The 72089-nt window shown below is 46.0% G+C and overlaps 1 protein-coding gene across 1 annotated transcript; it reads left to right on the plus strand.

Annotated features, from left to right (window-relative positions):
* Positions 1 to 32355: 32355 nt before the first annotated feature.
* On the plus strand, positions 32356 to 53212 carry SMCR8 (SMCR8-C9orf72 complex subunit). The gene is made up of 3 exons (XM_085628982.1): positions 32356 to 32545; positions 33074 to 35489; positions 47608 to 53212. Exons 2-3 carry the CDS (start codon positions 33112 to 33114, stop codon positions 48047 to 48049), a joined length of 2820 nt encoding a protein of 939 aa, XP_085485108.1. The 5' UTR covers positions 32356 to 32545; positions 33074 to 33111; the 3' UTR covers positions 48050 to 53212.
* The last annotated feature ends 18877 nt before the right edge of the window (positions 53213 to 72089 follow it).

The raw sequence follows: 72089 nt of genomic DNA on the forward strand, positions 1-72089 counted from the left end.
AGGGAATGATTGGGGGGTTGGAAGAGCCCCTCCGTCGCCAGTGGGATGTGCTACTTCCGTGCCTCCTCTTCGCCTATCGGGAAGTTCCCCAGAAGTCCCTCGGCTTTAGCCCGTTCGAACTCTTGTACGGGCACCCTGTGCGAGGGCCCCTCAGCCTAGTCAAAGAAGGGTGGGAGATGGCCCCCCTAAAGACCCCTCCAGACGTCTTCAAGTACCTCCTGACACTACGCAACCAGACCCGGCGGTTCAGGGAGATGGCCAAAGCAAACCTTGAGGCCAGTCAGGAGGACATGAAAAAATGGCACGACCGCAATGCCTCCTCCATCGAATTTGAAACAGGCCAGCAAGTGTGGGTGATGTCCCCCACCGAACCATGTGCCTTGCAGGACAAGTGGACAGGGCCCTTCAAAGTGGTCGAACGCAAAAGTCCCGTCACCTATCTCATCGATATGGAGTCTCCCCGGAACCCCCTCCGGGTCCTCCACGCCAACAGACTCAATCCCCACTTTGTGCGCTCAGAGCTCAGCCTCCTGATGGCTACAGACAGTGGAGCAGAAGAAGACTCCGAGCCTCTCCCGGATCTCCTGACGACTCAGGAGAAGGATGGTTCCGTGGACGGGGTTCGGCTCTCCGACGCCCTCACCCCAGAACAGCGCCAAGGCTGCCGGGACCTCCTGCTGCAGTTTTCTACCTTGTTTTCCCTTACCCCAGGGGTCACCCCCTGGTGCTTGCACGACGTGGACACTGGGGACAGTCCCCCTGTCAGACACCGGGCCTACCGCGTACCAGATCGGGTGCGGGCCTGCATCCAGGAAGAGGTATCCAAGATGCTCACGCTCGGGGTCATCGAGCCCTCGGATAGCCCCTGGGCCAGCCCGGTCGTGCTAGTCCCCAAAGCTGCTGCCCCCGGCACCATTCCTGAACTCCGATTCTGCGTCGACTATCGGGGCTTGAATGCTGTCACCAGGACCGACATCCCATCCCATCCCCCGAGCGGATGAATTGATCGACCGCATGGGGGCTGCCCGCTACCTCAGCATCTTCGACCTGACAGCGGGCCACTGGCAGATCGGCCTCACACCCCGGGCCCAAGAACGTTCCGCCTTCTCTACCCCCGATGGCCACTACCACTTCAAGGTCATGCCCTTCGGCATGAAGAATGCCCCAGCTACTTTTCAGCGACTAGTGAACCAGGTATTGGCGGGGCTCGAAGAGTTCAGCGCCGCCTACCTGGACGATATCGCTGTGTACAGCCGCCACTGGTCCGACCACCTCCACCACCTCCGAGAGGTCCTGCAGGCCCTCCAGCGGGCCGGTCTCACAATCAAGGCCGGCAAGTGCCAAATTGGTCAGGGATCCGTGACCTACCTCGGACACCAGGTGGGGAGCGGTCTGGTGGCCCCTCTGCAACTCAAAATTGCTGCCATCCAGTCCTGGCAGCCCCCAGTCACGCAGACCGAGGTCCGAGCCTTCTTGGGGCTCACCGGCTACTACCGGCGGTTCGTGAAAGACTATGGCAGCATTGTGGGGCCCCTCACGGGACTCACCTCCAAAAACCAACCGAAGAAGGTTAACTGGACCCCCGACTGTCAAGCGGCCTTCGAGAAGCTGAAAGCCGCCATGTGCACTGCCCCTGTGCTCCTGGCCCCCGATTACAGTCGGGAATTCATTGTGCAAACGGATGCCTCCGACCATGGCATCGGGGCGGTCCTCTCCCAGCTGAACCCCGAGGGGCTGGACCACCCGGTGGCCTTCATTAGCAGACGCCTCCTGGCCCGAGAACAGCGCTGGAGCACAATCGAGAGGGAGGCCTTCGCAGTGGTGTGGGCCCTCAAAAAGCTCCGGCCCTATCTCTTCGGCACCCACTTCCGGGTGCAGACAGATCATCGACCCCTGCAGTGGCTAATGCAGATGCGGGGGGAGAACCCCAAACTATTGCGCTGGTCCATCTCCCTGCAGGGGATGGACTTCACTGTGGAACATCGGCCGGGCCAAGACCACGCCAACGCAGATGGCCTGTCACGCTTTTTCCGCCTCGACGAGGAAAGTCCCCAAGAGGATGGGTGACTCTCCCCGCCTTCAGCTGGGGGGGACGCCTGTTGGACAGGCCACATGAAGGGCTTGCTCCCTCCCCGCATGACACGGCCCAAGCCCCGGCCCTCCAGGTGTGACCCACAGGACCAGCCCGCAACCCGTCTCCAGACGGAACTCCTGCCCCCGGACATCTGTGTATCATGGGGCCGACCCACTCCCGGCTCCCCCATCCGGACCAGCCGCCATCTTGGACACTGCACCACGAGGCCGCGTGGCCTCAGCTCGACCCTAACCCTGGGCCTGGCCAGGCCCCGCCATCCCGGCACCACCATCCACCCAGGAGGTGAACGGACCACTTGGCAGGTCGATGGGAGAAAGGAGTGTCGATGGCTCTCCCCCGCCAGGTGCCGATCGCCCTCCAGCTCCCCCGGGCGCTGGCTCCACCCCCTGCTGGGTGTCTGGACTCCCTCATCCCGGACCTCCCGACCTCCAAGTGCGAGGGTCCGGACATCAAAGGGCGCCAGACCTATAACTAGGGCAGCTCCAGAGCAGGGAGGCAGTTGTATCCTGGAGTCGAGAGACACCGCGAAGAACTCATCCTTGTCGGACTACCGGCGCTGCCGTAGCCCTGCCTTGTGAACTATCGTCCTGCCTGCTGGCGCTGCCGCGGCCTTCTACATCCTCCATCCTCATCGGGACCTGCTGGCGCTGCCGCGGACCATGTAACGACCATCTTCATCGGGACCTGCTGGCGCTGCCGCGGACCGTGTAACGACCATCTTCATCGGGACCTGCTGGCGCTGCCGCGGACCGTGTAACGACCATCTTCATCGGGACCTGCTGGCGCTGCCGCGGACCGTGTAACGACCATCTTCACCGGGACCTGCTGGCGCTGCCGCGGACCGTCCAAGCTAGAACACCAAGCTCGAGGATTGTGAGCTATCCATCATTGCATCTACCAGATTGGTAACCAGACTGTCCCGCTACCCCCTTTCCCAAACCCAGAGACTAAAATCGAGGGGACCCCGGAGTCCAGACCTCCTTGTACCATTCCATCGTACCTTAAGAAACTGCTTATAAAGAGCGTTAAAGCCTATCCTTGTGTGGTGTACATCTGTGGGGGGGAAGTTACTTGTCTGTACGATCGCTGGAGACGGCTCTCCCCGGAGACCTCTCCCCTTGTCCTCGGCCGACCCTCCCGGTCCGTCTAACAACGCCGCACACTGCTGCACGCCGCACACTGCTGCACGCCGCACACTGCTACACGAAACACTGCTGCACACCACACACTGCTGCACGCCACACACTGCTGCACGCCACACACTGCTGCACGCCGCATAATGCTACACGACACACTGCTGCACGCCACACACTGCTGCACGGCACACACTGCTGCATGCCGCACACTGCTGCACGCCACACGCTGCTGCACACTGCTGCATTATTCACTGCTGCATGCTGCACGACACTGCTGCACGCAGCACACTGCTGCACACAGCACACTGCTGCACGCCGCACACTGCTGCACGCCGCACACTGCTGCACACCTCACACTGCTGCACGCCTCACACTGCTGCATGCTGCACGCCGCACACTGCTGCACGCCGCACACTGCTACACGCCACACACTGCTGCACGCCACACACTGCTGCACGCTACACACTGCTGCATGCCGCTGCACGCCCCACACTGCTGCACGCCACACACTGCTGCACGCCGCACACTGCTGCACGCAGCACACTGCCGCATGCCGCACACTGCTGCACGCCTCACACTGCTGCACGCCACACACTGCTGCACGCCTCACACTGCTGCATGCCACACACTGCTGCACGCCGCACACTGCTGCACACTGCTGCACGCCGCAGACTGCTACACGCCACACACTGCTGCACGCCACACACTGATGCATGCCGCTGCACGCCACACACTGCTGCACGCCACACACTGCTGCACGCCACACACTGCCGCACGCCATACACTGCTGCACGCAGCACACTGCTGCACGCCGCACACTGCTGCACGCCGCACACTACCGCACGCCACACACTGCTGCGCACACTGCTGCATTACACACTGCTGCATTACACACTGCTGCACGCCGCACACTGCTGCACGCCTCACACTGCTGCACGCCTCACACTGCTACAAGAAACACTGCTGCACGCCTCACACTGCTACACGCCTCACACTGCTGCACGCCACACACTGCTGCACACCACATACTGCTGCACACCAAACACTGCTGCACGCCACACACTGCTGCATGCCTCACACTGCTGCACGCCTCACACTGCTGCACGCCTCACACTGCTGCACACTGCTGCACACCACACACTGCTGCACGCCGCTGCATGCCACACACTGCTGCACGCCACACACTGCTGCATGCCACACACTGCTGCACGCAGCACACTGCTGCACGCCGCACACTGCTACACGCCACACTGCTGCATGCCACACACTGCTGCATGCCACACACTGCTGCATGCCACACACTGCTGCATGCAGCACACTGCTGCACGCAGCACACTGCTGCACGCTGCACACTACCGCATGCCACACACTGCTGCGCACACTGCTGCATTACACACTGCTGCATTACACACTGCTGCACGCCTCACACTGCTGCACGCCTCACACTGCTGCATGCCACACACTGCTGCACGCCACACACTGCTGCATGCCTCACACTGCTGCACGCCACACACTGCTGCACGCCGCACACTGCTGCACGCCACACACTGCTGCACGCCACACACTGCTGCATGCCGCTGCACGCCACACACTGCTGCACGCCACACACTGCTGCATGCCGCACACTGCTGCACACCGCACACTGCTACACGAAACACTGCTGCACACCACACACTGCTGTACGCCACACACTGCTGCACGCCACACACTGCTGCACGCCGCACAATGCTACACGAAACACTGCTGCGCGCCACACACTGCTGCACGGCACACACTGCTGCACGCCGCACACTGCTGCACGCCACACACTGCTGCACACTGCTGCATTACTCACTGCTGCATGCTGCACGCAGCACACTGCTGCACACAGCACACTGCTGCACGCCGCACACTGCTGCACGCCGCACACAGCTGCACGCCACACACTGCTGCACGCCTCACACTGCTGCACGCCGCACACTGCACACTGCTGCACGCCGCACACTGCTACACGCCACACACTGCTGCACGCCACACAGTGCTGCACGCTACACACTGCTGCATGCCGCTGCACACCACACACTGCTGCAAGCCACATACTGCTGCACGCCACACACTGCTGCACGCCTCACACTGCTGCACGCCTCACACTGCTGCACGCCACACACTGCTGCACGCCTCACACTGCTGCACGCCACACACTGCTGCACGCCGCACACTGCTGCACGTCGCACACTGCTACACGCCTGCACGCCACACACTGCTGCATGCCGCTGCACGCCACAAACTGCTGCACGCCACACACTGCTGCACGTCACACACTGCTGCACGCAGCACACTGCTGCACGCCGCACACTGCACACTGCTGCACGCCGCACACTACCGCACGCCACACACTGCTGCGCACACTGCTGCATTACACACTGCTGCATTACACACTGCTGCATTACACACTGCTGCACGCCGCACACTGCTGCACGCCTCACACTGCTACACGAAACACTGCTGCACGCCTCACACTGCTGCACGTCTCACACTGCTGCACGCCACATACTGCTGCACGCCACACACTGCTGCATGCCACACACTGCTGCACGCCTCACACTGCTGCACGCCTCACACTGCTGCACGCTGCTGCACACCGCACACTGCTGCACGCCACACATTGCTGCATGCCGCTGCATGCCACACACTGCTGCACGCCACACACTGCTGCACGCCACACACTGCTGCACGCCGCACACTGCTACACAAAACACACTGCTGCACGCCACACACTGCTGCACGCCACACACTGCTGCACGCCACACACTGCTGCACGCCGCACAATGCTACAGGAAACACTGCTGCACGGCACAAACTGCTGCACGGCACACACTGCTGCATGCCGCACACTGCTGCACACTGCTGCATTACTCACTGCTGCATGCTGCACGACACTGCTGCACGCAGCACACTGCTGCATGCCGCACACTGCTGCACGCCGCCCTCTGCTGCACGCCTCACACTGCTGCACGCCGCACACTGCTGCACGCCGCACACTGCTGCACGCCGCACACTGCTACACACCACACACTGCTGCACGCCACACACTGCTGCATGCCGCTGTACGTCACACACTGCTGCACGCCGCACACTGCTACACGCCACACACTGCGGCACGCCACACACTGCTGCACGCCACACACTGCTGCACGCCGCACAATGCTACACGAAACACTGCTGCGCGCCACACACTGCTGCACGGCACACACTGCTGCACGCCGCACACTGCTGCACGCCGCACACTGCTGCACGCCACCCACTGCTGCATTACTCACTGCTGCATGCTGCACGACACTGCTGCACGCAGCACACTGCTGCACGCCGTTGCATGCCACACAGTGCTGCATGCCTCACACTGCTACACGAAACACTGCTGCACGCCGCACACTGCTGCACGCCGCACACTGCTGCACGCCACACACTGCTGCACGCCGCACACTGCTGCACACCGCACACTGCTGCACGCCTCACACTGCTGCAGGTCACACACTGCTGCACACCGCACACTGCTGCATGCCACACACTGCTTTTATGCAAGTTTATGCTATTGACATTGTATATGACAATGCCTTTTATTTGTTTTAAAACCAAAACATAAATAAAAGGCATTGTAATTTTACAATGCCAATAGCTCAAACTCTTATAAATGCGAGACCTATTTCATTGCAAATGCTTGTTTAAATTATGTCATTTTTGTCGAGGATACATTTAGAGTCTGCAAGTAGCAAGGCCTGAGGAAACACTTCACTAATAGGACCGGTTTCCTGCCTGGAGGTGGCCAACTGTCAGATTTCTTCCTTACTCTAAGTCCTATTCCTCCTCCTCCCAGTCATCACTGTAGTGTCCTCTGCAGCCTGGATACTCATAAATGAATTCGCCACACACAAAGCTTGCTATTACATTTCTTTATTTCTTTGCGCGTAATTGCAAACTCAACTTTGTAAACATGAACTCTGCTTACCACACCCAAACACTCAAGTCACAGTTCTACTGAGTCCATCAGAAACCAAAAGGGTCTGGTCATTGTTAACTCACAATTATTATTATTATTAATATTATTATTATTATTATTATTATTATAGATTTGTAGAGGGCATAGCTGCCATAAGGCTTCCTAGAGCTGAGACAGCTAGTTAGGTGGGACTGGGCAGGTCTTAGAGATATTGTTTGAACAGCCATGTTTTAGTGGATTTGCAGAACTGCAGTTCTTTGTCCATCATTCAAAGCTCACGTGGCAGGGAGTTCCAGAGTTTGGGGACTTGGTGGGAGAAAGATCTTCCTGCCCACCTCCACCATAAGGCCCTAGTCGGTTTTAGGAATACTTCTGAACCTGATCTCAAGTGCCTATTAGGAGTGTAAGGAGATAATAGACTCTTTATTTTCCTAGGTCCTCTGTTGTGTAGGGCTTTGTGCGTCATAATTAACACCTTAAATTTGACTCTGGCATCCACAGGGAACCAGTGTAGTCATTTTAGGTGTGTTTTCACCGACTCTCGAGCGGGAACTTTGCACAGTAGTCTTGCTGTTGCATTCTGGGCTACTTGCTGTCTGTGGGTCACATATTTCGGTGCCCACAGGAATAGTGCATTACCATAATCCATCCGCGACCTGACCAGAGAGTGGACTACCTTTTTCCTGTGCTGCATAGGGATTCGATCAGGATCTTTCGGAGACTTCTTAGGAGTCCAATGCAGGTTTCTGCGACTCTCTTGGCTTGTGTTGCCATAGAGAGATCTTTGTCTAGCCAGAAACCCAGATTTTTGATAGTTTCTTTAGGTACAGGGGGCGGCCTAGACAATCCAGCCAGCTTATGGGATGCCTGGGGATTTGCTTGTTCCCAAGGACCATTAGATCGGTTTTGCCTCCATTCAGCTTTAAGCAGCTTTTTGTCATCCACTCCTTGACTCTTCCATACAAGGTGCTAGTCTTTTGGAGTCCATATTGTTTTTTGAGTCCAGGGAGATCACCAATTGAGTGTCGTCCACATAAGACATCATGAAGATGTCAAATTCTTGGACGATCTCCGCCAGTGGCTCCCTGTACACATTGAAAAGTGTCGGGCTCAGCGAGGAGCCCTGTGGTACCCCACAACTCATGGACATCGAAAAGGTTGTGTTCTCTAAGACATGGAATATTCTCCCCTCCAGGAATGATGGTAACCATTTGAGCGCAGTTCTCTGTACCCCGATGTCCGAATGTCTCCTTCGTAAAATGTAATGGTCTACCGTATCGAAGGCAGCACTCAGGTCCAATAGCAGTAAGACAGCTGAATTCCCCTGATCTAATGATGCCCTAAGTTCCTCCACTACCACCACCAGTGTGGATTCCGTGCTGTGTTGTGCTTGGAATCCCATCTGAGTTGGGTGGAGGCATTGATTTGTTTCTAGAAACTCCGCCAATGATTTATTAACATACTTTTTCACCAATTTACCCACAAAAGGCAGCAGGGAAATGGGGCGGTAATTAACTAGTTGTGATGGGTCTACATTAGCTTTTTAAAAAGTGGTTTAATAATGGCATGTTTCCATGCCACTGGGACAATGCCTGTCTCCATAGACTGGTTCATGACATTAATCAGGGATGGTAGGATGGCAGATGTGGCTTTCTTGAGGAAGTGGGGCGGAGCCGTGTCTAAAGGTGAACCAGACTTCACTCTATCCATTAGGGATTCTGCTTATTTGCTTCCATTAGCAGGAGAATGGTGAAAGTTTTTGGCAGAAGGGTTTCGTCCTGATCCTCCTCCCCCCCCTGAGGTTATCTCCCTACTTGCTCCAAAGGAGCAGTAGATGTCAGTTACTTTTGAGAGTAAGAAGGAGGCTAAATCATTACACCTCTCCTCTGATGTCTCTAAGGGATGGGGGTCCTGGTTGGGATTGGTGAGTGCCTTAACTACCCCAAATAATTCCTTAGTGGAGTTCTGAGCCTGGCTTATTTTTTCTGCAAAGAACTTAGCCTAAGTAATTTTTATATTGTTGTGGTAATTTCTTATGGCAATTTTATACTTGATTTTCAGGTGGGGATCATAGTTTTTCCTCCAATCCCTTTAGATTCTTTTAACATTTTTCTTTAGCTCTAACCATTGGTGGTTATACCATCCGGCCGCCCTGGATCTGGGTTTTGATTTGGTGTGGACTTTGGGGGCAGCTTCATCCACAGACTGAGTAATCTAATCTTCCCATCTGGACTAGGCTTCTTCACAAGAAACTACAATCGCGCCTCTTAGATCTCTAAATAAGGACACTCCCCCCCCCCCCCCCAAACCGTCTGCCATCCTCAGCAGTGGCTCCTCTGCCATGGCAGAGGAGCTTTGCCCCACTGCAATTTTAGCAGGGCAAAAAAGAAAAAGAAAATGATAATAACAGGACGTTATTATCATTTTATTTTCTATGCGGGAGGCGGGGTGGGTGGGGCTCTGTGACACCAGAGCAGGGCAGGAGTGGTTTGAACTCCTCTAAATGCACATGACAGTTTGGCCAGCCCTCTAGGGACGGCCAAACCGTCATGCGCACTTGGCATGTTCTTCATTGGGCTGTGTTGCACAGCCCAGTGGTGAACATGCCCAGGTTTCCAGGCACTGCTTGAGCATCCAAACAGGAGGCTCAGACCAGTCAGAACGCTGCTCCTGCAGCGACATGATTGGCTGGGAGAGTCCGTAAGCCTGGGTGCTTCCAGCGGACAGATGATGGAGGAGAAGCGTGTGGCTGCGGGGCGGAGAAGGTACTTTTTGTTTTTTATATCCACTCCCGCCTCACCACCCCAGTTCTGAGGCAGCCATCACTGACCCTCAGGCTATCCTCTCCACCACTCTGACAATCCCACCGCAGGATATTACTGACCTTCAAACTCTACCTTCCTCCACTACTAACATTCCCTTCCATCCTAATGACCACCTGCCCCCTTGCCTCTTTGGAGTCTTGCCTTGATGAGATCTCACTTAATCTGCTACATCTCAAGGAAGATATTCTAAGATTTACATCCTTAACCACTGAGATGTTGCTCTACTGGAGGCCTGACAGTTTTCAGAGGAATCAAGCTGGCTCCCAATTCGTTTAGCTCCCTAACCTCAACCTTCACACACACACTTTAATAGGAAATTCACTCCTTACCCCAATTCCTCCTCTCGACCCAGGAGATCGACTAACTGCCTTTCAGAAAGGGACATCCATGCGCTACTCCTTTCCTACACCCCCAAAAAAAGACACCAACAAGGTTTGTCTGGGACGAATCCAAACCATCCTAAGTAATCCCTACAGAAATCAGAGTCACAACACTAGAGGGGTAAACAAAGCCAATCTCAAGCGTATCAAAACCAATCGTTCTGTCACAGTCCACCCCAATGCTCACCTGAAATGCATACTCGTTAATTGCAGATCGGCTTTTAGTAATGCGTCTGACACTTATGACCACACCAGCACTCATGAGCTCGACCTCGTTATTATGACAGAAACTTGGTTAAATTACCTATCCGCCCCTACTTCAGACCTACTAGTCCCCCCTAGTTACAACATCATTAGACCAGAGAGAACTCACAGACCTGGTGGGGAACGTACCTGAATTTACCATAATACCCCAGCTGTTACTCAGGCAGCTACTGATGCCCTTCCTGCGGGACAATACCTTTGCATCAATATCGTCAGCAACGATAGACTCATCTGCAAACTTAATCTAATCTACCACCCTCCTGGAGACAACCTAGCTTTCATCGAACAAGTCATGGAAGTAATCTCAACCATGGCTGATCAACAAGCTACCCAGATCTTTCTTGGGGACTTCAACCTTCACTGGAATTACCTGAATGATCAGGTAGTAAACACCTTTAAATCCTTTTTATCAGACCTTGATCTGACCCAAATTTGTGATCGCCCTACTCACAATAAAGGAGAGACTCTACACTGGAGTCTATTTTGCCTTGCGAGTGGACAGTCCACCGCCATATTACCTTCCTCATCAATGCTGGTGTGATCCCAAAAAAAGCTCATGTAAAAAAATATATATATTGGAAAAGAAATCTACAGAACGTAAACCTGACTTATTAGCCCTCAGAAACAATTACCAGACTCCCCAGGTGGACATGGTGGACGTCCAAGACCTTACAGAGCATTACAATACCTCCACTTGAACATCCTCGACTCATTCGCTCCCTTATAACAAAAAACTTTATCCACCAAAGTCTCTAAACCGTAGTTCAACGAAAACCTCAATACTGAAAGACGCAATTTGAGACCAGTAGAAAGAGCCTGGAGATCCTCACCTTCCATGGAGCACCTGAAAAGGTTAAGATCAGTGAGAAACACTTACGACAAAAGAATAAGAAACTCAAACGCCAACTTCTTCAGAGCTCAATTGGACTAACCTAGAAATGGCCCCAAAAAACTGTTTGAAATTGTCAAGCAACAATCCAACAACCAACTCAACCTCCCCAGTAGTGGATCCAATGAGCATCCAAATTGAAAAGACTTTGCCTCCATCTTCATGAAAAAAATGGACATTATTGAAAAGGAGCAACAGACAACAAGGGATCTGATACCAACTAACTTACTCACCAGTACTCATCCCTCATAGTCTAATATTCATATTGGTCACCCTGGTTATTCCCCCCAAAACAATGTCTCCTGGCACACATTCACTCCCCTCAAAGAAAGTGACATTCACTAATTGCTTACAGTGCTGAAACCATCCAATCACTTCATCAACCCTTTCCCTCCGAATATTTTTCAGGAGATCAAATCATCTATCCTCCCTTTATGGACCAAGATTGTAAATACCTCACTCCTTCAAGGCACAATCCCCAGCTGTCTAAAAGTAGGGCAGATCACCCTCATCCTAAAAAAACAACTGCAGAATGCTCAGACTTAAACAATTTCTGCCCAATCCCCAACATTCCCACTCTGGGGAAGCGTATTGAGAAATGTGTACAGATTCAACTCTGCAACCACATAGTTCATTCCTAACTCCTAGACCAATACCAGTCTGGGTTTCGCCAAGGTCACAGCAGAGAAACAGCACTAACACACACAGTGGATGACGTATTATCAATGTAGGATCAGAATGAAGCATGTCTTCTTATCCTCCTTGACATCAGCGTTTGATACTGTGAAACACGACAATCTTCTAAACCTACTTGATAGAAGAATGGGGTTATCATGGGCCGTCCTTCAATGGTTTACTTCATTTCTCCATAACAGAACCCAAAGAGTCAAGTTCAACCAGTCTATGTCCAAGCCCTCTGCGGTCACCCTGGAATTCCCATAGGGATCTGCCCTCTCTCCCATTCTCTCCAACTTATTCATGGAACCTTTAGCAGACTCCTTGTCATCGATCAACATTCATATTCACATGTATGCAGACAACATACAATTGTTCCTGAAAATCTCCCCCCCGATGACTTAACTGCCCTCAACGCTATTCTTCAAAATACACAGAATTGGCTTGCTATCAACCATCTCAAACTTAACGCCATCAAAACGGAATTCCTCCTCATTACTCCACCCAAACATAATCACCAAATCAACCTTTGGATGAAGCATCAAACCGCCCTCAATTTTACACCTCACTTTGTAGACTTTGCAAGATCTCTGGGAATTATACTAAACAAGCATCAGCATATGCAGAGCTACATCAGCAACGCCATCAAAGGAGCGAACTACCAGATGAGTATCCTAAGGAAATTAAATCCCTTCCTCCCCAGGATGACATTAAATCTGCGGTCCAAGCCCTAGTCATCCCCAGGCTCGATTACGGAAGCGCTATGCTCAGTAGCCTGCCCAGATACAAGCTGGCTCCTTTACGTGACTCTCTTAACGCTGCGGCCAGAATTCTCACCAGAACACCAAAAAAAACACATCTCCCCTGATCTGAAATCCCTAAACTGCGTTGTCTTTTCTTTAAAACACATTGTTTTTCTGCATATACTGCAGGAACTTGATGAGGGTTAAAAAAAACTGTGATCAGTAGCCTTCAGGTTGATAACATTTTTATGCTTTTATTAGGTTCCATCTTTCTTGCACAGAATTGCCTTCTAGAGTATCACCTCAACTAATCATGCTTGCTTCTGTTTGGATCTTTGTTTGTCCAGCTGCACTCTAAATCCACTGAGTAGATTCCTTAGATTCCTCCACCACTGTAAACTTATTTAGATCACTAACGAGGAATCCGTTTCTCCAAGCTTCGAGACATTTGAGGTAGATAACTTTCCAGCTGCCATAAGAAGGTGTAATCTTGCACATTGGACTGTAAAGATGAAAGATGCCATTTTCAGGCTCTGCAGAAGGCCTCTGTCTTGAATAAGACGTACCCCGCCGTCCAGTGGTTGTAGGAGGGTGCTCTGTTACTGATTGCATCATATTCAATAAAACGATTTAAACCATAAAATATATGACCTCACTACTGATGGGCCCATATCTAATAACTAGTTCTAGTTGGTCTAATACTCTAAACGTCTTCTAAACAGCCCCATATGGAGTCAAATTTCTGCAAGGAGAGGATTCCCATTGATCTAGCTAGGGCCTTCTCCCTGTCACAAGTTTCTCTCACAATTGACCATCATTCAGCTACTGAGGGAGGTTTAGACGAAATCCAGGCCCTGGCTATAGCAAGTCGAGCCGCCACCAACATTATTGAAATAATAAATCTATGACCATGACAATCCTCTTTGTAGCTCAACATAATTTCAGCTACCGATTGTAGGAAGGTGGAATCTGACTATATGGTTGCCCCCACTTTTTGCCTGGTGTTTTGCTGATTTATGACTTAGTTGGACTGGGACCCTGTCAAAACCAGCTTTTACACCAGTACCTGGTGGACTCTGATCTGACCTCTCCCCAAGAATTGGGAAAGAAGGCAGACAAATGGGTCAGAACCAGGATAAGGCCTAAGAATCAGGGGGGTGACATGAAGAAAGATTCTACCAAGCCCCAAGAGAAAGGTGGGGATAAATCTAAGGATAAGTCCACTACAGGGCCCAAAAGTCCTCCTCTGGGGGTGGGTCCCAAACTCCTTCCTCTCCTGAAAAGAAACCATATTGCCATATCTGTAAAAAGCCTGGGCACTGGAAAACTGATCCCAGTTGCCCCAGGATTGGCAATAAAGAGAATGTTCCCCCAACAAATGCAACCATTCCCCCTGGTACTACTAGTAGTAATCCCCCAGGTGGTAGTAATATACCCAAAAAGGTAAATGCATTCGCATGGGGAACAGAGGTGGGCCCTGGTTTAGACAGGCCCCTCACAGGCCTCCTCAGTCTGTGATGGTGGTGTGAGATTTGCCACTTTTACCATAGGTCCCAATACTTTGGGCAGGTACAGACTGGAGCCAATAATCAATGGTCAGAAATCTGTGGCCTATAGGGACACTGGGGCTAGTGTCACCATGGTGACAGAGAAACTAGTTCCCACTCAGCAGCTTTTACCTGACTTTAGTTTTCAGGTGACCAACATAGATGGTGTCAGCACAGATCACCCCATGGCCATAGTCAATCTCAGCTGGGAAGGGGCCACAGGCCCAAAGAGAGTGGCAGTGTCCCCAAACTTGCCTGTAGATTGCCTAATGGGCAATGATCTGGAAATTTCAGCCTGGGCTGAAGTTGAACACCAAGCCCATCTGAGAATGCTGGGCATACCTGAGAAGGGTAGGGGGGCTGTGATGGCCACAGCCCAACCCCAGAAGCATTTTGGAGTGATGGAGCCTGAAATAATGGCCCACTCTTCTCTACAAGAGAGCACAAGGGTTGAAGAAAAGTCTTCTTCCCCGAGACAATAGATAAGGGTCCGCCTCCTCAGGGAACTGATCCTACCCCTTGTGAAGGAACTGCCCCAGAGGTAGTCAGGCCTGGCCTGGCAACCCCCCTGATAGCAGTGGACCCTTCCAAGGTGGTACCCAGTCTGGAGCAGGTAACCTGCCCCTCTCTACCCTGCCTCAGTCAGCCCAGGGCGGTGGAGGTCAGTGGACCCCAAGGGGGCCCCTGTCCAGAGGAACCCCCCCATCAGAAGATTCGGGGCCCCCAGGCTAGTAGCCCTAGCCAGGGAAAAATTCCTCACCCCACTGAGGGATCCCCATTACCATTGTGTAGGGACCACCCCAGCAGGACTCTGTTGGGCAAGGGCAAACATGGGACCCAAAGGTTCCAAACCTGCCCAGCCCCTCCAGTGTTCCATCCAAAGGGACCCAACCCCCAGCTGTAGGCAGCCAAAGGTTGACTCTAAAGAGCAAAGTACAACTCAGTCATGGAAAGTAAGGCATCCATGGTGACAAGTGATCTGAGGAAGCTGAGGCCAACTTTATTAGGTCCTCACTTCTCTACTCAGACACATCACCAGCCTTCTACTTTGCCAATACACACCACAGGTAGTAATTCCCCATGATGGAGATCCTGTAATGCCTTTAGGGTGAGGAATAGCATAGTGGACCATAAGACAGGGGGCAACCATGCTAGTGCAGGTGCTTCCTTATATGGCCACTTAGTCAATAAAGGCTCAACTGGCCAAGGTGAGCCTTATCTCCTTTCGTTGGGGGGTGGGGGGTTATGTAGGAAGGTGGAATCTGACTATATGGTTGCCCCCACTTTTTGCCTGGTGTTTTGCTGGTTTATGACTTAGTTGGACTGGGACCCTGCTATTCAGGGCCCCAGTCTATCTGCTTTCTCTGTAAAATGGTTTCCATGTACATTAGGTACATTTCTAATTGGATTCTGGAGTGCCTTATAAGCCCCTAGTATATGGTGTACTATGTACCTAGGGCATAGGTACCTCAGAGGCCTACCAGGGGCTGAAGCATGTATTATGCCTCCCCCGGGAAGCACTCCAAAATGACACCACAGGTCTGCTACTGCAGCCTGGGTAAGGTGGTGCTTGCACCCCTTACAGTGGTATAGGCTACCTATATCACTACCATTGCACACACATATAAAACCTATAAGTCACTCCTATGGCAGGCCTTAACAATCCTGAAGGCAGAGTGCTTGGTTTTTATGTGAGAGGGTGTCCCTGCATGGGCAGAGCCCCTCTGCAGCGTTCGGAGTACCTCCTCTGATGCTGTTTGTGGTGCAGCCTGACCATATACTCTTAAGTGCATTATAACCTTGCGGTAAATGCTAACTTTGGGATGGCTTCACGGAAACATGTCGTGTTTGGTATCAAACGCTTTGGAATACTACCCCCCCCCCCCCCCCCGCCAGTTCTGGCGGCGGGGGAAGCATTCCACCCTTCTAGAGGGAGAGACATGTTCACACTGGTCTAACCCGGTAGGACTTTCTACAGCCCTGGCATCACAAAATGAATGCCTCTGCCACAGACACGGGTCTGGCCTCCTGCCTCTGACCGAAACTCTGGCAGGGGAGGCCTGGGCAACACGTTTCCTGTCCCAGGGAGGTGTCACCACCTCCCAGACAGGCAGATGTGTATTGGGGCTGGGCGGGAGCACTCTTTGGTGCTTTGAAGTCCTGCACTGGGGGCACACTTGGTGTCCCTGTGCATAGTCCAGTTCAAACAGGTTGCAGGGGCTACCTGCCCCTGCTTTGGCGCAAAACTGGACAAAGGAAATGGGTGTAACCACCCCTCTTTCCAAACCCTCCCATAGGCGGGTCCCTAGAGTATGTACAACTCCCAAACTTAGTATAAGTATGGGAACCCAGTCCTTGCGACTTTAGATTACCCTAGACGAAACTCTGCAACATATATCCTGGACCTTCGACGTTCTACTTTGACTAGAAGACTGAAGAAATCTCCCTTGGGGTCAAGGAGTGACTTCCCTGCTTGGCAGGCACCAAAGAAGCAACTGACCGGTCTGCATCGCTGAAGCTCCCGCCGGACGCCGAAGTCTTTCCATCACCAGAGGTGGATTTCCAGACATCCCCGAGGCTACCCTGAGTCCACAGCAAAGCTGAGGCCCGTGGCTATCGTGGAACCGTGACCCCTGGACACCGTGAACTTTTGCAGCAACACTATCTTCTTGGTCTTCCTCGAAGTTGTGCTTTGGGCTCCGAGTAGCCCCAGCCTTGAGCACCTTCTGCACCGAAGATTGCTGGCCTCCACTCCACGAGTGACCCGTGGGCCAGTTTCAAGTACGACCGCTCGAGGTTCCTTCACAATCCCTAGCCCGTTGGCTAGTAGGTCTCCACGAAGGCAACTCCTCTTCTAATTGGGCTTTCCTGGTTGCTCCAGACGTGCCCCGACTTACCCTCGCTGGGTGAGTCCCTCAGACCTTGCTGGTCTGCACCGCAGTCCTTTCTCTGATTTCCAGTAACTTGCCGTTGACAAGGTTTGTTGGGTCCAATCTGGTCACCGACACCGCAGCACTCGACAGACTTCGTGGAACAGCTCGAATCCAGCTCCTGGTCGTCATCGGCGCCTTCTGGACCTCGTGGCTGAAGAGTCAAGACACACCTCAGCTCACCTGAAGCACCCGACATCTGTGGGCATTGGTCCATCGTGCCCCTGGTCACTGGCAAGTGACCCAGACTCTGTCCCCTCTGCTTTCAGGTTCCTTCCATCCTAGATCCAGGCTTGGATCGCTTCGGACACTTCTCCTCTTCACGGCAGCAGCACTTCTTCGCTAGCTTCCATTGAAATCGACGACGCGACCCGACACCAAAAGACACCTATGCACCCGGCTTCCCTGGGTAAGGTAACACGAGTACGCCGGTGCTCCCATGGGTGCTAGCCCTAGAACTTCCTAAGTCCAAAAGGGTTTGGTCCTGACTCGATTCTAAGTGTCCCTAATCTTTAATTTTCCAACCGCGACATTGCCCATAGAAGGTAACTGTAACGCCCTGAACGTCTCAGGATCGTTTAACAGACACGACAATGAGGACGCAACCACTTGTGAAGGGTTAGTTCTTTTAATGAAGGCAAATAAAATACAAAGAACAAACAAAAGTTATAGTCACTGGAATCCTCCAGGCTAAGTACGTTACCAGCCCACAGCACGGATGGTCCTAACCGTCCTCTGCATATACGCCGATCCCGGCGTATGCCAACAGAGGGCAGAAATGAAATGGCCGACAATGCCAATCGGTAGGCTGTGAGGGGCACGAAGAGTGTTGGGGAGAATCGAGGAGTCAGGGAAACACCCAGCCGGGGTCTCTACCTGAAGGGAGCAGCCGCTCAACCTCTTCCTCAGACTGCACCGGGACGCGGGGTCACCTCCTGGTGATGCGTCACCGATACCCCAATCACAAGCAAGAAGACTGAACCGAGAGCAGCCGCTCGATCGATCCTGTGGACTTCCGAGTCTGTAACGCGGCAAACACCTCCTGGTGTGCGTTACAGCTGGCAGTCCCTGTGTCTCTGGTCGGGCTGGGAGTTACGACTCCAACCAGCAAAAGCGCCACTGCGCTTGGACTCAGCCGAGTCAAAAAGCGAAGCTCAATGGTTGACCGGTAGAGCTTCCGGGTCCTTCACAGGCGACGATGGGGCAAGACACGGCCCAGGGAGTAACGACTCGACCTACCTCCGTTCTTGCCTTACTGGAGCACCACTCCGGAACACTGCTCTTCACAAAGCAGGTACGTCGGTGTAAACACAATATCCGACAGCCTTGTACCTCCCGGTTCCTCCCTTTATAGGGCGTGTTTTCCTTGAGTTATGTAACAGCTCTCCTGTTTACATAAGGGCGTGTTTCCCTTGAGTTATGTAACAGCTCTCCTGTTTACATAAGGGCGTGTTTCCCTTGAGTTATGTAACAGCTCTCCTGTTTACATAAGGGCGTGTTTCCCTTGAGTTATGTAACAGCTCTCCTGTTTACATAAGGGCGTGTTTCCCTTGTATGACAGGAATTCTTGACAGTAACGGGAACCCGTGGTTGTGCTCACACACTGCACACGGCCCCCGTGGGTCCCCTGTGTCACTACCTTGGGTGGTTCCTTGGGGTCCCAGCGATTCTACAGGCCCTAGGCCTAGTGTCTAGTTCAGTTGTGGTTCTTATACCACTTTATTGGTATATGGTTTGGTACGCCCCTAGGGCCCAAACATTTATTTGTGCTATTACTTGTGAGAAGTTGGCCTGATGTATGATGTCACTAGTTATAGTGTACACCTTATATCAGTCCAAATACCCCTATGGTGATTGGTTGTAAAGTCAACCTTATAGACCAGCTATCCTAGTGGTAGCATGGACAAGAGCAGTCTTAGGCTAAACTCTGAATGGCATGTGAAGCCAGCTGTGATACCATATATAATCCCTTGAATACCAAATGAAAGGACACCACAACAGATATATATATAAAATAAAGTGTATTTATTCTAAGCAAACCCTCAGCACTCTTTATGAGATTAGAGGTAAGTACAACACAGTCTTATTAATGCATACAGTAAGTCACACAGGTAAGTAATACAGTTAGGCCCTAGGGGCCACGCAAACCATATACTAAGTAAGTGGTATAAGAACCACTGTCACGGAAATAGAATAGGCCTAGGCCTAGGGAATCGCTGGGGCTACACTACACTAGCGTTAGTTAGGAAGTGGGAGGCCCACGGGATTCGTGTGCAGAGTGGAAACACTCACGCGTAATGCATAAAAGTCAATAGCAATAGTACAGTTTAGAAAACGGTAGATTTAGGACCCTTCCGGAGTAGCTAGGAAGTTGAGACTTGAAAACTAGACACTAGGATAGTCACTATCCTGATGAGCACCGGAGTACCCAAGTTACCTAGCCCACAGGCTGCGGGTGCATAGGGGTGAAGATGCGTCGTTTTCCTCGTCGACTCCTATGGATGCCTGAAGAAAGATGCTGACAGGCAGTCAGGGGAGAGTGTCCGGTGGATCCCAAGGCTGGGATCAAGAAGAGAGGAAACCTGCAAGCAGAAGGGACAGAGTCAAGGTCACTAGCCAGTGACCACGTGGAACCAGGAAGGAACCAGACGATGTCGTGAAGAGTTGCAGGTGAAGGTGAAGCTTGTCGCTGCAGCCAGGAGGACCAGGAAGCGTCGAGGACGACCAGGACCAGGAGGCGAGCTGTCCCACGAAGGCTCTTGCTGTCGGCAGCGTCGAAGTTGGACTAGGACTCACCAAGCCTTGGCAAGCGGAACCCACGAAGAACAAAGGACTTGCTTCTGGTGCAGACCAGGAAGGTCTGGGGTGCTTCTTCTTTGCAGAGAAGCGGGAGCCAGTCTGGAGGAGCCAAACCAGCGCAGAAGATTTCAGGGTGCGTCGTCACAGAGGCCACTAGCCAGCGGGCAAGCAACCGGACAGACGCGGCAAGCAGGAAAATGCTGAAGGGCCCCACGCAGGACTCGTGGAGTGTGGGGGGCTGATCTTCGGTGCAGATGGTGCTTGGGGTTGGGGCTTCTCAATCCCCGGTGCACAACTTCGAGGGTACCTCAGAAGCTGCGCTGTAAGTTACTAGCCACTTTTCCCAGGTAGCCGGTCCCACGTCGCTCGTCGCCTCCACGGATCTCAGCTCTGCTGCAGATGTGGATGAGGGTCGGAGAAGTCTGGAAGTCAAGGCTCTGGTCGGGCTCTGCAGTCGGTTCCTCGTAGAACGGTCGCAAAGCAAAGGGTAGTCTCTTGATGGTGCCTGTTTGCACAGGGTAGCCACTCCTTGGCCACAAGGGAGATTCTTCAGTCTTCTTCTTTCGTCGAATGTCGAAGGTCCAGAGTTTCTGTTCAGTTTTGCAGGTTCAGGATAATCTAAAGTCTTGAGGCCCAACTCCCACTCTTATACTAATCTGGGGGGCTGGGATACCTGCTAGGTCACGCCTTATGGGTGGGACCTGGGAGGGGGTGGTTACACCCACTTCCCTTTGTCCAGTTTCGCGCCAGAGCTGGGGCTGGAGTGCCCCAGCGCCGGTTTGAACTGGACTATGCAAGGAACACCTTGTGTGCCCCAGGCATGTCTCATTCCTTTCAGCCCACCCTGCCCCAATACACTAAAGGCTGTCTGGGGAGGTGCTAGCACCTCCCCAAGCAGGAAACCTATTGTCCAGGCCTCCCTGGCTGGGATCACTCCCAGCTGCAGGAGGTCAGACTTGTGTCGTGGCAGCAGCATCCATTTTGTGATGCTGAGGCTTTGGTCAGAGGCTAACAGTTGAAGTATGATTTTAACATGTCTTTCCCTCTAGGAGGGGGGGATAATATTCTCATGTCCAGAAATGGCATGGGGGTATTATTCCACAGTGTTAGACACCTTACACGACATGTTTCGATAAAGCCAAACCATAGTTACCATAACCGTCTAAGATTATAAGGCACTTTAAGAGTATATGGTAGGCTATATCATAGAACAGCTATAAGGACAAGGTTCCGAAAGCTGCAGACAGGCTCAGCTCATGCTAGAGCACTATCTCACATGTTACCAAGCACTCTGCCTCCAGGATTGTTAAGGCCTGCCATAGGAGTGACTGATAGGTACACATGTGTCTATATGTAAGTTAGGTATAGGAATACTACACCTAAGCAAGGGGTGATTACACAACCTTGCCCCAGCTGAGTGATCAGCCAGTTGTGTCAAAATGGAAGGCCAGGCCAGGGGTGGCATAATACATGCTGCAGCCCCTGGTAGGCCTAGGGTACACCTATGCCCTGGGTACCTAGGGTACACTGTACAGGGGCCAATAAGGTGATCCTATCCAAATGGGTTATGCACCTAAAGTACATAGTATTAATTTAGAGAGAGAACAGCAGGGCTGTGGGTCTGATTAGCAGGCCCACAGCCACATCTAAGTCGAAAACCAGTAAAGCAAAAGCAAAAAGTGGGGGTGAACATAGAAAGCAGACCCTACTCTCCTACATTACTGTTGATTGCTAACTTGTAAATTAAGTACTTCGAACTCCAGTCTCATAAAGAGACTAGAGGGGTGTGTTTTATCTTAAATGCATATATTTTAAATATATACCTGGTGTGGTTGTCCTTTCATTTGGTCATTCAAGAGATTATAGACTGGTAAAACAAGCTGCTTTACATTCCTTCAAGACTTAGCCTGAAGGCTGCTCTCCATAGCTACCACTAGGATAGCTTTCAATAAAGGTTGTCTTTAACCTATTCACCATAAGGGGTTGTTTGGACTGATACAAGGTGCCCACTATAATTAGTGGACAGCATATATCAGGCCAACTTCTCACACTGATAAAGTATAATCAACCCCTAATCAAAGCTTCATGGCATATGTTATCTTCTGCCAAAATGTTTCTAATTTAGGACAAGTAGCGAACATATGAACAATGTTGGCTGCGTGCGCCCCACATTTGGGACATTTGCAGTGTTCCCCTCCTTGTCCCCCCTCTCCTCGAGCCCATCTAGCAATCCTCTCCGGGGTATACCATAGTGCGCAGATCGTGCGAAACTGCTGCAATCTGAGACTGACAGAGTGTGTTGATCGCTCTATAGCACCAGACGCTGTCTTGATTGCTTCAGAGGTGACATTTATCCCCAGAGTCTCACGCCATCTTGCTGCTAGTTTTTCACAGTCGTTTACTCTAAACTGGCACAAGCATTGGTACATCATACTGATTGCTGACCTCCGGTTCTGCCTGTGCAAGCATTCCCATACCACAGAGCTCGATACTGTTAGCAATGTATGGTGTCTCATAAAATAATCCCTGAGCTGGAAGTATTTAAAGAACTTCTGACGAGGGATAGCAAATATAAGTTGCAGATTTTCAGATGACCGAAAGCCGTTATGATCATATAACTAACCCAAATGGTCGACGCCATACTTTGACCACTGCCTGCTATCAGAGTCCTGAAAAACCTCTGGAAACATTGGATTACCCCATAGGGGAGATTATCATGGAAAAGAGAGATAAAACACCTAGCCACAATTCCCTGCCATATGTGTATGCAATCCCTGATGGCCTTAAAGCGAACGCGTTTAAAATAGTTAGGGTCATTGATTCTATATAAAAACATTCGACTATCAGGTCCCAGAACCAGCCAGTGCCAAAAATCTTGTTTTTCTGGACTCAGAAGGCTACGGAGGCGCCCCACAAACTCTGCCCAGTAGTACATTTTAAAATCCAGGAGTTTTAGTCCCCCTTGATTGTACGGCAGTTTCATTAGCCCTATTGCCTGTCGTGATTTTTTGTAACCCCAAATAAAACTGTTCAAAACACCATCTAATTTACTAAAGAATGAGTTAGGAACACGCAGTGGAACTGACCGGAATAGATACAAAAATGTTGGTAGCACTTTCATTTTTATAATGTTGCATCTCCTCAAGATACTAATTGGAAGCTTGTGCCAACTTTTTAGTTGCTTAGTTATAACTTTCAGCAGAGGGTCGTAATTTTGTGCCGGTATACGTTCAATCTTTAGAGAAATGCGTACCCCTAAGTAGGTAGCGGTCGAACAGACACCTGGGATAAGTAGCTCAGGCTTAAAGTTAAGAAGCACTTGCATCTTATTGACATTCAGCCTGTAACCAGAGAAAAGACCAAATTCCTTTGCTTCCATTTCAATAACTTCTATTGCAGATGCTGGATCGGTGGTGAAGACGGCTATGTAATTGGCATAAGCGGTGACTTTCAACTGGCACTGCCTTATAGTCAACAGGAGTATCTGTGCGTTAGCCTGTAACGCCTTAATGAATGGCTCAATATATAACGTGGAGAGGAGAAAGAGGGCAGCCTTGTCTGGTACCACACTGGATTGAAAACGGAGCCGTTTGCAAACTGGCATAATACACTTTAGCCTGCGGTCTGGTACACAAAGTTTGTATCCATTTACAGTATCTTCCTCTTAATCCACATGATGTAAATTTTGCCCATAGATAATCCCAAGCCAGCCGGTCGAAAGCCTTTTCGGCATCTAAAAAGACCATGCCCAGGCTCAGCGCTGACTTCCCAGCAACGTCAAAGGCCCCCACCGCAGTGTTGATGTGAGCGGTGGTATCTCTGCCCTGTATAAAGCCATGCTGCTGGCCGGCAACCAAACCTGGCATCATGGGAGCCAACCTGGTGGCCAGGATTTTAGAGAATATCTTGGCATCTGCGTTTAGTAGGGATATCGGCCGGTAAGAGCTGCACTCCTCAGGTGACTTGTCCTTTTACAAGAAAAAAATATGTTAGTAATATTCCATGACTCAGGAGCCAAGCCTCTTAATCCTATACATTGAATAACCTCTCCCAGTAGCGGAACCAAAACACTCTTACAGGCTTTGTAAAACCCAGCTGGGATTGAGTCTTCCCCGGCCGATTTCCTCAATGGTAACCCGAGTATTGCTTCGCTGATTTCCTCATACGTAATTTCTTGTCCCAACAAGGCAGAGTCCTCCTCCCACGGCAGCTTACTCCCCATTAAGTATGCCTGAATTCCTGTCTCGCCCAGCACCACCTTTTGTGAATAGTTTCTGATAGAAGATAGAGAATTGCTCGACTATAGCTTATGGATGCTTATGTAGTATGCAGTTCTCTCCTTTGATGATCTTTATCAGTGTCCTAGCTTCATTGTCTGCTAACTGATGGGAGAGCACCTTCCCAATTCGATTCCCATACTCATATTGTAACAACATATGCTTGTTGTAGCTCACAGCAACTTTCTCCCTGAAAGACCTGCTTATAGCCAGCAGCTCGTCTATTAGGGAGGCGTACAATAGATCCTGATTTAGCGTACCTCCCCGAATTGCATCTGCATGGCAAAGTTCACTGGCTAGTAATTTTTGAAGAGCAACTCTGCCGGCAGTCTCTCGCTCCCTATTTTGCTGCCAAATGTACTGCTGGGTAACCCCCCAGTATACGCCTTCATCGCATCCCACACTATACAAGGAGAAGCCGACCCCACATTATCCTCAGGGAAATCTGCCAATTTTTTATGGATAAAAGCTAAGAAGTCCTCATTGGTGAGTAAGTAGCGCAGGAATGAAAAGAGCTGAAGTGTTTTAAGTCCTGCCTTGGCCTGAAAAGTTAATAGTATGGGGTTATGATCGGATGTGATCCTAGGGCATACTTCCATATCTGCGGTTGACAGTATATTGTCAGAAACCCAAGCCATGTCTAATCTAGAGTACTGTTGATTTGGGGCAGAGTAATAAGTATAACCAGGAGCAGCTGGATAAAGTGAGCGCCAGACATCCTTTAAAGAGTGCAGCCGCCCCATTTCAAGAATTGAAGCTCTCACCTTCACCACTCTAGGAGTGTCTCCCCAGTTTGTGGAGTCAATAGAATATTTCACTACGCAGTTAAAATCACCCATGATTAGTTGCTCCCCTTGCCAGTCTAGTAACTCCAAACTGACAAAGTCATAAACAGCAGGGTCATATGGGGTTGGAGATCCCGATCTTTAAGGCTAGGGGTTGCCTGCAAAAGCACCCCAAAATTTGGAAACAGTGGGCAGATTATTGAGGACTGGAATTGGACCTGGTGCCCCCGGTGGATACATCTAGGTCTCCCTTGATATGTGGACCTCTGGGGTAAGGGACTGGATATGTAGGAAAGGTCTTGACTTGTTGGGATGGGCAAAGTGGTGGCAGCAGGAACGCAGCTGTGTGGTAGTACAATAGTGGAGGGGTTTTGAGTTTTTTTTTATTGTATTTTGAATTTTGATGATGATACTTTATAAACTCAAAGACAATGCCTTGCTATATTTGATGTGGCAGATGTTTCCTGGGTTAAGGAGCTCTGCACGGTCTGTGACTTCTGACATAACAAAATTTGTTAAAAAAACAAAAACAAAACAGCAGGGTCGTCGACATTGGGGCCATATTTTGCGCAAAACACATACTTTGTACCCTTAATTTCCAATCGCGCCAGTGCCCACCTCCCTTTTTGTCAGCCAAGGTCTTGAGGACTCTGTGATCGAGTGCCCTGCTCACCAGTATAGCAGTACCCTTTTTTAGACGCGTCCTGAGATGTGCAGATAATTATTTGGTACCCAAGGTGCTTAAGCAGGCCTCTAGCTTTATATGCTACATGCGTCTCTGTAAGGAGGACAATATGGGGTCTATATGCCTTTAGCTCCTCCCGAACTAATCGATGCTTAGCTCCACTATTTAGGCCTGACACATTCCAGGCCATGCATCTGATCAGTGCCATAAAACTTGACGAGCTGCACCGCTACCGTGTATTTTAAGTATGAACCCCTTATCTATCCTCAAGTCGTCGTTATGTTCCCTAATCCTGCTCCCTGCCACCCTCCTTATCTGGGAAACAGCGGTTTCAACGCAGGTGTTACCACGCAGTAGGTAACAACGCTGTCATTACAACAACCGCGTTGTTACTACGTGTGGCTTTACATCGCAAGTCGTTTCTACGACTTGCGCTAGGTGGCGTGCAACACCAGGGAATGTGTAGGATTTTAAATCCAAAACATTCCCTGCTGTTGCGCTAACTGGAGTAGGAATAGTAATTTATACTATTCCTAAGTCCACCGCGCCATCTAGCGCAAGTCTAGAAACGACTTGCGATGTAAAGCCATGCGTGGTAACAATGCGGTCATTGTAAGGACCACGTTGTTACCTACCGCATGGTAACACCACGCGTTGTAAAGAGACATATTCTCCTTCTCCAGTTTGTGTCCCCTTTTTTACAAACAGCCCCACCCCAACGTACCCACTTACACCCCTCCCGCCGCTCCTCCTGCCCCCCCAGTATCGTGAAGAAGGAATCGTCCTGGATTGGCAGCTATCAGCCCACAGCACACCCAGAACAGCCCTCAGTCCATCCATCACCCGCCACCAAAACAACCCGTGGAGTAGAAAGGTAGGGCCATCCCAAAATCAAGAAAAAGTAAGAAAAGAGAGAAAGCAAACATTGATATATCAATTGGCCACGTCTCAGAGCTAAAGCTAAGTGCTTATTGTCCTTAGGCTTCTAGGTCTTATTAGGGGCCCTCTCTGACTGCCATTGGCTTAAAGCTTGCTTAGCCTCCTGGTCCGTGAGGAAGAACTGCGAGTGCCCATCTTTTATGACCTTTAATCGGGCCCGCTCTTGCAAAAACACCTGGGTGTCTTCGGCCTTTATTGGATCGATAAGTTGTCTCATCTTCCAGCGTCTGTCCATGGTGAGACTCTGCATAGTTCTGATCTGACAAAGAAATAAAATTATATTGTCTGGCGTCAAGTCGGCCCTCAATCCCCATGTAACGTTTCTGGGGTCCTCATTGGAGGCCGATACCACTAGGAGGAATCCCCTGTGTAGTAGAATTGACCCCCCTCTGGAACCACAGGAAAAGCCAGCATGGTACACTTGGTCATAACCACAGTGACCAAGGAAGTAGCATACATACCCAGTAGGTGGGTCGCCTGGAGCATAACCACTTCTGTTTGGAAACGCTTCACATATCGTAAAGCGGCCAATCTTTAACCTCTTCCATGCTCATGACGTCTCCCGGCCGTCATGAGTCACGATGGGCGTGTGCGGACGAGGAGGCCATTTATATTCCATGAGAGAACCTTAACTATCTGTTGTGGTGGAGGCGGTCAACCAAGTGGCCTTCCCTGAAGGGGGTGGCCAAGAGATCAAGTGCAAGGCGTATGTGGTGGAACCACGAAAAGTGATGTGCCTAAGCATATGTGTGAACTGCACAAAGAGTGTAGCAACTGTGCATATAAACAAATCAAAAAATTAAACCAAAACAACCCACCTCCCACAACTGCCCCCACCCCATGCTTCCAAACCTGAAGTTTCTGTCACCAAAACCCCAAATATATCAGTAATCAGAAAGGGCCTGAAGTCATCCAGTGGCTTCCCATTACACCACAGGATTAAATTGCCCAACTGCAATCTCCATGTATCCTAATATAGTAAGTTTAGAAATGTAAGAAATTAGAAACCTCCCTCCCTCCCCAGCCCCATATATCCCCCAGCAAATGTAGGCAATTGTGGGAGGCAATTTGTCAAAGTGGAAGCCCCAGTGGATGAGGTATCAAGGATGCGCCTCAGGGCCTCATCCCGAGATCTGAAAATGTCAGGAGTGTCAGAAAGCTGAAGCTCTGGGTCTAGAGCTCCAGCCGCGCCCTCGTCACGATGTGGGCTTGTGAGGTATGCCTCCTCCATGAGCAGGGCTGGACCTTACAAGAATGGGGTCTCTTCCTCCAGGGTGGTTTAAAAGAGGGCTTGGGGGCAATCTCTCTCACCTGCAACCCTTTCCCTTCCAACACACAGGGGCATTAGAGGTCTTGCTGTTCCCTTGCCCACTCCCAGGCCTGTTCCGGAGGGTCAAACAAGTAGGTTGAAGCGTTAAAAATTACCTTCAAATGGGCCAGACAAGGAGCATATACTGAAGGTTGAGGACCCGCAGTTTTTGTTTGATCTCCCCAAAAGAGCGTCCGTGCTGCTGGACTGCACAGATAGAGTCAGGGAAAATCATGATCTTGGCATTTAAAAAGTGCAAGTTCTTGTGTTGTTTAGCCTCTTGGCAAATGACTCTGCGGTCGTGGTGGTTCAGTATACGGGCTATGACTAGGTGATAGGGGCCCTGGGGTGGTCGACTGGCCAAGGACAGATAAGCCCTCTCTACCACAAAGCATCCGGATAGTTTATCTATTGGGATCCAGCATCGAAACCACTCTTCCAGCAGTTGGTTGTGCCAGATGCCTCATCTCCCCTCCAGAAAGCCAATGAACCGTAGGCTGTTTCTCGGCGATCGGTTCTCAGCATCTTCAGTTCGTTCCTCCAGAGACGCCGTTGTGGAGTAGAGACTTGAAGCCTTAGAGCAGTTACATCGTCTTCTACAAAAGAGACCCTGATTTTAGCCCTATCACGCTACCAACCACATTGCGGAGATCTTGGCGCAGTAAGGAAACATCGATCGCAAGGTCCAAGTCCAGGTGGGTGTGTGAGGGAGGCCATAGTATGCCTCCTCAAGGAGCAAATGTCTCCCTCACCATCGCCAGCACAGGTAGGCAGGAGCCTCCAGGGAGTCAAGAGAGGCGGTGGAGGAGGGGAAGGGAGGCACCTCCAACACCAGGGCTGCCTCCTAACGTTCCCCAAGAAGAGTACTTTAGGGGTATGTCCAGGCAACCCCTCTTGCCACTCCAAACACACCAGAGAGGAAGGGAAGAAGAGAACCGGGAGTTGCAAAAGGCCCCCCCCCACCAGCCTCCAGTCCCAGGGCAGCGGACCCTTACACTGCTCAAAAGGCGAGAGGCCGTTATAGGTGCCCCAGTGCCTCAAGACAGTAGAGTTCCGGTCCCCATCGCACAGGCTGCCGCCCCCATCTGCCCACTACGCATCCTCTGGCACTGGGGGAGGCTCCAGCAATCTAGAGTCACTGCGTTGGCAATCATGCCAGGTAGGGTCTGCAGCGGCGGGCCAGAGGTTAATAAGGAGAAGAAGTAAAGTGGTCAGCTGGCCGTAACCTCACCATGTCCCCAGGTCAGTCGCCCGCTCTGCGCCAGCAGCAAGGGAGGAACACAAGGTTCACACTGCCCAGGTCGACCCAGCGCGTGGGCTAGGACGCAGCCGCCATCTTGTTCATATCCCTTAGGGGCTGTAATTCAAGGTGGCAGGCTCGATGTAAGTCGGCTCCGTGGGCCATCAAGGCACCCCATGTCCTCCTACCACCTTATGCAGTGGCCACTCATCGCTGTTGGACAAGGATGGGTGTTGATGGTGGTAGGGCCTACAGGAGTCGGGCTAGAACGCCACCACCATCTTGGCAGGCCAACTCACGCCCCCTAATATGGTCATCTTAAAATATACAACTCGGCCAGGGGTTGATCTTATCGAATACCAGCCACACTGTATTTGAGTTCTAATACTTTTTTCCACCTCCTAGAGTAAACCTTGGCTGCTCGCTATTGCAACTTTTGATACACAATTTTAGAAAATTAACACATCTAGTATTCGAATAGGGGGACATAGTCTTAACCTTTGAAACACCAATGGTAAATAGCAGCATTTAAATGCATACTACCCAGTAACCTCTTAATGCAACAGGACCTTCTCCAGCGCGTACGGAATTGCATACCTGACATCTAACCTACGCTTCGCCTCTTCACTTAAACATGCTGGTAATAAACACTGTATTCTGAGGCAGGACAGAGCCGCAATGAAAGTGACATATCGCTGAGAAAGGCAGCCCCCTGGCCTTGCTATCAAAATCGCTGACACCCCAGTTGTGGTCTATTGGACTAGTTGGAAATGTAAAATCAGAAGACAGAGTTTTTAATACCTGCCTCCGATTTAGCTAAACTGTGTGCTCTTGGACAATCACTTTCTGAACGTATTCATTTGCTCAACGTTTGGCACAACTGGGAGCAGAATCAGTGAAAAAGCTGCTAGTAAGTGTGTGGTTAAAAGAATGGACTGGATAGTATCCGAATGAGGGAAAAGTGTCCAGTCTAGTGGTATATTCACCAAAATAAATAGCCGTTATAACAGTGTGCCGCAGTCTGAGATCTACTACCCTAACGAATAGTTTGATCTGGTCAAATCATACTGTCTCGCAGCCTCTGACAACTGATCGGACACTTACATCAGCACTCTGAAACAAACTTAAAGTAAAAATTAAACACAAAGGGCATACTTCCAGATCAGGTTCCCAGCATGGTATTCATTAACACATTCTAGGCTGTTTAGTTGCAATTGGCTGAATTTGCAACTCAATAGATGAACAGGCTCCTGATGCTGCACTAAGCAACAGGTCTACTCCTGTGTTGCACCTGCTCCAATCTGGGTATCTCTTTCACTCTAGGTACCTCTTTCACAGAACACAAATAGCTGAACGATTGAGAGATGCTTGCTCTTTCAGAAGGTTAAACTTGGAGCAGCATCCAATAGCGGGACAGTGGTCGTCCCGCAGTGCCTCTGTGTGGGCAAAGGGGTACGACCATGATTGCAGCACAAGCCAGCAAAATGTGTGACACTTGGCCGCCCCAACTCAAATACAGCACAACCCATTAATGTAAAGCTGGCCATCCTACCGCAAGCATGTACGTTGCTCTCGAATGTTGTGCTTCCCCATATTTACAATATCATGACTAGGGTTGCCACCTGGCAGGTTTTATACCGACAGGATCGGAATTTTAATGTCCTAGCTGGTACGCAATTTAGAACAAGCATTTGCAAACTAATAGGTCTCGCATTACTGAAAGTTTAAGCTATTGGTGTTGCTAAAAAAGAACATAACGCCAATAGCTCAATCTTTTGCTTGTTTTTCTATTTCTTTACTTTTGAAGCAATATCGGCACCCACGATTTAAAGATAAAGCGCAGGTGCTGCGATTGTAACAAAAGTAAAGAAATAGAAGAAAAAGGCGTGTGGCTGCATTTAAAAAAAAATTTACTTTTAAAGTAATTGTGGCACCCGCAATTTAGCTTAAGATATTTAAAGCTGAAGCGCAGGTGCTGCCATTGCTACAAAAAGTAACAAATAAGAAAAGTAAGGTGCGGCCGCCATTATTGCAGTGTGTTGCGCTGTTAAGAAAATAAAAAGCATTGGGGGAGAAAGTGTCATGCCTGCCGAAGTGATCTAAAAAAAAATAGTGCTCAGAGGCTGTAATTAAAACATCTAGAGTCCTCATGGGAGGTTACTAAGGAAGTACTAAAGAGGGACTATTAAGCCTATTGGCCAATAAAAAGCCACCATTTAAAAATGACAGTAAAAAGAGGCCATTAAAAGGATAGGCGGAAAGCGGGCAGAGCTTAAAGTCCATATCCTGAATATAGCATGTCCCGAAGAAACAGCGCAAGCTCTGCCGAGGCAAGATCTAAAAATCACCTGAAGCCGGTATTCTTTACCCATATTAGTATATACATTAAGTAAATGCAAGAATAAAAACACTTTTAACATGTGTTCTATAGCTACCGTAATGACCCCCCTGACTGATAAAGTAAACAAAGACAGAAAACCAAGTTAAATATAAATATGAACGATTTCACGTACAGGTTTACAAAAGAAACCTGGCTTTAGCAGACTATTGAAACGTCAACAAATTGCCAGTATTTTTTGTGGGAGAGGTGGCCCTCTAGCCACGACCTGTAATAATCGTAATTGCTGCAGATTAACTGGGCACAATCTGAGCACCTTCACTAGAAACCCCTTTACAAAGAAATAACTGACAGCTGGAAAACAGCGGCACCGCGGACTACAACTCAATATTTTCGAAATCCAGTGCTCACACTGTCGGTTAATTGCATCCGGATCAGCGGAGATTGTTGATTCCCCGAAGAGTGGGGCGGTCTCTTCCGGGGCAGACAGTCTGTTTATTCCGGGGCGGGCGTTTTTTTTTTTAGCCAATGGCAGATTATTATGGAACAGTTTAGCCACCCAGCCCCTCCCCCTGTCGCCGCTACCAAGCCTGCCAATCAGCATAAACTGGCTTTCCGATTGCTTCTTACTTTTTGAAGTGGTTCTGAATCGAAAGGAATGCTCGGGCGCTAGGACTTTTTTTTTTTAAACCCTCCGTCTGGGGAGGTGGGAGGTAAGGTCATATTCTATATCCTCCCTCCTAACTCATGAGGGGTGGCATTAATGGGCCCTTATTTATTTATACCTGTCTCAGAGTGGTCCCAACCATGTACCGGGTGACCCTCTATTCCTTCTCCATAGAGCTCGATAATCATTGCCAAACTCCTCACCCCTGTTTCCCAGTGACGTGTTGCCGCGGGGTATAGCTAAACCCACATATATGCCTGGAAAGTACTCCTTGGCGGAGAGGACGCTTCCCTGGCTCCTCAAAAGCCTTTAAATCCTGAACTGACCCTTCCCTGACAGCAGGCTCGGCCGCTGTTGTTAACACCCTGGGGACCCTCACAGCCCTGTTGTCCTGCGATAGGATCTGTTGTGCTCCATTTAACTGCCATCCTGTTTTTCCACTTCGCCTTTCCTGGTCACAGCTTGTATTCACTCACACCAGAATTTTTACACCCTACCCAGTTTTCCCCTCTTCCAGTTGCACCCCCAAATCCGCAACTTAGTATTGCTTTTGTTTTTTGTTTCCGTTTTTTAGTTTTCTCTGCCCTATGATCATCCCACCCTTCTGAAAATATGATCGGCGCCCCAGATGTGGTGGCTTTAACCAAAGAGGAGCCTCTTCAGGAAAGCTACACCGATTTCCCCTCCCTGCCTGAGGAATACTCCGTACCTCTCTTTCCATTCGCCAATGATTCCAACCCATGGTCCAAGCTCTCTGCCCCAAAGTTCACCCGAGATTTCATCCTCATCTCAGAATTCTCAGAACAGGTGGGGCCCCAGCCGTTGCTCACAATCCCGGATGACAGCAGGGTGTATGAGAATTTTGATCTGAATTATTTTTCACTAAGGATTATGTCAGTGGACTACCAGGCTTCCTTTGTGGGGCACCCTCCTGGCTCCGCATACCCGAAACTAAATTTCGTTGAAGACTCAAAAGTGGTCTTGGGGGACTCCAAGGAAGGTGCCTTCGCCTATGTACACCATCTAACCCTTTACGATCTTGAAGCCAGGGGATTTGTACGACCTTTCTGCATTGCTTACATTACGACAGATGAGGACAAGATTATGCAACAGTTTTTGGAAATTTCTGCTGAGTTCTCCAAAGCCTCAGAGTGCCTGAAGACTGGCAACAGAAAAGCTTTTGCCAACGAACTTGAAAAAAAACTCAAAGACCTGGAATACACCAGGGCTGTACTTCACAATGAAATGGAATTGCAAATAAAAACTAATGACAAAGGATTTTATACAACTCAGGCTATTGAAAAGGCCAATGAACTGGCCAATGTTGAAAAATCCATAATTGAGCATCAAGACCTTTTGAAGCAAATCCAATCTTATCCGTACAGAAAACTGAAAGAGACTGATTTCTACCCTTATGAGCCGGATGGTTCTCAGGACCATGCCAACACAGACTTGGAATCAATACCAGTTACTCTTGACTCAGATGAGCAGCCTCAAGATCAATGTGAAGCAGTTGTTTTCCCACGGAGACCATCTTATACGCCCAAGTTCATTAAGGCAAAGTCGGCAAAGTGCTTTGATAAGAAGCTGAAGACTCTTGAAGAGCTTTGTGATCTTTATTTTTTTACTATAACTGTAGATCAGTTGACTCAAATTGAAAAGAAATACAGAGGTGATATTTGTTATCTCTTGGAAAATCAAACTGAGAGAACGCTTTTGAAACAACTGAATGTTACCAATTTTCTCTTTGAAGATGCCTCCCTTTGTGATGAACCTAATTTTGAAAAGCAGTATGACCCAAACATGGACAGCATGTTGGACAATCATGCCTCTAAAGCACTTGAAGACCCTGACGGTTTAAAAGTATCAGCAAGCTTGGAATCGTACAAATCTAGTGTTGAATGCGTCCCCATTAAGATGGATCCAGATGTGGTTGAAGATGATTCACAGGAGACCGAGGTAACTGAATCCAGTGCTTATGACAACCAGGAGAACTCTGAGGCTCTTGATGTTGATCTAAAAGGCAGTATAAGCAGTGGTGAAAGTATTGAGATTTTACGAACGGAAAAGTCTGCTTCAGTTCTAACTCACTCTGAAAGTCAGCCATGTTTGCCGATGCATTCAAGTCCACAAGTGCTGAAGCGAAAGGCTGTGAACAAAAGGACTGTCAGTGAAGACAGTATTGAAGTTCTTAGTACGTGTACCTCCGAAACTTTGATTCCTGAAGACTTTAAAGCAAGTTACCCAAGTGCCATCAATGAAGAAGAACATGTAGATGAGGAAGAGGATGAGGGCTTGCAACTTGATCCATATTTCAGTTCCAAGACCAGCACTGTGGAGGAATATTGTGGTTCTGAAAATGAGATTACATTGGCATCAGATTCTGCCTGTTGTATTGGGAAAGAAAGCCCACTCTTTCTAGACCCATCAAGTGACCAGGAACAAAACCTTACTGGAGAGGATAATGTGGTCAGTGTTCCACCACAGCCATTCAGACAGGTAGATCATGGGTGTCATGTGAACTTCTCTGTGGAAGATGGAGAAAATCCATCCATATGTGTCTCAGGAACAGCCTCCACTAATGCATTTGATCCAAACTTTTTAAGCCTCAGTGAAGCCTGTAGGACGAGTGTGGATGAACTTTCAGATTCTACTAGTTTTATGAGTAGCGCATCTGCAAGCTCTGCCCGGACTCCTTCACCTGCTCGTTCTGTTGGCCGGCTGTCAGAAAGACAAAAGAGGAGGGCGGGCCAGAATGCATTGAGATTTATAAGACAATATCCATTTGCCCAACCTGCAATATATTCGCTACTTAGTGGGAGGACGCTGGTAGTACTTGGAGAGGAAGAAGTGATTGTAAAGAAGCTCGTGACCGCATTATCCATCTTTGTTCCAAATTACGATGCGTATGCAAAACCTGTGAAACACTGGGCAGAGCCTCCTTTGCACATCATGGACTTTCAGAGATGGAAACTTATCGGATTACAAAGGTAAATTAGTTTAAAACAAAATATGTACTTGTGTAATTCTAATTGTTAAATTAATGTAAGCCACACAGTCTCATTGATACATCAGGGCCATGTTAAATACTTGGGCATAACTAAGAAAATAAAATAACGCTGAGCCAGACCATATTTTATCCGTGATAACCTGGAAGAGCCATATCATTTGGATAGTAAGAGATTTCGTCTGGCTTCTTTAACTGTGCTAAAAGCCTGAATACCTGTAGAGCTAAACATGATGCAGTAGAACCATTTCCATAGCCTGATAGTAATGCGCTCAGAGCAGGCCAGAGTCTGAGCTAAGGTCCGAAGAATAATGAGCACTTGTTTTTAGATCTCTTCATTTGCATCCAGTTGTTTTGTCATATATAAATAAGAGCTTTTTTTCCTGTTGTCCAAATGCTGTCCCTCAGAAGTTCCGTTCTACTGTTTATTAAATAGAGAATAGCCTGTCCTTTATCTTTACTCACAGCTAACTTTATGATGAAGACACATGAGGTTTTAGGCGTTTGTACCCATTGCACCATCATTTACGTTCTTTCACATCTCTGTAGGTGAGCACATCTCAAATAACCTTGCCACAGTAATGTGTTGCAATATCTTTGGGTCATTATGAAAAGTTTTCCTATATCATTGAATATAAGAATTTTGTTCTTCGAATTCAGATGACATTATTGTATGTAGAATTAGCATGTGTTTGGACACGTCTGCCTCCGATAGAGCATGTCTTGTTGAAGGCCTAAAAACCTTGAAGCTCTCTTCAGACAGTTGATGGATTTTTAAGTAGGTGTTTTCCCTGTTGGGTAGATTTCATTCTTGAGATCGTTGGACAGTGAAGCGTCTGGTTCTGGAGTAGCGTGCTACTTGCCGAACAAGAGCTTTGACGCCTCGTCAGGGGTAGTAAGTGCTATATAAATACAATTACTTAATGCAGCTCATCAAATACGAGCAGCTGATTTCATTTGGGCCTTTTGAAATCCTGAAGCTAATCTATTGTCCTGATATATGATTGACAGCAAACCAGGTTCAAACATAGCAATGGAATTTAACATGCGGACTATGTATGAAAGGAGTTTATCACCTATTGGCTGTGAATAGGAAACGGGTGGCTGAGAATGTTTGGCTTCAAGGACTCTCAACCTTGCACAATCGGGAGTTGCAGAACACTGAGGAATTGAGTAAACACATTGCATGTGTTCGCAGACTGAGTCCCCTCACAAGGTTTTAGAACTCCCATATGACTTGCAGTAACTTCGTTGCTTGTGGTTGTAGTTATTTTAGATCTTGTAATGCATATTGTGCACTTTCTATGAAACCATAGCAGATCTGTGTCACTAACATCCGGTGTCTTGTTATACCCCTAAATATGTAGGATGCCTTTGCAGATTTATTTTGTCTTATGCTGCTATATTTAGTTTGAGGTTAGAGTTAAGGTACAAGCATGTTCTTTGTGGGTTTTCAGACCGGAAATGCTGAACTTAATATTACCTTGTACAGGACCAATTTCCAACGACAGCAAACCAGTAGCTCAGTGGACCTCAGGTGTTGAAGTCAGGCGCATTTCTCGAACTACAGGGACAATGGAAATAGAAAAACCTAAGTGGTCAAATGCTGCTGGCTAGAAATTAGTACAGCCACATGTTCGTATTTGGTCTGGTTCTGTGGAAACCTCGTTGACACAAATGATTAACTGGAGTTGTATATGCTGTGGTGAGACACCTGTACCCCTTCTGTACTTAAATAGATTGTTTTGTGATAACTTGTGACCTCCTAATTCAAGGGGATTGGCCAAGTCTGCTTCGTATTCTGCTAGGAGTAAAGCTGTATTTTTTATTTTTATGATCGGACAACTCCTGTTTAAGTTTTTCACAAGCCAGGTAGCATTTATTTTTCGAGTGTCCCCCCCCCCCCCCCCCCCCATCACAGTCATTTTGACTATAAATTATGCTTGTCGCTTGTACGGATCTTTCATTTTAAAAGCGCTTAGTACCTTCTGCAGTGAAGCACCACTATATACAACTGTTAAATTTAAACAATCTTTGGCAAAGCCTGTAGGTCTCGCCTATGCAAGAGCTAATGGCTTTGCCAATGTGTTTTAGCCATATTGTATACCAGCGTAGCTGCTGTTGAGCATGGCTAAAAGTTAGTGGCGTAGAGGAGAGGGGTATGAGTGGGTATGCGTGTCATACAGTGGAGTGGTGTAGAGTACATTAGAGATGTTTAGAGGGGCTTAGAGTGAAAGGGTATTACATGGCGTGGCATAGTGTCGTAGCCTGGGGTGGCGTAGGGTGGCATGGTGTAGAGTGGAGGGGCACAGAGTGTAACAGTGTGTCCTAGAATGGAGTAGTGAGGATTGTCATGGAGTGTCATAGAGTGGAGTATTATAGGGAGGCCTGGAGTGGAGTGGCATAGAGTAGTAAAGCAGAGGGGCACAGAGTGGAGTGGAGTAGAGCAGCGTAGAGTGGAGTATGCACTGCCATTACAGACAACACATTTTTAATTCAAATTACCATTATATTTGCATAGACATACAGTTTTTCTGATAAAACTATACAGCGCACAAACGATAATGTGCGGAAATGGCATCACCTAGTGTATTGATTTGTTTTGATCGTATTCAAATGTTGGTTTCCAGCATGTTTCATTTGTGCTTTCCTAACTCTGATGATTTATTCTGAAATAGCTGCACATTTTGTTTACATATATTTAAATTTTGTTGTGTGCTAGAGAAAAGCCATTAGTAAGTAAGTAAAATAAATGTGAAGGGTGCACAGTACCGAAAGGTGTCGCAGTGCAAACAAAACCCAAGATCTGCGATAGAGGCAGGGAGAGCAAATGGTAAAAGATGAGAAAATCCCACACAGAATCAAAGGGGGAAAATCCACCCCCTTTCACACACCCAGATAGTCAGATAAGGCCTTAAACTTTGAAGTCCGAGAAAGAAAGTAAACACCAAGCTTTCTTAGAAGACCGATCCTGACATTTGACGTCTGTCTTTGAATGCACAGCACATGTGACAAGATAAGAACAAAATCTAAAGGCCTGTTTACAGAAAACGAGCACTGAGTAAGTGTATAGTAAACGGTGTATGCTCCACGGGATAGACTTACTCTAGTCAGACAGCCTAAATCAAATAAAGCTAGCAAATAAAAATTAAGCAAATGTGAGTTATAATCCACAAAGCCAAGGGTAAGCAACGGGCGGAATGCATTCCTAGTTCAGCTTTCCAAATGTTCCCAAGATGTCTTTAGCAAACCAGACAGCTGCACTGTCTAGTAGGCTTCCACCTAAAAATATGACCGTATTAACCCGTTTCACCTTATTTATTTACCAAATTAAGGATGAACAGTGTTGGATGCTGTCAAGTAATCTTTATTCTAAGCTGCCTAAAACCTACTGTGCAGTGTACTCTATTCTAGTGTGTTGACCATCTAGAGAAGGGATTAAGTAGTTCCTGCAAGTGATAAAACAAAACATAAGAGGGAGCTGAGATATCTGGTAACAATGTACATGTCAAGTTGCGTTTTTGAAGGACGAGATTGATGATGTTTACATAAGACTCTATGTGCCTATTTGGACTTGTCTTTCAATCGTCTATAAAGATAGAACATAAATGAGTTAAAAACACTTATATCTGGAGGGCTACCCCCAACCTAGAACTACACAGCCAAGTGAGTACAAATGCTGGGAATGTCGTTCTCTTTTCCTTCCTTCTGCTCTCCTGTACCATTCTTTTCACCTCCACTGTCTCCTCCTTGAACTTTGATTATCTCCCTTCTGAACAACTTAATAAAGGGTTATACAAACAACCAGCATTATTACTTTGCATAGGTCAGGCTGTCAACATAGATGACTGTTTGTTCCTTTCTAGTAATACATGCATTTTGAGACGGTTCTGGTTGTTTTATAGCGTGGAAAGCAGTATGTGGGGTGGATGCTTGTTTCAACGTTTTGGCCAAATTGGTATTCTGAGATTGTTACAGGTGATCTTTTGCAGGAAGCAAAGGCTATAAAGTCTGTTCTTGTCTTCACAGCCTTCTAATAATGACTGGACTGTTGTCGGGAATAGTTTCCTTGTTTTAATTCCGGTTATAAATCATAATAGCTACATTTAGAACTTTCAGTAGAAGTAAAGTGACCTTTATCGGGATTTGGAAGCGGATTACTTTTACATAATCCAACATGGACTTGAATAGAGGAGTCCTTCCATTGAGCGGTGAAGTTCAAGAAAGAGAGGAAGAATTGTGCAAAGTTGCAGTGAAAAGATGACCTGGTTCAGAAAGACAGTGAAGTATTTACACAACTTTTTTTGAATATGTAATTTCTCAGTAAGGGAGTAGGCAATGATAGACTTGTATAGATACCTGTTACCTACAACAGGAATCTGTATTACGTGTTTGGTGGAGGTAAACATTTAACTCTTTTTATATCGTATTACTTGACGTCTATTTTCTTCACATTGGCAACTAAAGAAGAGTGGCACGAGTAGATATTTAAAACCGAATTAGCTTGTATCTAATTTGTGTTGAACCTTCTTTTTTACTGCTATACTTTTGTATTTATTATTTTGTTTGGATTTTACTTAATTTGCTTTAGATTGATGTACAAGCCAATTTATTGAGTTGGTAAGTCAGAATCCCAAAGAACTGGTCAAACAGCAGCCCAAAAAGTAGTGCGAAGGAGCTATCTCTAATAATATCAAATTTGTTTGCAGTCAGTATTGTATTTACCCAGATAACTATGAACTCTAAATTAGTGGTTTTATTACGGTTGCCATGTCTTCCCATAGGTTGACTGATGCACGTAGTCTAAAGAGCACCATTGTGTACTTGTCAAGTACTGCATATGTACCAACGGAGTCACAACTGGTTGATATGATGATACACCAATACATAGGCGTTTTTCAACATGCATCAGAAAGTTGTTTTCTAGGCTGAGGCTTGATTTGAAGAGGAGAAAAGTTAGGAAAGGATTACAGGTTGTTTCACTTTCAACAAAACAATTGCTTAAGTGGTGCTTGGAGTACATAAAAACAAATGTATCCTCTTAAAGTGAATCTGTTGTCTCACTTCCCTTCCTGCCCCACCGTATGTGGGTGGTGAGATAAATTTACCCCCCGCCTTTCTGTGGAAACGATTATTACGCATCACCTTTTGACTTAAAATGTGCATACCCACAAATATGCCCTTTCCCATGCTGCACAATGCAGATGACCGGAGCACCATTAACGCTCTGCTTTCCTGAAACCCTGGAAGTAAGTGGCACATTAGAAAATATATACACCTGTTTCAACGTAAGGAAAATGGGAGGAGGAAAAGTCCTCTGCAGTCATTTTGAGCTTCTGACAGAGAGGAGCGGGAGGACCTGCAGAGGCAGTGTGTGCTGCCAAATGTTCCGGATCTTGGCTTTTCGGAAAGGTTCCAGCAGAAGAGATTGCTGGCTCTCAGTACGGAAACCTGTTGAGTCTCAGCTGCTTGGTACAGTCTCTAAGCATAAGTCGTGAGTATAAAGCACACAAGGTTTCTAAAATAAACCCATCATGGGGGGGGGATATGGAAAAGCAATCTACTAGTCCTGAAGGAGCGTGCTATTATGCTGAGGAAAATCCTGAGATAATTCACACCTGGTTGAAGAGGCCTTGCAGAACTCCTATGCACTATATGTAGTACATCAGCTTGGGTTTGCAGCTCACTACTTTTCTCAGAACCCGTTAAACCGTTTACTTCAGAGAATGTGTACAAATCAAGGCCTGTATTATAGACCTGACGTACTGTCACTATTTGCACCATGGCGCCCTGTGAAACCAATGCGGTGGGCACAAAAAACGAGTGCGCCCTATTACAAATAATGCACTGCCCTTTCCGCAGTGGTGTACTTGTTGCTCACCTGGGAGCAGGGCATTAGGGAACGATGGAGCATCTGTTTGAAGCAGCCGTTCCATCTTTCTTTGTACAGACGGCTGCCACCTGCACTGCAAAGAGGGGACATAGATCCCCTACAGGCAGATGCAGTGAGTAACTGTATCCACCTACAGGAAAACGTCTGAGTGGGTCAATGAGACCCCCTTTAATCCCTGCAGAGGGCTGCCATTAGGGAGCGTACTGAGTGAGTCACCTCTTTGTGGTGCACAGTCGGTGAGCCTCCTGACTGGTATTTTGCCTCCGACCATGCGTTCATAATACAGCACGGGCTCAGAGGCAAAGTGATTCCTTCATTGAATGGGACCATGCCCCCATGCAAATGAGTTACCCCCTCTCAAGATAGCACTGGCGGTACATGTGCCAGTGCTCTCAGTAGGACAGAAGGGGCTGCACAAGTGTTCACGTCCCCTTGTGTAATACTACAGTTCCCTGGGAGCGCAGAAAAAAGGGGCATATGCTTGTTGCGCTCCTAGGGCTTTTCCCTTTGGTAATTGATGATGTGCATGCTAGAGACATGATTAATAAACTATGAGTTGTCCGTAAATTAGACCACACATTGTGAACTGCAGTATCTACAAGAGGTTAGAGGAGCTGAAGGAAGTGAAGATTTTCAGTTATCTGCAGAAAACTACGTAATTGCAGACTTTAACAAGGCTATATAATAAGAGGAGGGTCTCCTTAGTTATAAATCATGAAGTCTGTCTGTACACAGGCACTTGTAATTTTCTAGGTCCGTTGTGTCACTATTCCAACATTATTTCTTTCTGTTTCCACATACTGCATTCATCTCAGGTAGACTACCTGGCAACCATGGAATGTTCAATAAATTTAATCTGAATATGAGAAACATAGTTATTTTGATTTCAGAATTGGCAGAATAAAGTTCAACATGATCTCTGTATTATCACTTGTATGTGCATATCATCCGTTTGATGTGCTCAGAACATTAGGTGGCCGAAGTTTAAAAAAAAACTCGTAAGTAAAAAATAAATTTTAAATCCGCAGTCCCATTTATAAAAAAACAAAAAAAAGTGTGAGCTCAGTTTTAGTATTTGAAGGGAGTTTGGGGGTTTGTTTAACTGGACTCCACAATGAGCAGACACGTCATACGTTTCTATAAAGTGAGCATGAAAATTGTTCGTACACACAAAGGTCTTTTGAAAATGATGCCCAAATTGACACACAGTTAAATACTTGGATAAATGACACCATTTAGATAAGATTCATAAATATTATGCCACCATGGTCCTTATTTTAGGTGTAGTGTAAGCCAAGACATGTTGATTTTTGTTAAATTTGTATACTATACTCAGTAGGGGCTTTCAGCCAGCCCTCTTCATCCATTGAGCTGTTATTTGTGTAATACACTTTTTTTTTCAACCGCTACAGCTACAGAATGGAACAATGGATCAGCCTGCTTCAGGCATTGGCTAACTGCCCTTTCCCAAGAACATCTATGTACAAAGTAGTTCACTCAAGTTCTAGAGACTACTTTGAAAGCTTGTGCTGTTTAAGACCAAATACTTTTTTTGGTTGTTCTTTTAAGATAGGTGCAGCACTTTTCTAACAACTTTCCTCAGTTTTGCAAAAAACATGACATAACAAACATTGACAAAGCCTAAAAGCTGGCGGTCAACACCAGACCCATTTGCTTTCCCAGTGCTTGTTTATTATATTTCCTGGGATGACTCCTTGCAGTATACACTACTTTATCGATGTGTGAACAATAATCCATATCCCACAGTCGCTTGCCCATGAAATAAGCACTATCATTTGTCTAGTGGCGAGCAGCATCTCATTTACCCAGGAAGAGGTCCGTCCCCATAACTGTGCAGAATCCCCCCCATCTCCTCTGAGTCCTATAATACCCGTCATTGCCCTAATTTCAAGGGAGCCATCGGTAGGGTATGTTATATTTTTTTGCTTGTATGTTTGTATCTTAGGACATTCCCACTGCAAAAAGGTGTAGGCTGCCCCGCCGCACCTCAGGTAATTTGGAGTTGGGCTTTTCCGCATTTTCCTCCGTTTCATCTGTGTAAGACGCAAGAATGTAGATATTTCCTGTAAACTAAATCTGAACCCATTCTTACACTTTCCTAGTTGGCTTGACCTATTGCAGTGAATTTGTTAGTGCAAAGCTTGTTCCTGGATAATGACCATGTATGCTTTAGAGTTGGGCATGAGATCCTGCAGTCTTGACTGAAACAGATGGTGATATTTCAGATTCTGAAACCGTTTGCTATTTTACTTCAGAGTAAGAGTGCCGATAAAGGCAAGCACGAATATGTATATGTAGTTTACAAAAAGCAAGGGATTTCACTTCGCTCAGCAGAGAAGAGGTATAACTCTAGGAATAGGCAATAATTGCAACCCTGCTTGTCACAGATCACTTGCAGAAGAGTAAGGGTGGGTGAGGAGTGAAGATCTCGTACCCATATTAATGGAAGATCAGGACTCAGTTGATGGGTTCTTTCAGACCTACATTGGGGTTTCAGCCCTACATAGTTTCCCAACCAAAGAAAATTAAATGTGCTATTTGAACAAGAGTGAAGTGGGTTTATGTTGTGTACTTTTTATGTTGCAAAAGTGGGCGTCTCAAGAATTTTACAAAGCCCCAACCTTTTCTCCTACTTGTCATTCATTTTACAAAAAGTTATCTTATCACGCAGGATTTAATTGACCACATGGTGCTAGATCAAGCTCTTCCACTGTCAAACTTTATTTGCATCCTATAGAATAACCCACTTTCCTTTCAATCATTTATTAGAAATTACAATTCATAAGCGGCTCTAGACAACCCCTTTTCAGATAATTCTATACAATGTCACACATGTGATATTATGTTTGCTCCCATGTTAACTAGCCGTTTTTCGTATAACATGAACTGTAATACAATGACCTAATCTTCTAAATTAACAATAATAAGAAATAAATCCTTTGATCCTGGTGAGGGATTACTTAATGCATTCATATCACAGTGACAATTACAATTCTCTGCAGAAGTGAAGGTTCCATGCAATACATCATCAGGCTGAGCATGCTCTGAAACTCTGAAATTAAAAGCTGAAATCAGTCAAGTAAAGCAATGATATTGCTAAACAACTCAATAAAAATGGCACATGTCACATAAACGTTGAGAAAACATCTGAAATTCGACGTCCTGCATGATATCAGAATAGCTCACCTCAAGCCTGAAACACATAGCGTACAACTGCATGTAGCAAACTGAATTTCTTTTTTCTTATACCTCCTTAACATTTGGTGGCATTTAATAAGCCAATACGAAAAAAGGGTCTTTAATGTAAAACTTAATTCCCACTACAGCCTTCACTAAAAATGAGCAAAAACATGCCCACCAACATCAAGAGCTTTCTTATCTAAGAAGGCCAAATAACCCACGATTATAAGCTAATTAAAAGGTGTGAAATATGAACAGAGTAAAGACATTTGTGTAGTAGGTCAGTATTTTTTAAATACGCTGTTGCAAGGCAGTAGTTACAATTTTTTTGTATAGATCAGCTCTTGGCAGTTTCTTGGTTACAACTCTAGGTTGCAGGTGGTGGATTGGACCATAGGAACAGAATTCGTAAGGATATGTCACCTTTTTAGGTCTGGCTTGACAGTTCTGTTGACGCCATACCCCTATTATCAACAAAAATCACTTCAAGAAAAACTTTTGAGATGGGGATTTGTCTCCACCCAGATCTTTGTTATCCTGAATACAGCATTTGACTTGGCAGAAAGAGTGCTTGTGTTGCATTCCTGTTGGCTGGCAGACGTTTTACCTTTGCCTAATGTGGCTGTTGCTCTGAAACGTTACAACACTGGCATACTAGGGGGAACCCTTCAACCTCATGCACTACTATTGAACACTGCAGAGAGTGTAGTTTGTTCAACTGTGCATGCTGGTTAATTTGGTCACACCTCTGATGCGAACCACACAATCTTTCTGTAAACACAGCTAACTTCCTTTATTTATATTTACAGGGATAACATTTTGCATATAATTTCAATCCGTATCTACCTGATGGCCATTCCAATGGCTGCACATATTCTGGAAGTGAGTGACTTCTAACATTTTAAAGTGACCCACAATTAAGCATTGCTGGTACCTCAGCCAATCCTAGCGCAACACAGAAATCCAAAGTGCTGATTGGATGTGAAGTTAGTGTGTGCATATGTGTATGTAGAGACTAACTGGCAGCTTCAGCCATTCTCTGCCAGGCAGTGGGTGCCACATAGTTTGGTAGCGATCCAAAGGGAATTTATCAGTGGCAGTGAACTGGAGCCTGGCAGATGTATCCAGTCTTGGCCAAAAACACCCTGCTGCCGCTACTCACGATTTTGGGTGGGAATAGAGGCTGAGGGGAGGTGGAGTCACGGTGAAAGCATCAAAGCTTTAACCTGGACTGGCCCTAGGTGGTGAGAGGGGATGGTTAACATGGTTGAAGTATCTATGCCTCATAATCGAGGAGTGCTCAAGTAAGATCAAGGACTCTGGGTGGTTGTTCTACTCACATCTGCTGGGTACAACACTATAATTATTTTTTTATTCCCAACATACCCACATCAAGGGCCAAACCATAACATCTTGACAGAGTGGGTCTACAAAAATGAGTGCACGGTACACTAGTCACAGGGTTCCTGGGTGGTATTTTGGGTGACAGTCACGTGTGATAGCCGGCCAGCAGTCAGCCATGTGGGTTGCTACCTACAGTGCTGCCCCCGTTTCTGAGGCTCAGACCTGCAACCAGTTACTGAGATGGTGGGCATGTCCAGGGCACTGGTAGGGCGAATATAGTAGCTCCCAAAGGTTTGCACATCTTAATTAGTGATGTTTGTGTGGAAAAACGTCTACCTTTCAGGTATATTACATTTTGTGGCTTTTCTGTCCACAGCAACACACCTTGCAGTGATTTGAGTCTGTTAATTTATTAAGGCTCATACAACGGTTGTTAAAAAGAAACTATAAACTTTCAATATCAAAAGAATTCTACAAAGCTTTGCTCTCCTTTTTCAAACCTGGCCTGAACATTTGCTTGTATAGTGGTAAAAACCTTAGCTAAGAAGTCTGTGCACCCAAGTGTGACACAGTTTAGTTGTGTTGTGGCAGGGTGAACGGGATTGAGACTCGTTTTAGTTGAACACTTGCCACTAGACCATAATTCCTGATGTCTGCTTAGAGTGGAAATTTATAGCCTGGTCTCCTACTCAAACTTGAAAGAGTGTGGTTGTGACCTCCAACCCCAGGATTAAGGTCTAGTAGTTGAGTGTAGAATCTATGCTCATTGAAAAGCTTGCTGTCTTTTTCTACCATTGGCTGTTTCTCAAGACAACGGAAAGTGTGTAATGGGAGAGAAGAACCAGCAATTTATGGAATGATGATAGTTCTCCCCATGACATGGTGTTCTGGGACAAAACATTTCAGAATCTTCATGGCCTCTGTGCTAAATTGCTTCTGAGCAGAAGCATTGGAAGCTAAGGCACAATGACTTGGTCCATGTTGGGGAGAGTGTAGTCACCTTGTTAGATTTGTATACTTTTTTTTCAAGGGCCTCTTCCGTAATGCATTTGGTGCCAATTGATTCAAGAACATGGTTTAATGGATAAAACTGTTTTTAGGGAAGACATTTTGTTACATATAGGATTACTAGATTCCTCAGTAACCATGTTGTGAGCTTCCTTTTATGAACTACTGTACTCTGCCAATTCATTGGAACCCTATGGTACACTTGGTCCTATAGGGTTAGTGTGGGGTGGTCTTTTTCCTATATCTCTGCTACAAAGGTGGGACAGTATGGCATTTGAGCTCCTATCCGTTTTGCTTACACCAATTTGACACGGTTTGTCCGGTGCCAGTAAATACCTGCATTGAGTTAAAGCTCCTGAATGCTATTAGTATAATCCTATTTGCCAAATGAGTGTTTTTCAAGAATTAATCCACTAGTCTGTTTTATGTATATTTTGCGGAAATCACAATTCATTGTAATGGTTTTGCCAAGTTGGAGGTCGCAGCTGATTTTAAATTCTATTTGTCGATAAACAGTCATACTCTACTTAAAATGTTGGCCAATTGACAGTATATCCACATGCTATGGTGTGACACGTTTAATTTCAGATGGAAATTGTTTTATGGGATTGCAGCTGGTTTATTTTATCCTTTTAAATATTTTCTTCTTTCGCAGAGTGGTTTCTTCATCTGGCTCCAACACATTGCACTTCCTAAACCGGTACATCCGCTACGCCAGTGTTCTTGATGCTGACAGCAAAACACTACGCTGCCCACTGTACAAGGGAGCCCTGATTCCCAAACTGGCAGATCACCGGACGCAAATCAAACGAGGGAGCACGTACTACCTGCATGTCCAGAACATGCTGACCCAGCTCTGCTCTAAAGCTTTTCTTTACTGCTTCTGTCATTGCTTGCACATGCCCATTAATGAAAAGGAGAGCCCTGAAGACATCGCTTTACGCAGAATGAACTACCTGGGACTTGCCCCGGAAGACATCAAGGTGGTACAGTATCTGGCAGAGCTGCTGAAAATGCATTACCTCAAGGAATGTGGGGTGAATGTTCAACCTTTGCTCAGGTTTGACTATGTTCCGAGCAATTTGTACAAGATCTAGATAAGATCTGAATTTTCTCAGTTTCCCACAGGACATCAGTTGATGCGATGTGGAAGTCAAGCTGCACTGACCTGGAAGTGAGCGGTGATGCATATTGCCTAAGAGTATTGTCTTCTTTGTACAACAGTGGACTTTTTCCTTCAGTTTTTTCACTTGGAGCAGAATGCAAAGTGCTAAAACTGGTTAATATCGAACAATATTTTTTGTTTTATGTTTGTACATCTTTATATGTTTGTCTGTAAAATGATCGTCCTGCCAGTAAAGAATCCCTTGCCTATGGTTACTAGAACAAATGCCTGTTGACAGTTTATCCTTTAGACAGCAGTGACCAGCTCTTTTTTAAGGGCTTACCAAGTCGGATGTTTCTAGCAATACGCTGCTTCAAGCACCTCCCTCTTCCCCCCCTTCATATCATCATACCAAGCGATCCGAAGGGGCTGTTACTGGTGAGCAAGGCTGAACACTGTCGGTTGCAGATGTGAAGCCTTTCTTTAGGATAATTCTTGTGAAAAGCTCTCAATTTTACTAGAATGTAATGTGGAGTTGTCTTGTACCCCACTCCAGGTGAATGTCAAGCACTGTACTCGTAGTTGCGGCATGTTTGCTCATCTTAACCTGGATGCTGCAGGCCTGTGAAGGAGGCTGGTGTGCACAAGGTTTTATTAATTTCTTTTAACATAATGACTTGATAGCTCTCAAAAATACCATTATGATCTTTTGTAAAGTTTCTAATTGCAGAAGCAGGGTAAATGCGTATTGTGTATGAAAGGCCCTTATCAGACGAGTTATGAATGTAAGCCATAGATATCTGCTTCATGCTCAGTGCTCCAAGACCAAATACTTGGAGTAATAAATGTTCATTTTATTAATAGTTTATCTCATGAAGAAAATGTCACAGTGACGGGCTGTAGAGGAAGTTAATCCTTATGCTTATTTGAACATGCCCGAGTTCTTTTCTGCATGCAGGTTGAGCCTTTAAAACATACCAACTACCTCTGTAAGATCTTTGAGTTTACAGAACTGAGCGGTGCATTGTAATCATAGTAAAATTATTCATGTTTATTTGCCTAACCCTGTGCAATGTTTCCTTCTGTGAAAACCTTTATGAAATGTCCCTAAAGAAGTGTTCGCAGTGATGTATATTTTATTTTTTACCAAGTTGATTTCCACGTTCATGCCATTGGTTGTATTCGGAATTGGTTAGATAACCATGCTGGTACATTGCAGGTTTGTGTTTTTAATGTTTTATGTTAGTTAAATTTGCCCTGCATTTATTAAATCAGTGTATAGATGGATATTCCATTTTGCTAGGCTAAGAAATATTGTGAATTTTAACCCCATCTTCACGTTCATCATGAACTCTGGCAGCTGATCTTGGTGTGGCAGTGTTTTCTTTGCCATTGTGATATTTTATTTGCTACATCTTGGTGTGGCAGTGTTTTCTTTGCCATTGTGATATTTTATTTGCTACATCAACTGGATTTAGTAGGCGCCCTCTTGTAGCAAATATGCTTCTTGACTATGTGCCAGCCTCTTGAATTTATATTTGCACTATTTATCTTATGGAAAACCGTTGATTTTGTTTCCCTCTTCTCCGTTCCTAAGGCTTGACAATACGTGAATCTAAATGTGTCCTTCTGTTATAGCAAGATGCATGTTTTTATTTTTTTGGTTGGCTAGAAGTATACAAAGAAATCCCTTAGATTAACTAAGTGGTTAGAATTCAGTGTTGGTGATTGTTTTAACCCATCTCTGGTGTTTTCTGACCTGGAAAAAAAAAACCTCCATTGTGTCTTAAGAATATATCTTTTCGAAATATTACCTTTGTCTAATTACAGATGACATGGTCTTTACATTTGGTTAAAACACCTGGTTCACTCGAAGAGCAGTAACTAGTTGCCTAGGGAGGGTAAAGGAGGTTTAGAATCATGTAGCATGATGCCGGTGTTGTAGTGTAGACCAGCATAAATGAAAATGTTTGATATTGTGGTTGTCCAGAATTGGCATTTATCACAGAGTGCAGCTGCCCCCTTCACATTGCCAGGGGAGAAAGTTGAATGGCACCTAACTTTGCTTAAAACCTGTTAAACTGTTTTTTACCTGGCAGCCTAAAGGAGCATGCGCTTTTAAGTGAACGCCACCTTTGGCCAGGACTTGCTAGCCAGTATCCTTTTGCAGTTGTTAATTTGTAGATTTGTGTGTTGTGGTCAGTCATCGCTCAATAATTAGAGTTATTCCCCTAACTGAATTTTCTAAATACCACCTTCTCCCATTTACTCATACCATGCCTCTTGATAATTCAGATGTGCTTTATCCTCTTCACAGGTCTCTAATTTTTTTCTTTTGTATTTAGCCCTTAACTTTGTTGGACTAGTTCTTTGTAACTCTGTAGCCATAAGTAGTGGCCTATCAAAACATTTTGTCATGACTGTGTTTCTCAAACTAAGATTCATGAATGGTATTTTAAGATGCACAGTTCAGAATGTTTTTTTTAAATCTTTTATCAAAACAAGAGGTAATGAAAAGCGCAGTTTGGTTCTTAAGCCACAGTTTATATATTGATATAGTATAAGAATTCACCTATTTCCTTGTTAAACCCGAGACATTTTATTGTCCAAATCTCCAGCTCGACCGAAATAATTTGCACATAGTTTGTATCCTGTGAATTTTGAAGTTGTGACTTTAATGCTTCACTTTGAAAAGGGAATGTTAACCATTGCTGGGTTATTTTGCCCATGACCTGCCTTTCTCTTCACACTCACACATCTAAGAGACATGTGGAGCTGCTTGAAAAAAAGACCGCAAATAATTGAAATGTTTGACTGATATTTTTAGGAACAAATTTGTACTTGCCTACGTTTTAATGTTTGCGTAATGCCAGCACAAGCTCAAAAATCAAAGAAAAACGTTGTCATTTTCCTAGTTTAAAGAATTAAGCCGCGGAAAATAATTAAAAGGACATCTTCTGGAAAATCCACTCAATAGATCTAGATCAATCTACTTTCTATAGGGTGAGATTTCGTGATTTAGTACCCTAGGATTTAAAGTAATCAGCGCTCCAGTGTAAGAGCTTGTTTTCTCCTGTTATTTATATATTACTTTAGCATTTTCCAAAATACAGTTGGCACTAACTTGCTTGCAGCTTTTTTCTTTCTAGTTTCACCCCATAGGGACTGTATTCATCTCTTCCCTATCCCATGAATTTAAGTTTTCCACATAGCGAAAAGAAAGTAAGCAATATTTATGATTCACTGAAGTGATATCTGAAGAACTATCTGACACACCACACCTTTGGGGCTCAGGATGGGTGTTTTGGAACATTGACCATTACATTAAAATCTAAAGGGTGCAGCCCGAACATTGGTAGATCGTTCTTAAGGGAAGCAGTATACTGACATTTTAAGCATATACCTGCTGTTTTGAGAAATCAACCTAATGCTGCCCAAGACTTTGCAACTGTGCCCTTCACACTTGCCCACTAAATTAAGGTTTCGAGAAATAATCCCTGACTTTAGGCTAATTGTAATGTAACACAATTGGAACATTTCTATCTGATGAGCTTTTATCAACTTACATATTGTGTCTGCCAAAGTGCCCTTTGTGAATTTGAAGTTCTGTCATTCAAGTAGATAGATTCTGAAGTGCTGCCTAGGCACATAATTGGAAAATACCAGAGGGGCATTTTATAGCATAACTTGGGTTTGCTATAATCATGCGCTTGAAATGTGTAAACAGTTCAACAGAAGCAGGTCTGTCAGGAGCATCCTCTTCTGGACCGTGCTCAGATTGTCCTCATCCCAGTGATGTTTCTATGGTTTAAGGAACCATTGCATATCTTATCCATGATATTCAGTGCTGTGCATACGCACTTATACCCTAGTATTCAAGAAACCGATTCTCTGAGTGAAGGGATTTTATACCTGGCCTCTAAGTCTGATCAGACATATTCAGCACAGTAGAAAGCATTAAAGATTTTACTTTGTTGTTAAATTGGTGTGACATTTGTGCCTTTGGTGTAATGCTATCCAAAATTTCATTCAGTACAGGCATCCACAGTATAGCTTGACAAAATGTATTTTGTTGGAAAAAAAACCAAGATGAATGTGTGCATTCAGACAGAATGTGTGCTAACACTTAAAGGTTCAAATTTATTTTAATGATTTACATCAGGACTCTGAAGTAGGACAAAAACTGGAATCTGTCTGATCAGTGTATCTCATACTGTGCTGCTGTATTTTAATGTTTGTTGCATGCTCTAATATGGGCTCGAATTGTACTGGAACTAGGGTCGCCCTGTGGCTGAATGCCATTTATGATTGGGGGCGGAAAAAAGTTCAAAACAATGACCAGCCTTATGTGACTGTATTCCAAAATATGCCAGGAACGAGTCCGACTAGAAAAGGGATGTTTAACTGGAAATTCAAATCATTGACTTGGAATAGTATTTATGAATACAAATCTTAATATATTGAGTTACAAATAAAACTTATAAGTCCCTGAGGGATAGATTGTCACTATATTTATATATATATTTGTGGTGTAGGTGTTGCTTGCACAATGTTAAACCAGTAACAGATCTTTTGGTTTAATTTAACATATACTCCTAACGAGAGCCATCTTGCTGTGGTTGTTGCCCGCAAAGTACCACCACAAATCCTATGGTATTAATGTATTGCTGTTTTACTTCAACACGCATTAAATGGTGTGCACGTACATAGTCACCCAAACGTGATTCTCACCCTCATGAAATTGCACAGACTGAAAGTATTGCATGATGTTAAAAACTCTATCAACCAGTACTTTGTGTTGCCTGATTCCATGTCTAAAATATAAGATGTTTTTAACGATACCAGAGAATTAATCAAAGCTGACTTATTTCCTTTGACACTTCAAAAGAATCAAGAATGTTTTTATTTTCCAGTTTAATATGTTTACGTAAAATTATAAAGGTATCTAATTTATAGAAGGTTTGCGAATACCCTCCATAATTTGTGTTTGCAGCTTTTTTTATTGGAGCTTTCACTATTAAAATCCAGAGATTAATGGCATTGTAGAGATTTATTTCTCTCCCCTTTGTAAAAGTATTTCTGTATGTGAATGTTTCTCAAACAATAAAAATGGAAAATGGACGTATTTGCTGACATAATAAATAACATAAAAGTCTTGGTAGCATATCTTTCATCCAGTATTTGTGGAGAGATGTTCCAGCTGCATGTTGGGCGGGATAGGAGCAGTTCCATTTGGACACATTAAACTTTTCTATGACCTGGACTGGTTCGGACTTACGAGAAAAGGTATCCATCAAACTGTAGTGCATCCTAGCTTTTATATGCTGTGCATCATGTTGATTTGTTATAAAACTTCACCTTTTCCTTTATATTTTATACGTTACACTTGCGACCAATCTTGACTAATTACGCTCGGATAGATTATTTAACTATCACTGTTGTCTGACTTTGTGTGCCCTTCTCCATATTTGCTCTCTGAACTTCAGTCAGTTGACTACTTTCACCACTTCTTGCTGTCTTAAGCGAGAACATATATATTGGAGATATTTCAGTAGCTCCAAGATGCCCCTCACAAAGTGAGAAAGTTGCATGTCACTCCAGGCTAACCTTCCAGTCAGGAACCTAATTTTTCTCTCTGTCATGTTTGCGTCCTTGCCGTTTACCACAGCTAAATATAGAGAAACCTAAATTAGCTAACAGATCGGGACTTCAAGGCCCCTTATGTCTGCTATTAGCCCTTGATGCTCTTAATTAAAGAAAATGTATTCTTATACGTATCTGAATGAGAGAAGGACTATTCAGCTTTTCTATGCGCACAAACCTTAGTGAGGGTCATGTGCTGATTAAAGAGAAACTAGGGGTCATAATGTATCTGTAGTAACACTAACTCAAAATGTAAGCTCTATCTAGGCAATTTAGTTAAAAAAGAAGGGAGGACATTGTCATGAAGCCACTGTAGTTTTTATTTACAATTACCCTTTAACTTTGATATCTACTATTGAAGAGGTGCCTTAGTAGTGAATAATGCAACAGTACTTCTTTTCCCTAATTTAGCTAAACAATCGGATTAGGATTCACCACTCAGTAGTGTGCTAGAAAGGAGGAAATATAGGTGACAAAAACTAGAATTATCTTCTGTTTATTTGAACCCCTACCAAGGAAATCCCTAGGTTAGAGGTAAATATACTGACTTTGTGGCAAACACAAAAGCAATGGGTTTTGATGAGTTCTTGGTCTTACTGTTGTCAGTGAAGCATCTAGTTTGGTGTGCATGGTATTTCTTGTTTATCTGTGTGTACAGGTCTTTTTGGCTAAACAGTAAGTGGCTAAGGAAGACGTGTACAAGTCAGCATGATTATACTATTGTTAATGTTGCCGCACAAGAATTGGGGGGTAAAAACATGACACCAAATAACTAATGACATTTGAATTTATCATTTATTTGATTTCCAATGATTTTTTGAAACTACAGAAAAGTCATTTTCCAAGAATATTTTTTCAGCTGTCTAATACCGTTAAAAATCTTAATTTTGGCAAAATAATAAAAGTCTTCTTTGGTATTTCTTTTTTGCACTACAATGTTTTCAATAAAAGTTTATTTAACTATAACTGATTTTAGTTTATCTCTCCAGTGCATGTATTCTTTCTTTGGAAATTGGAGTGGAAGACAGGTAAATATTCAAAAGTTACTGAGTGAATGGTTTCACAATTCATCTGAAAATCCCAGCTGGCATCAACAAACAAAGAGACATTCTAGTTTGCCTGATGTTGGTGATCGTGCTTCAGAGCTGGGTGAAGTGATCTCTTTTTTCTCCTCTACACTGGATGGGTAATTTTGTATGTGAGGGATCTCTAACAATATTGTGGATTTCATGATGTGTAGAATATGCAGAGGCGTGGAGAAGGGTGTGTGTGATGCTTCTCTGTGCATGGTCTTTCTCACTAGGTGTACTTCAAGTGAGAGGTGCATATAGAGGGCTAATGATGTCTGTGGTAAGAGATGAAGAGGGTAGGATGGAGCATGGAGGAGGACTTATCAAAAAAATCAAACATAATTTGCAGGCAGATGAACTTCATAGAGTAACTAGATCCATCATGACGTGTCCATTAAACCCCTTTTTTCAAAGTAAATACGTACTTTTACATTTCAAAACCATTATTTTTTGATTCATTAAAATGCTTGCCTATCTTAATTTTTGGTAGTCCGTCACGTATTAGGCTGCCTGGGATGTGACTGATTTTGTCTCCAATCTACCAGCCTTTCAAAAGTAATCACAGCATCCAAGCTTAGCCTTAATACCCTCTTAAGAGCCCCTGATCTGACAGGAGACTTCATATGATCCATGTCTGTCTGGCTTTAAAGAGGGAAATTTAACAAGAGGAACTAATCGGAGACCAGATTATGTGCACTGTTATAACCCTAATATCCTGGAAAGACTGTGGTTAATTGAGAATCAGAACTGAAAGAGGTGGTTGTTATTGTTAACAAAACTGAATAACTGGGAAGTTCGTGAGAGCTGTTTTTAGTGGAAATGAAAACAGATGTGGTAGAACCCTTATGGTTTGGAACTGGGTTAAATCCACGTATGCAAGGAAAACAGAATTTAATAGCGGAAGAAATGGAGACAAGCAAAAAGTTGGAAATTTGTGGCATACACTGTGCTGGTGTGGAAGTTCCTGCATGTGATGAAAATGTTCCTGTTTATAATCAGAAGTTTTCAGGTTGTGGAATCAAGGGACAATTTTTTTTTAGTATGTTGTAGTAGGAGGGATGCTAAACATTTTGTTGCAGATTCACAAAATGTGGTAGGTGATTCTGAAAACAGTAAGGAAAATGCACTTGAGTTAAATGTGGAGGAGGTTTTGAGGATTGATGGTGTCATTATAAAGAAAAACACTTGTGAAATATTACGAGAAGTTAAATGTAACATTGTGGCAAACTCTGGTTCCCCATTCATGATAATAACCTGGATGTGCAGTGCAGAGAGACCTTCTGGTTGACAAATTAGGGGAGGAGCTAGAAGCTGAAGATATCAGACTGGAGCATTTTAAGGTTGAGTCTTTAAAGTTGCTAGGATTTAGGAACCAAGATTTTGAATGCAAAGGTCAGGAAGCTTAATGCAAATTGTATGTAGTGGAAAAGGGACCAGCGGTGTTGGACTGATGGGATGAAGGAGGGTTGAAAATGGTACTTAGTTTTGGTGCTGGAAAAGAGAACACACTTGAAGGGATATGCTTGGAGCATTTCCTGCTACATTTTCTGAATAAATTGGGAAGCTTGGTGGGTTTAAGTATAGTATCATTGTAAAGGCGAATGTCAGCCTTGAATTCATAAGAAAAGTAACATTCCCCTAGCCATAACAGAGGAGGTCATAGAGCATTAGAGTTAATTGATTTGCACTAGAGTAATAGATCAAATAGAGTTCTCTGATTAGGTGGCGTCTTTGGTTGCGAGCGCAGAAGGTAAAACAGATTTGTGTGGACCTGAGGGATCTCAACGGGAACATTTTTGTAGAGAAGTTTACACTGCAATGGATTAGTGAGCTTTTAGCTATGACAAAGGGCAGGTGTTAGTTTTTTTTTTTTACTATCAATCTAACCTCTGCCTACCATCAGATCCCTCTGCACCCAGAAAGTAGGTTAACCACATCTGTTGCAACTAGTGTTTTTTTTCTTTAATTTTTTGAGGATTCAATGTGGATTAGTATCGTTCTTGGGACTATATACAATGTGTTTAGAAGAATGCTACATTTATCCAGAATGATGTTCTCGTCATGTGGAGAATTAAGCCTGAACATATAGCTGAGAGAGGTTTTGCAAGTTCTGGGGCAGAAAGGTTTGACAGCAGACTACATAAAGTGTAAGTTTGCTAATAGTGCAATGTACTTAAGACATGAACTAATTCTATAGAGCTCAGACCAAAAAAGGAACTGTTGGAAGACATCAGAGAAGCACCTTCCCAGGAAAACAGAGCTCATGTTTGTGCTTTCATGGGACTGACCGTATTTTATATGAAATTAGTTAACCACATTTCTCAAGACATATACTGTACCGTATTAGAAAATTGTTAAAGAAGTGCTGTAAATTTGTTTTATCACAGGTTTGTTAGGCATCGTTTGATGGTATAAAAGGAAGTTATCTGTTTCACCCTTGTAGTGTTTGATCATGTGTGTGGTTGCTACTAATTCCAGTGGTAGAGATCTAGGTCCGATTCTTTCACAGAATGATGAGGATGGTGGTAAAAAAAAAAATCATAACAGCAAGTTGCTTTCCATATGTCAATTTCTGGAGGGAAAAAAGTAGTCTGTCAGTGAGTGGGATGTTCTGGGATTCATTTGAAATCTAGAAGATTTCCTCAAGGTTGTGCAGGGTTGTTTACCTATATTGTCTTATTGCGATCATGAACGTGTAACTAAAGTGATCACCACGAAGGTGTTGCAGGCGGCATCCCCGTTTACTGCCTCCATGTCAATGAAATCCTTAGATTACATTTATGAAGCACAATATATGCTGGGAGTAAAGAACACGCTCTCGTATTTCTTAATCCATATGTCTTTGCCTGTGAAGGAGATTTCCAAGAATGAGTGGAATAATGGTTGTGTTTTGAGGTTGTCGAAAATGGAATTAGTATTTGAGAGGAATAATGGTGGGCTTCCTGGAAAAATACCAGGTGGTATTGAGTCATTGACTTTGTGTATGGTGGTTCACAACAAAGGAAGGATGTTGACTGGAATTTGAATGCCTCTTGGTAAGTGTGTAAAGAATTGTATGTGGAGGATGTTTGGTTGTTGAGGGGTGGGCGTGTTATTTCTCCGGCATGTATGTGAGAAAGAAAATTGGTTTTGTTATGAGTGGCATTTGAGTATAATCAAAACAAAGTGCAGGATCAAGGCTGTGTACTTGTGGCCCGGGGTGGATGCGGAGATGAAGTTCTGAAACTGTGGAATGCAATAGTTTCGACAAACCTCACATCCCTTTTACCGCTGTGCACCAAGCCAAGAGTCAGAGCATGCCATGAGAAAAAAGTGAGTTGAAGTATTTGAATGTTATTGTAGACCATTTCTCTAAGTGACCAGAGGTGGAGGTAATATGTAAGACTGATGTCAACACTGCTGTCATGTTTGTGTACTTTCTGTTCTAAAGTGTATTGTCTAAGTCTTTAGTGAGTGACAATGGGAGTCCATTTACTCAGTGTATCCAACGTTACTTAGTACACTCCAGTAGGCAAGGCTGCATGCCTCATCAGGCTTGTTTACTGGGATCGTGGCCTATACGACTTTTCTGTTCAGATTGTTGTGACGGTAGCCACTGTGGCACCCGACTGTACAAAGACCTACTTCAGTGACTAAGATGAATACTGCAGCTCCTCTGACCATCACTACCAACGCCTTAAGAGAGGTTATGGTACACCTTTGGGTATGGACTCAATTCGGGTCCATTGATTATCAGACGGACTAGTCTTACCAATACAAGGGAGCTGCTAGCAGGTGAGTTTTTTTTTGCCCCCGGTTTCTTCATTGGATTTGGATATATATATATATATATATATATATACTTGTTACTTAGCACTTTGTCAGTTGCTAAAGGGTACTTTTCCCAGGCCATTAATGGCTCTAGCCTATCAACTGGACCATAAAAAAAAACATACCCTTGGTAATTCTGACTGCAGATTCCCACCTTTACAGTATTGCCAGATGCTAGACTGGATGAGGAAGATTTTTCAGCATGTGCCAGTAGGTAGTGTTGTGCTTCTCCACATCGACCTTACTTTACCCTGAAAGTCACAAAAGGAATCGTATATAGGCATCACCCAATCATGGCAACATTTTCTTTCAGGACATAGTCTGCTTCTTTTACGTGTAACCCATAATAACCAATTGTCTGTGCCAGTGTGCATATGTCTAATTTGGGACCTTTTCAGATGGAAAAGAGTCCATTCCACACAATGAGGAGGGTGGGAGGGGGTGAAGAATCTGCAGTTAAATAATGTATCCCCCAAAAGAGCATTTCCGAAAGTAACTTGTTTTTCTGTGGATACTTTGAGCTGCAGATTCGTCATCTTTAGACAAGATACCAAACCAGTACCTTTTCCGAAGGTGGGCGCTATAGATTATTCAGACCAAAACCTACTGCAGGACCAAACGACCAAAATGCCCTTCCTGGCGACCTGGTTGTCAAGAAAATAGTGCTTTACAAACATGTGCACTGATGCCCACATAGCAGCTTGGAGATTTCAGGATGCTAGCATAGTAGCTGCAGCCTTGGCTCTGGTGGGGTGAGCTTCCATTCCCGCAGGGGCTGTTTTTTTTTAACCAACTCATGGCAGATCTTGAACAGAGGACTATCCACCTGGTTGGTGTGCTCTTCTATGCTGCTTTGCCTTACTTTATCCCAGAGAACTCCACCAGAGCTGATCATCCATTCTATGTGCTTTGACAACATGGATGTAAAAGATTAGCACACTATTGGGGTCCAAGCAATGAATTCTCTCCTCTTCTTTAGAATCTCCCTCAATTGACAAGCTGAAGTGACTGCGATGAGAAACGGTCTTCTGGGTCAGGAGACAGTTGTGTTAAGGTTCAAACAGGGTACACATGAGAAAAGTAAGAACCAGATTAAGGTCCCTCTGAGGCTCTCAAAAGCTTTTTTGAGGAGGAAAATGTGGACAAAACCTTTAAGAAAACACATCACAACTGTGATTTAGGTAATGCTGGCTAGCCCACCAAATACAAAAATGCTGAAAAGGACAATGGGTAACCTTTAACAGTGCCCACTGCAAGTCCTTGCTGGGCCAACAACAGAACAAACCTTAGGACATCTGTCAGTTTGGCCTGCAATGGTTGTATATTATGAGTGCCGCACCAAACCAAAAACCTATCCAAGCTTAAGATGTTAATAACCGATTTTTGTAGAAGGCCTGGCCCCTATCCACTAATTTGGTTGGGAGATCGAATACAGGCTGATCAGAGGACAGATGTTCATGCCTTCTGGGTACTATACTACACTCTCCTGCCCCAATCGCAGCCGCTAGGATAAACGGGGGTCAGTCATTCCAGATAATCTTCAGAATTTGGGGCTCGGAAGGCATACAGTTGTCCCATTCTAGGCGGTGTGTCTCTGAATGAGAGGCTTCTTGGGATCTCTAACGTGCAAAAGTGTGGATACTGGCATTCTCAGTGGTAGTGAAGAGATTGAGCCAGGGCTCTGCCCATTGCTAGAAATGGCCTGTGCCACATCCAAGTGCTGCCGCCATTCTGATCCACTCGGTGTCACCAGCTGAGGTTGTCTGCCCTGGTGTTTAAAGACCCTGTCATGTGATGTATGATCAGGGAGATGTTCCGATGAACTAGTCAGTTACAGTGGTGCAGGGCCTCCTGGCACAGAGCCTATGACCCCACAACACCCTTCTTGTAACTATACCACATGGAGCCAGCCTCTGGTTGTTTGACAGTAGAATTCTTTCTATTGCCAAAAGAAGGTCTTGTATCTCCAGCAAGGGAGCATGCCTCTAAAAATGCTTGTGGCCCACCTTGAATTCCAGATGGCAGCTGTGGGCCTGCAGGACTGGAATGCATAGGCCCAAAGCGGACATCCAGTCTCCTGTTTCCAGGGCAGATAGACCAGAGCTAGCATGAGCATCTTCAAACTGACCTCCTGTAGGAAAAAGGGGTGAGGTGAAGGTCTAGAATAGTATGAAGCTGCCTGCCTGTCTGATGCACAAGGAAATATTTGGAGTAGCATTAAAGGCGAGACACTCTGTATGGCTCATTTGTCCAAAAGCACCTGTACTGCCTGTAGTAAAATGGACAAATGGTCCTCTGAACGCTGCTCTGATGAGTGTGGAAACTGCAGTGGGACGGAACCTAATGGCTATGTGTAGCCTTGTTGCCATATCTGTAGAACACCACCTGTTGAATATAATATGCTGTGAGGCAGAGTTGGCTTTCTTGCCAAAGATGCAAGAACAGTCCATGGACATATCCATAAGGGTGTCTGAATGTCACTGTGCATTGGATCTCATCCATGCACGGTGGTGGTGCACCACTTTAGTACCAATCACTCTGCCGAAGCAGTCGGTTGGATTTTGACCGCATCCTGGCTACCTTGAGTCATCTCCACCAAATTAGCATGGAAATCCTCCAGGACGGCTAATAAGGTTTCAGTGACCAAGTCTCGTAAAATGTTTGAATACTTGCCTAGCAAACAGCTGGCATTGAGAGAACAAAGGGTGAGGCTAGTGGAAGAAAACATCCTCTTCCCAAATGCATATATTTCTTTTTACTTAACACTGCGGGTAGAGGCAGGCACTACCGGACTGTCAGGAGTAGGGTGCTGTGTCAAAAAAGCGGGTCACCTGGACTAAGTCTGTGATAACATACCACCTGTATCTATACTGGTGAGCAAGAGCAGGGTTTATACTAACTGTCAATGAGGGTGCCAGTCAGGGCCTTGGTGAAGGGCAGCAATGATTCCGATGAGGATTGTCCAGGCTGTAGCACCTCAACAGAAGGTAATCGGAGATCCAAAGTTTCTGCTGCTTGTCTAATGACTATGGTGAGTGAAGCAGATTCCTCTGTAGAAAGACATGGGAATAAGACTACCCCCTTGTCAGGAGAAGTGTCCAGCTCACTGGCCTCTTGTAGGTCCATAAAAAAATTGTTATTGTATTGCCAGACAAACTCGTCAACATTTCCAAAAGGTGGCTGACTTTAGTTGGAGTCTGATCTGAAAAGCTGGTGGAATGCTGGCATGGGTAGTGTTTTGTCAAAGTTAGACCGTTGGGCTGGGTGCATCGGAACTGTGCAAGAATGCAACTTCAGCTGAGGTCTAGACGAATGCAGTTTGGAGACAGACAGTACAATACGATTGACATCCACCTTTGGTGCTGGGAGAGATTGTGAGGTTGGGTCTGGAGCTAAATTTGAAGTAGGTTACAGAGACACAGATGGCAGACTGGCCGGCAGTAACCAGACTTCTCGAATCGATGTGTACCAAAAATGTGGAGCAGAGCCTTCTTGAACACCTCAATCTGTTGCGGCCTCGCCAACGATCCTGAAAATTCGGGGTGCCTCAGAACCAGCTGCCCAATTTGCGCCACCATAGGGGACAGAGCAAGACGGGGGGGGGGGGGGGGGGGGGGGGGTCACACGACTTTTGATGCACTTGCGGCTTTTCATAATTTGGGTGATCAGGCCAACTTGGACTCCTTAGTTGACTTACTCACCCGAAGACTTGGAATGCAACAATAAGTGGTCCATAGAGTGGGAACTAGCCCATTTTCATGACTTTGAGCAGGAATGGGCCTTTCATGACTTCCCGTGGTGTTCAGTGATGTACAGCTTAGCTTTGCAGTGACAGATAATCTTCTGGTTCATGAGGACACACTACCTCTGCATGACTTGGTATTGAAGCTGGAATCCAGACACCAGAGAGTCTATGCTGTAAAATCTTCCAGATCAAGTCGAGCACCTGGGGATATTCTAAAGGTGAGGAATACGCGGTCAGAAATACAAATAGGAAAAATAGGGCATAAACCAAGGTGTGCGTTTCCCTCGTCTTTAGATATCATGCTCCACCTGAAACAGTGTGCATAGCATGGAGCATTCTCCAGTGTGGTTAGCCCTGGCTGGAACATTGTGCATGCAGGTAGCAGTTACTCCTATATTTCTTCTCCATCCTCTGGCATTGGCGGGGTGGAGGATCCATTTTCTGCTCCTGCGTAAGTTGAAAGGTGTGCACTGCGTTTCTCCCTCGTTCCTGAATTCCGAGAGTACTGCTAGGAATCAAAAGGGGGGGGGAGGGGGCAGCATGGAAGTTAGTTTTAAGTCACTCCGTTGCAATCTTTCGGTTGCTTCGTTCCCATAGGCTTCTCCTACTTTCCTGTGTTGGCTACTTCCTGGAGCATGGACATAGTACATGTGTTTTTCCCGTCGTTGGTCTTCCACTTCTTTTTGCAACACTCTTCAAACATTTGTATTTATAAGTGTTACAGTATTATTCCTGGACGTGCAATGTGCTTTTCAATTTTTAACACAGGCAGATTGTGAGAAGGCGGTCTGGTATATGCTGTCCACTAATTAAAGTTGGCACCCTGTACCAGTCCACACGACCCTTATGCTGTATGAGGTCAAAGATAACCATTAGAAAGCTATTCTAGTGGTATCTGTGGAGAGCAGCCTTCAGGCTTAATCTTGAAGGAATGTAAAGCAGCTTGTTTTACCAGAATATCACCTCCTGAATGACTAAATGAAAGGAGAACCACACAGTAGTTATATAAAAATATGTATTTATTAATAGAACAATCAACAGAACATTCGTAAGTAGCACAGTACACAGGTGGAGACCGGACCATATACAAAAAAAAAGGGTATAACAATCACGACTTGACTAGACAGTGCCTAGAGCACGTAGAATCACTGGGACCCCAAGGAACCACCCAAGGCAGTGCCACAGGGAGCCCAATGAGGACGGGTGCAGTGAGGAAACACGACCGCGTGCTCCGTTCAACTCTATGGGAAAGTCGCAGTTGCAAAGTTATAGTGGAAGGACACTTCTATGAGGACTTTGAGCAAACCCTTTGGAACATAAGGTGCTCTAGAGCCAACCCACCAGTTAGTACCGAGGTACCCGTGTTACCTATCCCAGCTGAGCCAGGTGCATAGGGGTCAAGTGGTGTCGGAAACCTTCATCGTTTTCAGTGGAGAGCTGCAAAGAAATACTGCTGCTGGGAAGGCGAAAAGTGTCTGGTGGAGTCCAAGCCTGGATTCTAGGGGAGAGGAACCTGAAAGCAAAGGGGGCAGAGTCTGGGCCACTTCAGGTGACCAGGGGCTTGGTAGTCGAATGCCCACCGATGTCGGGTGCTTCAGGTGAGAGGAAGGGATGCTTGACTTTGCAGCCACAGGGACCAGGAGACGTCGAGGACGACCAGGATCCGGAGGTGAGCTGTCCCACAACGGATGTCGAGTGCTGAGGGGTCGATGTTCAGCTGGAGCACCAACAAGCCTTGGCAAATGCAACCCACAGAGAAAGGACAAACAGGTTACGGTGTAGACCAGCAAGGTCCAGGGGACTCTCCAAGCAATGGAGAGTCAGGGCAAGTCTGGAGCAACCAGGGAAGCCCAAGAACAAACAAGGTGACCCTCGCCAGGACCCACAGGCCAACGGAGAGGTATCACGAGGAGACCTCAAGCAAGTTTGCAAAGCACCAGCCCACGGAGCACTCCGTGCAAGGAGGCCGGAATTCTTCAGTGCAATTACTGCTCGGGGTCAGGGCTACTCTGAGTCCAATGCACAAGCTCAGGGGTCGCCAACAAGCATATGCACTTGGAAATGTACACGGTGCACAGGGTCACCCAGTCGCCACGAGGGATACTGGTCTCAGAATCGCCGAGAGGGCAGATAGACCTCAGGGACCTTCGGAAACCCACCTCCTGTGTTGCTGAAATCTTCGGAGTGCTCGGGAGATGCAAGCTGGTCAGATGCGCTTAGTTGCCTGCTAGTGTAGGGGAGTAACTCCTTTACTCCAAGGGAGATTCTTCAGTCCTCAAGCATCGTGCAGACCGTCTAAGTACTTGGTTTCTTTTTAGTAGAATCTTGTTCAGGTAAAATCTAAAGTCCTGTAGCCAGGTAACCCACTTTATACCCACAGGAAAGGGTTGGACAGATTCAGGGGACCATCCTAGGGGAGGGGCAGGACAGAGGGGTGGGTACACCCATGTCCTTTGTCCAGTTTCGCACCAGAGCAGGAGTTAATGGCTCCCAGAACTGGTTTGAGCTGGACTATGCACAGGGACATTAAGTAAGTGGTGCAAGCACCCGCTTACACAGGCTGCTGTAGCAGACCTGTTCTGTCATTTTGAATGGCCTCTCATGGGTGGCATAATACATGCTTCAGCCCATGGGAGGCCTCTGGGGTACCTATGGCCTGGGTACATGGTGTGCCATATACTAGGGACTGATAAGGGTACCCCAGTATCCAATCTGGAGTGTACCTAAAGTACATACATAACAATTTAATGGCGAAAGCATATTGACTGGGATCCTGCTATCCAGGACCCCAGTCTGACTAATCTAAAAACAGTGAGACATCAACAAAAGGTGGGGGTAACCATAAGAAGCAGATCCTACTTTCCTACACAGATGGCTTTTTTATTTGTTGCTTGCACCGTATCTGCCATCTCTATTGACGGTTTAGTTACTTACACCCACAACTGTATGGCACAGCACCCTATTTTGCTACTCTAGGTCACCCCACTATATTGTACGCTACTCCACACAATGTCACTCTACTTTGTGCCACCAGCTTCTAGCTATGGTGAATACAACATAGCTAAAAGACATTTAGAAAGCCAATAGCTCTGAAATAAGTGAGACCTATTGGGTTTTTGCCAATGCTTGTTCTTTCAGTTTGCAATGGATCCTGTAACCCTCGCCCCACCTTCCTTTCTGGATGTATGTGCTATTTGTATAATGCAAACCTATTTGAAGGGCATCAAAGCGCTGTACAGGTTCAGAGGAGTGTGGGTTAGATTTTACAAAGCCAAACTTACTGGGTTTGTTCCATGAATGCAGGTTGTGACATTTATTTGTGCCAAAAACGGAGACACCTCGAGTGCAGCTTTCGCACCACGATGATTCAACACTTCTCATTGGTGGCAAACAGGCCTTCTCATAAAGCATTTGAAGAAGGCTTTTCCAGTAACAGGCTCTGTGTGTTTCATGTATCCATGCATTGCATCACCTAATGGCAACAAGAATCCCACACGTCCAATTACAAAGACTTAGAGCATGGGAACAAATGTCAGTTGTTGAACGTAAACATACACAGGCTAATGCAACCCAGAAAGTATAAATCAGTCTAAGGCTAGATCGACCTTGTTAAAAAAAAAAAAAAAAATCTCAAAACTCGTGTACTTCCTAGAAAGCAACAACAATAAAAAAAAAAAAAAGACACAGAAGTACTTGATGTATGTGTTATTTTCTCTCCGATTATGTGTGCCTTCTGTGATGCACACCTGACAAACAACCTACGTTATAAGACTCCTTGAGACTTGGTTATAGCCAACAAAACTTTGCATTCTGGAACTTGTAGAATTGATTTTACTATTAAAACTGTTTGAATGAGCATGGCAAGTTATTTTCCAAGAACTGTCAGAAGATTTCACACATGATATAGGCAGGGGCATCTTGAAGATTTTTGGGGGCCCGGGGCCGATCATATTTTTGGGGCCCCTGTTTGGAACAGCTTTGAATTTATAATCCAATTTCAGCTCTTTCATGACCTCTTTGGCAAGACATCTCACTGACCGTGCACATACGCACTCGTCCAAATTCTGAAGTTATCACATCTAATATTCAGGGATAGTGACGTGTGTTTTCAATATTTTAATACAATAGCAGCCCACTAATATAATTGCAAATAATCTCGGACATCCTCCCATTTCTCATATGTGGCCATGCTTTGTTCTAAAAGAAACTTTTTTTATGAATGTTGCATAAAAACAAACATTTCTCTGCAAAATGTCTGTAATAGACTCACACATCACCCACATTAATAATACATTAAAAGGAAACAGTACTTATTACCCAAAGTCATCAAGGCAAGAGTCTGCGGGAAGGTAGCTGGCCTAATCAGGGGGCCCCATGACAGTCTGGGGCCTTGGGCCACAACCCACTTATCCCATGCCTTAAAACGTCTCTGTGCCTTGCGAGTTCAGTCCCCTGTGAGTTCTGTCCACGTGTTAACTGTGTGCATAGGTCCCAGCTTGTATGTGCATTGAAGCCTGCCCGGCCTTACTCTATCTGCCCGTTCACATGCATCTTGCCTGCATGCACTAAACAAAAGCAGAGGCTATTGCCTTTGCCAGTGTTTGTTTCCAAAGTGTTCGTGAATGCTGCAGCTGGAAGGCAGCACATTTGAACATGCAGAGGACGTCAAGGTAGGAAACGGCTTGGAAGAAAAGGAGTGCGGGGGTGGTGGCTGTTAAAGGTTTAAGATCACGGATTTTTTGTATGGAGGCTGCATAGGGACATCTTGATGCGGAACTGCCGAAGCAGTTCTGACTCATCTCTGCCACAAACTCGGTCAGAGGCGCTCGCGCGTTGCAGAGCCGGGATGACTCACAGATCGTTCAGAGATGCATTAAATGCGGCGACTAAAAGTAAGGGGCAGCTTTGACAAGTCTCTGTAGAATCATCACCTTAAAGAGGAACGAGTCTTGGGATGGTTTACCCCATCAGTGAGAACCTCAACCGGTTTCCAATTATTACGTATTGTTGCGAAAATGGGGAAAACGTAATAAAGCGATAACTAAGAATCAAAAATAATTTTGTTATGAAGAAAAGCGTCAAAAATATAGAACCGGATTAGTTTAAAAGTAGAAGAAAATTGGGGGGAAACAAAATTGTGTTGCCAGGTTCAGGAACCTGAACGACAGCTGACTGGGGTTGGTAGACTGTCGCCTTTCTGCTCAGCTTTCTAAATAGAGGATGGGAGGGGCAAGTGAGCCATCAATGACTGTTCCTAAGAATGTAGCTCCGACTGCCCTTATGCGAACTCGTCGATTTTAAGATAGTTCTTGACCAGCCCCAAGGGGGGTGGCCACGGTGTTTGGATTTGGGCTCCACACAAACCAGAAAGTCTGAAAAAGAGGTCCGCATATGTCCAGACACCTCATTCACTCAGCACAACCGGTATTGGCTATTTTTGTAGACGGCCACAGCTCTGTACTGAAAGTCAAGTGCATAAAAGATGTGAGTCCCAAACGGTGGCGGCTGGCATATGAGGAGAGTGGTGCTGCAGTAGAGAAAAAATAAGTCATAATTAAATGGAAAAAAACTAATTACACTTACCTTTAATCCTGGTGTAATCCTCCTCGCTCCGGTCTTCGGCAGGCAGGCTTCAATGTCAGCCCAAGAAACTGCAGTAACCAATCTTGGCGCTGCTTTCATGAAGCATAAATGAAGTGCCAGGATTGGAGGGAGCAAAAAGAACAATTGATGGACAGAATGCACAACAATGTCATACATTCACCCCAGTACAGAAATCTGGGCCTAAACCCATCGTTTTTTTGCTCCCCATGCCATTCCAGGTTGAACCCCGCCATATGCAAATCAGTCTTGACCCTGCGCCCAATGGGAACAGTCCAGCACAAACTGCCAAGCCAGGTCCTCCCTGGACTGGAAAAAAACATCCTACGACTGGTTTCGGGGTGTCACCCCTCATCAGCCAGGATAGCTTGACCTCAGTGGCATGGAGAGCACGAGACCCACGTCTGGGCATACCTGTCCCACTAAGGGTGACAAATGCAAAAAGATCAATTAATGAATAGAATGCAGAACAATGTCATACATTCACCCCAGTACAGAGATCTGGGCCTAAATCCATCGTTTTTTTGCTCACCATGCCATTCCAGTTTGAACCCAGCCATATGCAAATCAGTCTTATCCCTGCACCCAATGGGTACAGTCCAGCCCCAACAGCCAGGCCACGTTCTCCCTGGACTGGAAACAAGCATCCTAGGACCGGTTTCAAGGTTTCATCCCTTATCAGCCAGGATAGCTGGACTCCAGTGGCATGGAGAGCAGTAGACCCACATCTGGGCATACCAGACATACTTCGGAACTCCCGTGGACACTGGAGCCCTACATCTTAGGCAGCTGGGTTAGAGAGGTTTAAACTGCACGTCTGGCTGGCCGTCGCAAGATGGTCAGCCAGAAACACATGCACACTTTAAACCTAAAGTGCCCTGCCCATCATTGCTTGCTGCTGCTGCCTGACTGGCAGCAGCGGAAACCAGAAAGGGGAGGTAGTACCCCATCAACCCTGAAGCCGTCAACACTTCCTGCCTGTTGTTTCAAAACAGTCCACAGCATTAGTCAGGACAGGACATGGGATCCTCTTGTGGCATATAAACCATGTGCATGCCACTGTTCGTGGTCTGACCTTTGTCGCTCACATCCAGTTACCCGAATTACGGGTCATCTGGGCCCCACAGAGGAAGGACTCGGGAACCCCTGTAGTCGCACACAATAAGGGAGAAAATGGGATCGTCAACCTTACCCATTGAAAATATTAAGTGTGACTTCTGGTAAAAGGTCTTGCCTCCCCACACTTACTATATCAAGTTGCGCTCCTCATTTGGTCACCTATTGCCTCCTTCCTCTCGATGATCGTGGAGTCACATGTATATTTAAACCGGCTTAAGTAAGCCTCTATCCGATTGGTTGGCCGATTCTTCTCTAATGGTATCCAGCTGTATGTAATTATACCTCTGTGTCCGAGGCAGCGTGGTTCCAAAGTTAACCACCTACAAGTGTGCAAAACCAGATTAAGGTCGCGGCTGCTTTTGGAATGCTTGCCATCCTCACGAAAGGCACTCTCGCTTCTTGACTCTATTAATGTGTGCCCCATCAAAATACATACGCCTCATCTGCTGCACCGCGTGCCACGCACGGCATTCCAATTGCCATGGTGCTATCAGCTGTGAGTAGACTGCCTACGCCTCAGTTGAGTTCAGTGCTGCCTTCAGGGAAGGGTTTCCCCCCCGTCTTTGGCGAAGCGCGTGAGAACAGGTGTGCCCCGGATTGAAGCGTGCTGTCTCTGAGGTAGTCACATTCGAATTAAAGGGCCCATACTATTCATGCGCTGTAGGCAAGGGTAAACGACTATTTCAGAGGATTCGGGGAGATGTAGTCCCAGAATCCACAGTTAAAACATGGGTATTTCAATATTACGTATCATGCTAAGGGTCCCCACTCGAAATAGAGAAATGTTCCCATGCTGCAAAAGATGGTTACCCTATAGAGGGTTACCCTATAGAGGGTATTGTGGGGTGTAATCCCAGGAGCCAGCCAACCTATTTGATTAATCGGGTATCGTCACCCACTAGGAGTCCCCATTAATATTGGGCCTCATTCCCATGAGGGTTATTCCTCAAGGCAGTTGAAAAACAATAATGGATGTCATGTGTAGTATGTTGCTCATGGTAGTGCAGCGTATCAACTCTATGGTTGTACTGTTTATACACAGTGCGATCTACCAGCTCGGGAATGTCTAATCCAAAGGCCCGCACTCACAGTTGGAGCCATGGTATCTCGTCGTTGAGGCTCACTTCCCATGTTTTCAGACGGCACACCAAACTCTGTTCATATATGAAAAGCTTTTTTACATAACTATGTCAGAGACATTGGTTGGCACTTTATCAAGCACCATCCAAGAAAGTTCTATTGTTGTGGTTAGCCTCCAGACAGTGGTGGTGTTCTTTTTGCACTGAAGGGTACTGCTATGCTAGTTTAGCCTCATTTTTATGGTGCTCATGCCGACATGGGACAGGCCACATGGACAAGTGATCAAGTTTACTACATTTTCACTGCTACGATTTGTCAGAGCCTTAAGTACCCTTGATTTCCCTGTATTTCATTTCCACTTCTTTTGTTGGTGTAGTAAAGCGATATGCCACGCAATTACCACAGGGAAAATGACCCACCAGGGGTTGATGATTCCAGAGAGTTGTAGGAGGTGTAGTTATTGCTTTTTTTAAAAACTGTTGTGTACGAGCATATTCAGTTTGCTCGTGTTGCGTTTAAAACGGAAAAAGTTTAAGTGGTCATTGTTTTGTGCCTCCATTTAACATTCTCCGATGTATTTTTTTTTTTTAATACTTTGTTGGAAACAGGGGTTATGTGGTTACACATGCAATCCTGTCAGTTTCATTTCTCTGAATAGTTTCCAAAAGGAAAAAGATTCGGTTGATCTTTGCCCTTTTCCGTGCCTTTCTCACGGTTTCCTTGGGATAGTGTTGTGCAAGTAACTTTTACTCTAGAGCGGCAGTGGCTTGTGTTTGTAATGTTTCCAAAGATGAGCAGTTGAGTCTTACTCTTAAAAACTGTCCAACTGGGAGGTTACCTCATAAGGCCTTTGGATGGAAGCTGTCGTACAACAGCAAGCTCTATTAGTCAGTGGCCTGGTTGTCTACCTTTGTGTCTATGCCATTGTGCCCAATGGGGATTGCAAAGTCTAAAAATACCCCTTCCTTCTTACACATTGCATAAGCAAACTTCAGGTGGCTGTCCCTGGAGTTTATCCCATTTATCCAGTTTGTGAACTCTGTGGCCAGTTGTTCACTGCCATGTCATATTATTAGCACATTGTCAATATAGTGACACCAGAGTTTGATGTAATCTTTGTGTGGGTTCTTGGGTGAACATGAGGTCTGCCTCAACCTGGTGTATTTAGAGGCAGACCACACTCGGGGCAAAAGTACTGCCTATTGAAGTTCCCTGTATCTCATGGTATCACACATCCTCAAACTCAAAAAAGTTATCCGCGAGGGCCAGTTCTGCATTCCATCACAAAACTCTTTGGAGTCATAAAGTCCCATTCTGTATGTTCCAAAACACCCTCAACAAGAACCTCCAGGGTGCATCTCTGCGGGATACTAGTATAGAGAGCTTCTATGTCCAGAGTGATGATCATATCATCAGGCGCCTTAATCTCAAGCACCCTCAACAGGCATAGTATCTCCTTAGTGTCATGTAGGTAGGATGTGGATTTCAGAACAATAGGTTTAAAAAAAATATAGTCACAAAACTGTGACAGTGGCCCTGCAATGTTCCAATCCCCGAGACATTCGGTTTTCCCGGGGGTGGTAGTTTCTGCTCATGTTTTTTTGGCAGAGCGTAGGATCCCAGGATTGTTGTTTTTTTGTTTTTTTACAACTAGGAATTCAGCCTCGTGTTTTGTGATCCAATTGTGTGTATGTGCCTACTCTACTATTGTTTAGCCTAGGGTCCTCCTCTAGGATTTCATAGTTGCCTCTGTCTGAAAGGAGACGGTGGCATACAGTATTGTACATCGCCTCTCCCTTGTCGGCAGGTTTTATGATCAATCCGTTGTTGTTCTTTAGGGACTCCGGGGATCGAGGTTCATTCCAAGTGAGATTGTGAAAGGTGTTGTTTGCATTACAATCAAGCACATCAAGGTCACTTAGGACTGCCAGTACGAATGAGAGCACTTCACATGGCAGGGACTG

This window comes from Triturus cristatus, chromosome 10 (assembly GCF_964204655.1).
Source record: "Triturus cristatus chromosome 10, aTriCri1.1, whole genome shotgun sequence".
Lineage (NCBI taxonomy): Eukaryota > Metazoa > Chordata > Amphibia > Caudata > Salamandridae > Triturus > Triturus cristatus.

Coding starts and splice junctions, on each gene's coding strand:
- SMCR8 (XM_085628982.1), top strand. CDS start 33,112: ATGATCGGCGCCCCAGATGTGGTGGCTTTAACCAAAGAGGAGCCTCTT. Junction 35,490..47,607: donor AAACTTATCGGATTACAAAG/GTAAATTAGTTT, acceptor CTTCTTTCGCAG/AGTGGTTTCTTCATCTGGCT.